General features: G+C 48.2%; 1 protein-coding gene and 5 pseudogenes across 1 annotated transcript; 3 read left to right on the forward strand and 3 right to left on the reverse strand.

Annotated features, from left to right (window-relative positions):
* Positions 1-18,792: 18,792 nt before the first annotated feature.
* Positions 18,793-24,929, forward strand: LOC124991676 (polyubiquitin-B-like; annotated as a pseudogene).
* Positions 23,656-24,501, reverse strand: LOC124991675 (polyubiquitin-B-like; annotated as a pseudogene).
* A 1,746-nt stretch (positions 24,930-26,675) lies between the features above and the next one.
* Positions 26,676-34,732, forward strand: LOC124991507 (polyubiquitin-like; annotated as a pseudogene).
* LOC124991677 (polyubiquitin-B-like) lies at positions 27,784-28,566 on the reverse strand. Its single transcript, XM_047562415.1, has 2 exons — positions 28,042-28,566; positions 27,784-27,822 (listed from the first exon to the last, which is right to left on the reverse strand). Exons 1-2 carry the CDS (start codon positions 28,564-28,566, stop codon positions 27,784-27,786), a joined length of 564 nt encoding a protein of 187 aa, XP_047418371.1.
* Positions 34,733-36,032: 1,300 nt separating the features above from the next.
* LOC124991508 (SH3 domain-binding protein 5-like) lies at positions 36,033-50,254 on the reverse strand (annotated as a pseudogene).
* Positions 50,255-69,445: 19,191 nt separating this feature from the next.
* The window catches only part of LOC124991509 (small G protein signaling modulator 1-like), a 23,341-nt pseudogene continuing 21,340 nt past the window's right edge, over positions 69,446-71,446 (forward strand).

Consider the following 71,446-nt stretch of genomic DNA (forward strand, 5'->3'; position numbering starts at 1 on the left):
CACAGCAGCTCTGGCTCCCAGGCGGATCCCTCTTACAGCCAGGGACGCCTCTCTCCCGCCCTTCCCAGGGCTCACGCCGTGTTCCTGGGCTTGAGGGACCCGCACCCAGCTCGTGCTGCCTCAGGAGCCTGGGGGCGACCAAGAACCCGCACCCAGGTCATGGGGCCTCAGGAACTTGCGCCCGGGGCTGAGGCGCCTAGGATGGCGCCTGGGGCTTCCTGAGGCGGCGCCCGCCCTCCAGGTGAGATGCCGGGCTGGGCGGGTGAGGTCCCCGGGGACCTTGGGGCTCACAGGACAGGCCGCTGCGCTGGGGTCCCAGAGACACCAGGCCAGCGCAGGGCGGTGGGGCGGGGCAGGCTGGACCCTGGAGGGGCCTGGGGTGGGACAGAAGGACAGGTCCAGGGAGCCATAGGACAGAACTGTCAGTCTCCAGGGTGTCCTCCACCTCCTCCCTGAGTGACCCTCCACGTGTTCTTTCTACATTAACGTTAATTATGAAAACAAAATCTAGGTGGAGTCCCTTGTGCTGTCCCTGAGCTCAGCCCCTTCCCCTAGAAGTGATGTGACTGCTGTGCCACCATTTAGAGCGAGGAGTGTGTAAGCACTACTTAGTCCTTAGGCGGTGACTCTTTGCAGTCCTCGTGGCTTGCTGCAGTAAATCAAAGCCTGTCTTAAAAACTTCACTTAGAGTTGAATTGCCAGCTATGATAAATCCAGTCACTGAACAAGGTAAGCTTTCTTTGCCCCTCATCACTGTTCAAATGCTTTGCTCTCACAATCCATTAAGATCTTGCTGTTTAGGATTTACATTTCTTTGAGATTGTATTTAAGATTTTGAGGGGCATATGCATTAATGTTACAAAAACAAATGAGTAATAGAGTGTCTTTGCAGAGTGTGAATTTTTATATGTATATAGTACCCTGCAATGCAAGCCAGGCTGAAAATGTCCTTCACCCTGCCGGGCTATTTTTTTATTGAAGTAAAATGTATAAAATTAGATAAATTAATTTTTTCTCCAAACATGCTCCTCTCTTTCTCCACCTTGGTAAGTGTCAATCACTGACCACCTCATTGGTTAAGGCAGAATCAGGGAGTCATCTTTGACAGACCCCTCCCTAACATCTTATCACTTCTCTCAGCATCTCCATTGAGCCTGCTCAGGCACTTTCCACTGATGTCGCCATTATTCCTGGCCATGACTGACAACATCCTCTTCAATTACTGCCTTTTGCCTCTTGCAGCCTGGAGCTTGAGACCTCCTCCTGCCACATGTGAGCTGGGTGACTTCTCTGAACCTCAGTTTCCTCTTCTATAAAATGAGGACACTAGTACTTATCTTAAAGGGTTGTTGTCAGAACTGGAAATGGAGTAGGGCTTTATCATCCCTTGTTTTTGCATCCTCAGGACATAGTTTAAACATCACTTCAGGTATTTTTTCTTTGAATTCTTAATAAAACAGCATTTAATATCACCACTAGAATTTTGTGTCAAAAATATATTTGTAAACTACTAGCATATTAGGACTTCATTTTCCGTGTCTCACTTTATTTTGCCAGATAATTTCTGCCAGCATTGGAAATGTCCAGGTCATCTTGCAGACTAACAATGCAAGACTGTCTGATGAGGCCTTCAGAATGAAGTGAGTAGAACAGATGGGTGTCAGCTGACCTTTCCCAACAGGTTCCCTTATGCCCCATTTTCCTGCCTCCATCAAGAGCAAATATTTAGGATCTTCTGAAGTTCACATTCTCCATACATTTGGTGTTTTGGCAAATACACATAAGACATTCATTCTCAAAATAATTACAATCAAACATGACTCACATTACATTAAAAATCACATTCTTAAAGTAAGTTGCTTACCCTGAAGTCTATGGATCAGCATAGTTGTAAGGACTCACAATTCAACATGCTAATTCCACTACTATCCTAAATTTGAATTTTCAATGTATCAAAATGAACTAATAATGTTTTTGACAAGGGGTTAATTGAAACAGTTGTTTTCCTGATGGCACATACAACTGAAAGATTAACCATCCATTTATTTTTATATTTTCATCTCCTTTTCCACATCCCATCCTTCCAGATCTAAGGAATATAGACTTTTTGCATTACAAAATTTCCACACTGGAAGTTGCAAGGGTGATGGTCCTGCTACTGTAAAACCTTGGCAAAGCTAATGAAGAAGTATGAATTTTAATTAAATAAATCATGAGAAATTAAGCAAGAAGAGTAACTATTATTTAATTTTCAATTGTGGTTAGGATGCCATTAGAGACTGCACCCAGAGATAGGGGCTGATGTTGTTCCTAGCTGCAGCAAGCAGCCAAGGGGGATCTGTTCCTGGGATGCACGGTGCTAGTGGGGTTCTTTGCTGGTACAAAAGCATCATCTCATAATTTTCCCCTTTTCTTCTTTCCAACTGAACAATTAATTTTGATACTATAAATAGGAAGGAAGAAAGAATGGAAGGGAGTTACAGAAACCATATCACATACTACAATGCTGCTATTTCAAAACAGTTCCAGATATTCATGCACCAAATAGCTCTGAAGATGGCAGTGGCCTTGTCCAAATCATCGTGTTGAATCTCTAAACTAATTTTCAGGTATGAGAATGAGCTGGCTCTATGCCAGACCACAGAGGCTGATGTCAGTGGCCTGTGCAAGGTTCAGAATGAGACCCTGGCCAGAGCTGACCTGGAGGTGCAGGTTGAGAATCTGACTGAGGAGCTAGCCTACCTGAAGAAGAACCATGAGGAGGTCAGAAGTTGTTTTTTTTCACCCCTAGACCCCCCAAGTACAATTTCAGGTATACAAATCTGAAGTTCAAACCTCACCTGTTAAAGTGGCCATTTGTTTGGCCATTTCTGTGTGTGTTCAGTGCTACTGTTGCTGCTGTTGATTGTGGTTCCCATTAAGGTTTAACAAATTAGGGGTACTTTGATTTTATCATTTTTCTTATAAGGTAATGAAATAGGTAATAAGAATTAATTTTCTTGATTTAGTGACTTTTAAAAAATATGTATATAGTATTTCAAAAGATAGAAAATAAACAAGTCTGCCAATAATATATGCTATCAATGCCACACATGGACTCCAATGGGCCACAGTGTTTATCAGAGGCTGGTGTAGAGAATGGATACCAGCAGTAAGTTTATAAAGGAGTCTCTACTCAATTTTCAATGACTCATACAAACTCTGTGGGCATAGGCACTGCTTGCAGCCCTTGTATTGGCAGCTGTAGTTGAAATCCTTCCAACAACATGCATACCAAGCCTCCCCTTCCTGTACACACAGTGGACTCCCTACAAGGAGGGTCAACTAGCCCTTCTGGTCCATAGGCACAGAATATAGGGTCCATGGTTACTTAAAGGGCCTGTGATATTATCTGAAGGTGTTTTTCTTTCAGTGTGCTCAAATAGATTTACTTTTTTGTTCAAATAAGTTATACATGAGTATAGAATGCATTTTCGCACATCATAGATAAATGGAGCATAACTTCTCATTCTTCTGGTTTTACATGATGTAGAGTTACTGTGGTTGTAGAATCATATATTCACATAGGGTAATAATGTCCAATGCATTCTCCTATTCTTGCTACTTTCATACCCCTTCCCTCATTTTAGTCCCCTCTCTCTAATCCAAAGTATCTCTATTTGTCCCTAACCAGCCTCCCCATTGTGAACAAGCATCCTCATATCAGAGAAGACATTTGGCCTTTGCTTCCTTGGGATGGGCTTATTTCCCTTAACATAATATCCTCCAACCCCATCCAATTACTAGCAAATGCAATAATTTCATTATTTAAGGCTGAGTAATGTTCCATTGTATATATGCACCACAGTTTCTTTATCCATTCATCTGTTGAAGGGCACCTAGGTTGTTTCCATAGATTAGCTATTGTGAATGGAGCTGCTGTAAACATTGATGTGGACTGTGCTACTGTTGTATGCTGATTTTAAATCTTTTGGGTGTAAACCGAGGATTGGGATAGTTGTGTCAAATGTTGGTTCCATTCCAAGTTTTCTAAGGAATCTCCACACTGCTTTCCATAGTGGTTGCATCAACTTGCAGTCCCACCAGCAAAGTATGAGCATACTTTTTTTCTACATATTCACCAATATATTTTATTGCTTATAGTTTTGATGATTGCCATTCTGACTGCAGTGAGATAGAATCTCAGTGTGGTTTTGATTTGCATTTCTCTAATTGTTAGAGATGTTGAACCTTTTCTCATATTTTATTGATCACTTGTATTTCTTCTTTGTGAAGTGTGTCTTATGTTCCTTTGCCCATTTATTGATTGAGTTATTTGGTTTTCAGCTGTGACTTTTTTTGAGATTTTTATATATCCTAGAGATGAATACTCTATCTGAGGTGCAGGTGGTACGATTTTCCCTAATTCTGTAGGTTCTCTTCACATTATTTTCTTTGCCGTGAAGAAGCTTTTTAGTTTTAATCCATCCCACTTATTGATTCTTGATTTTACTTCTTACATTTTGGTGGCCTTGCTAAGAAAGTCAGTTCCTAAGTCACCATGGTGAAGATTTGGGCCTGCTTTTTCTCCTGTTAGGTGCAGTGTCTGTGTTCTAGTGTCTAAGTCCTTGATCCACTTTGATTTGAGTTATGTGCATGGTGAGAAATATGGGTTTAATTTCATTTTGCTACATATGAATTGCCAGTTTTCACAGCACCATTTGTTGAACAGGTTGTCTTTTCTCCAATGTACGTTTTTGGCACCTTTATTCAGTTTGAGATAACCATATTTATATGGATTTCTCTCTGTATCTTTTATTCTGTACCATTGGAGTTCATGTCTTGGTGCCAATGCCATGCCATTTTTGTTACTATGGCTCTGTAGTATAATATAAGGTTTGGTATTCTCATGACTTCTGCTTCACCTTCCTTGCTAAGGATTGCTTTGTGTATTCTGGGCCTCTTAATTTTTCCAAATGAATTTCATGATTACTTTTTCTATTTCCATGAAGAATGTCATCAGGCTTTTAATAGTCATCCCATTCAATCTGACTAATGGTTTTTGTAGTATGGCCATTTTGACATTGTGAGTTCTGCCTATTCAAGAGCATGGGAGATTTTCCATCTTCTCAAATCTTCTATTTCTTTTTAAGGGTTCTGTAGTGTCATTGTAGAGGTCTTTTGCCTCTCTTGTTAGATCAATTCCCAAAATTTTATTTTTCTTGAAACTATTCTGAATGGGCTACTTTTCATAATTTCTCTTTCAGTGGATTCATCATTGATGTATAGAAATGCATTTGATTTATGGGTGTTAATTTTACATTCTGCTACTTGACTGAATTCATTTATTAGTTCTAGAAGTTTTCTGGTGGAATTTCTAGGTCTTAAATGGAATCATGCCATCAGTAAATAATGATAGTTTGAGTTCTATTCCTATTCATATCCCTTTTATTTCCTTTTTCTGTCTAATTGCTCTGGCTAGAGTTTCAAAGACCATGTTGAATAAAAGTGGTGAAATGGGGCATTCCAATCTTGTTTAAGTTCTTAGAGGGAAAGCTTTCATTTTCTTCTCCATTTTGAATGATGTTGGCCTTGGGGTTTATCACATACAACTTTTATAATGTTGAGGTGTGTTCTTACTACTCCTAGATTTTCTACTATTTCAAGCATGAAGGGCTGCTGTATTTCATGAAATGATTTTTCTGCATCTATTGAGCTGGTCATATGACTCTTATCTTTAAAGTCTATTGATGTGATGAATTACATTTATAGATTTCCATATAAACATCACTTTTTTAGAGATCCCATTCCTGCCTTGCTCAGTGCTGGCTCGCACAGGCACCCAGACTGCTCTGCAGCATTCATCACATGAATCTGTCTTCTCACATTGTCCTCTCCACCAGGTCATGTATTCTGGTCTTACATGCCTAATGAGGTGCCTGACATGGAGATGGAGCTCCCAATGTTATATGACTGATCCTCACACATAGTTCTTCCCATCTGTAAAGGGAGCAGATGACCACATACATGAATGAATATTAAAGATGCCACTCCAGAGATTCCATTAGCCATGGATGCTGGGGTGCTTGCTTCACCATAGCCAATCCCTTCTGTAAGAAACACACTTGGACAGATAACGCCACACCTGGCAGGCCTGCCAGAGCTATGGAACCAGTTTCCCAGGTCACCAGAGCCAAACTCCCTGCAGAATATGGGGGATGGAGCAAAAGGATGGCAGTACTGGGGAAGATGGACAACACAGGGGAAGGAATGAAAGTGGTATTCAATGGTTCATTGAGCCAGGGCCACCTGATGGTTTGTCCTCAGACCCTGGCAGATCCCAACCCAGTCTTCCACACTAAGATGATCTGGGCAACACATGAGGAAGCCAGTGCCCTGAGAAGAACAGGGCAGGACTGAGGGTGAGGGGTGGGTTTCTTTTTGAGTGTGTGTGAACTTTCTGAAATAAAATACATATGGAAAGTACAAGAACTATATCTGTGGAAGTTGATGAATTGTACCATGAGTGTGGCTGACACCCACCTCCACAGTGAGGACCTGCAGCATCCCCAGCACCATGGATCACACACATATTCTCCCTGACCTGCTCCCTCCACACCTATGGTGACTTTGGCCCTGGCTTAATATATTAGCATAATATCAGAAACAACACAAAGTGCAAACAATGCATTCAGATTTCTCACAAAACATATTTTCCCCAGATTAAATACTGTTTATTTGGGTTTATCATTTTTATATATTTATGGGGTATAACAGGGCAATTCAATCTATGTATTCAAGTTTTATTATGCAACATTGAATAAATTCCAGGAGGTCACTAGAGTGTAATCTTCCCTTATTTTTTTGTGTTTAATTACTTTGCATAGATTTCATACTGTGTCAGAGTCAGAGAAACTGTTTCTGTGTGCCCTTCAACAATGGGGATATTTTAGCATTTCAAGCAGTCATTAATATATGACAGATGAGGTTGGACAATGGAGAAACTTGCAGGAAACAGGTTTATTTAGACTGGAGCAATCCAGAGGGGCTAAGGCCAAAAAAATCTCAGGATGCTGGGTCTAGACATTATGAGACTTATACTCAGTAGATGGTTATGCAACAGGATGGTTAACATAAGTTACTTTTAGTTCCATTTTCTTAGGAGATTTCACAAGCTTTTACTGAGAAAACAGAAACTAACAGTAACAACAAGCTTTATTGCAGACTCACATTTTCTCTTTTATTTGTAAATGGACACAATGCCTTTACTTTGTTTATCTATTTTTTTTGTGGTGCTGAGCATCAAACCCAGTGCCTCACACATGCTATGCAAGACCTCTACCACTGAACCACAACACCAGCCCTGCAGACCTAACTTTACAAGAAAGAGAAACCTGGCCTTCACAACAAAGAGGTGCTCAAACCAATCAAAGACATCGTTAACTTCTTGGCTTAAAGCTTTATATAATGTCATACCTTAGGTGCTCTCTTCCTCCTTTTTGTTTTTAATATCTTCTTACCATGCTAGACCCAATAGTTTTAATGTAAAGGGAAGATAAACATGAAAGCAAAACGTAAGTTAACAGCATAATCTCTACTATGTCAAGTCAGCTTTTGAACCCACCAAGAACCGAAAACTGTCCTCCAAATAGTGAACTTGGATCCCAAGCCTCGATGGCCCCTCAGGATTGAACTGGTTCATGTGCTACTTTCCTGATATTGTCAGCTATGTGGTTGATTGTTCTCAGTACTGTAGTGAAGACCAAGGAAAGGACAATGTAGATGACAGAAGTAACTGATGACGATGATCTCAGTATGAGCACCATCTTAGAAGATGTAACTGTCCATTTGTCCTGTTGGTTCATTTATCTTTCACCTTTCATTGACCAGTCAGCCCCCAATGGCTAAAGCAGGGTTGGTTGTTTCCTCAAGCTTTGGGCGTGCACAGGCTGGTCAGCTTCCAGAGTGACTAGAGCAGGGCTGGTGTCCTTCAGATCCTCAAGCTTCTCTGGTGTTTCCTTCTTCCTGATGGTCAGCTGAAAGGGTGCAAACTAAGGGGGAAAGCTGAAAAAGAACATATGTGCAAATAAGAGATTCTGTTTTCAAAAGGTCCCAAAATGGACCCAAAGGGAACAAAATACAGAATCTATATCTGTGTACATGTACATACATATATTGATATATTTGGTGACACTGTAAAGGATAGTGACATACTTTGGACCGTGTGTGTGCCAGAGGAGGGGGATATCCCAGGAGGCTTAAACTATATAGATTTATCTCAATGTAACTTACAACAAATTTGAAATCAGCCTATGATTTGATGAGCCTGACCTAACTTTATACTTTCACTTATGGTCTTCCATATATTATTATTTGATCTAAATATGTGAAGTGAATGTCAACCCCCTACCTCACAGGTCAGTCGTCTTCCAAAGGTGCACTTCTAAGTGTGTCACCTTTAATCTCAGAATATTTTTCTGCATGGAAATAATGCTGAATGCCTACCTTCCCAAGTTGAAGTGGTGCTCAACATCTTAATTCATCCCTGGCTTATCATTCTCACCATCTTTATTTTACCAGATGCAAAACCAAGGGTTTACCTAGTTCAGTACCCTGGTCAAGGTCACCCAGTTAAGAGGGATTTGAATCCAGCTCTACCAACCCTGAAGTCTCTGCCTCTCCTCACACTACCCTTTAGCAAGACAAAACTTACTAACTTATATTTTCCTTTGTTGATAATCTTTTGGAAGAAGCCAAAGTCAGTCGAAATTTGGTAGATCTAAGAGGGTATTTTCCCAAAAGGCAGCTTTTCTCCAAGTCCAGGTGTGTAATGTCCAGCATGTCTGGCTGTCACCAGAGTGCTTCAATGTACCTGAACTTCATAGTGCTGCCCAGAGGCCCAGATGGCCCTGTCTCCATAACCCAGAGACCCATTCAGGGAGGAGGGGGGTAGTAGGGGAAGGGGATGGGGAGGGACGCTCAGGAGAAAATACCAGAACTGAAGATGCTCCCAGGACTGGGCTCTCAAAGCAGCCAGTGATCCCTCTCCAGCCTGCCCCATGGGTCAAGAGCCACACCTGGTCAGCAGCCCCCAGGCTCCACCCCTGCCCCTCACCATGGACCCACCTAGTCCCTTCTCCCTGCTGTGAGGACTGCAGCCTCTATTTAAAGTACTCACTTGTTTTCCTTGGATGAGCTCCCTGAGTTAGCACCCCAACTCCTCAAGGGCCCAGCAGGATGGGTGACTGGTCCTGGCAACAGGCAAGCGACATGCGGTGGACACTAGTGAGGTGACTGTGATAGAGAATGCCCATCTTTCAGCTCCTGTGGTCTTGGGCAGCCAACAGCAGCCCTGGACTTGAGTCACTGCAGTGACAGCATCATGGAATTGCAGCATGTGGTGGCAGCAACAGCAAAACATAACTGCTTTGGGCATAGGGTGTCATGCGCCTATGGTCAGGAGAAGAGCATTGGACTCAGGGCGTCTCTGGAGGTGTTGGCACCCAGCTGCAGTTTGGGGCTGCATTGCAGCATGGTCACAGTGGTGATGGCAACAGAAGAGCCAGAAGCTACTGTGGGGACAACAGAAGTGTCCAGACATGAGCATTTTTGCCCTGAAGTGCTGCCGGTAATCTGGCTACAGTTGTAATGATGTCAGTTTCTGGTGCTGAGTGTTACTGTCTGGTGTCCATGTTGGAGTCTGGTGGCAGCAGCATGGAGCTCCAGAGTCTGGTGCTGGTAGCAGCAACATGCAGCTGCATGGGGGCTGGCATCAGTTGCAGGGCATCAGGTGTCAGGCGTGGGGTCAAGTGCATTGACATTGGTCTTTGTTGGGCAATACCGGTGTCCAGCTGTGGTTTAAAAGTCTGGTACTGGACTAAGTGGGGACCCTAGAAGAGTCCAGAAGCAGGTTCAGTGGCTTAGAGGCATCCAGCCCTGAGCATCTTCATCCTGCTATGGTGACAGGAATCTGGCTACAGTGGTGGTGAAGGTAGCACCTGGTGGCCATGTGGGGAGCCAGTGGCTGTGGCGAGGAGCTCCAGGCTGGCAGTGATGGCAAGGGCGAGGATCAGTGGTCCTCAGAGTCAGATGGCAACCAGTAGCTGGGGCGCCCCTCTGGTGGGAGCTCCAGGCCCTTGGCCTTGCTCCTAGTGGAGCCTACCTGCTCAGGAAGCAAGACCCAGGAGGCAGAGGAACTCAGCTGCTGAGGACCTTATGCTGCCCATGATGCAGCGCCTTGCACTAGACATGAACCCACCAGGCGGCTGCTGGACCAATCCCCCACTAAGGCCTCTGCAGGGGAACTAGGTCATCTACCAGGTGTGGCACCTTGGCAGAGGACCCACACACTCCCCAACCACACCCACGGGGGCTGTGGAAACAGAATGCCCCTACACTCATAGGCACACTCACACATTGCTGGTGGGACTTAGGAGATCTCCATCCTCAAATGGCATTTCTGTGACTGAGGGTAGCAGAAGACCAAGACTGAGGACTCCCTCCACTGCCTCTGCTCTCCACCCTCCTCCCTCCACAGGGATGCACTTTGAGCGTGAAGATTTGCTAGCCACCTGCCCCACCCCCACTGCTGCTCTCCACCACAGCCCAGGGAAAATGGGTTTGGGGAAGGTGGGTGTCCTCTCCAAAGGCTGCCCCAGTTCTTAGCCCATTTATTGTTTGAGTTCTTTGTATTTTAGGTATAAATTTTCATAAGTTCTTGATAATTCAAAAAAAAGAAGAACCCAATTAATAAATGGGCTAAGGAACTGACAGACCCTTCACAGAAGAAGATATACAAGCGATCAACAAATATATTTTAAAAAGTTCAAAATCTCTGGTAAATAGAGAAACACAAATCAAATTCACCCTAAGATTTCATCTCACTATAGTCAGAATGGCAATTATCAAGAATACAAGCAACAATAAGTGTTGGCAAAGATGTGGGGAGAAAAGTACACTCATACATTGCTGGTGGGAATACAAATTGGTGCAACCACTGTGGAAGGCGGTATGGAGATCCCTCAGAAAACTTGGAATGGAACCACCATTTGACCCAGTTATCCCAATCCTCAATTTATACCCAAAGGACTGAAACTCAGCATACTAGAAGGATGCAGCCACATCAATGTTTATAGCCACTCAGTTCACAAGAACTAATCTACAGAACCAACCCAGGTCCTCTTCAACAAATGAATGGATAAAGAAAATGAGGTACGCATGCACAATGGAATATTACTCAATCTTAAAGAAGCATGAAATTGTGGCATTTGCAGGTAAAGTGTTGAACTAGAGAATATCATTTCTAGTGAAATAAACCAATCCCAAAAAACCAAACACTGAATTTTTATATAATAAGCAGATGCTGATCCATACTGGGGGCAGGGTAGGAAAAAATGAAGGAACTTTGGATTGTACAGAGGGGAGTGAGGGAAGGGTTGGGCCAGGTGCAGATGGGAAGAACAGTAGATTGAGACAGACATTACCCTATATATATGTATGAAACAAATTTTTTGAATTATCTGTGAAAAGTTCACAGGCAAATTTTCTTTTTGGAATTATCATGTTGACATAAACACTCTCTATTTAATTAAAAAAAAAACTGAAGACTAAAAGTACAAATAACCCAATCAGTAAATGGGCTAAGGAACTGATCAGACCCTTCACAGAAGATGATAAATAAATGATCAACAAATATATTTAAAAAGTTAACATCTCTAGTAATTAGAGAAATATAAATCAAAAATACCCTAAGATTTCATCTCACTCCAATCAGAATGGCAAATATCAAGAATACGAACAACAACAAGTGTTGGTGAGGATGTGGGGAGAAAGATACATGCACACAATGCTGGTAGGACTGCAGATTGTTGTGACAACTCTGGAAAGCAGTATGTAGATCCCTCAGAAAACTTGAAATGCATTCAGCTGTCCCACTCCTCAGTTTATACACAAAGGATTTAAAATCAGGATACTAAAGTGATGCAGTCACGTTCATGATTATAGCAGCTTAATTCACAATCAGTATAGTGTGGAACCAACCTAGATGCCTTTCAGTAGATGAATGGATAAAGAAACTTTGGTATATGTACACAACAGAATATTACTCAGCCTTAAAGAAGAATAAAATTATGGCATTTGCTGGTAAATGAATGGAGTAGGAGAATATCATGTGAAGTGAAATAAGCCAATCCCCAAAAAACCAAAGGCCAAATGTCTTCTCTCATACATAGCAGGGGTGGGAGAGGAGGTAACTGATGGTTGGAGGAACATTGGCTTGTGGAGATGGAAATTAAGTGAGGGCTGGGGTGGCGGTAGGAAATACGGTGGAATGAGACAAACATTACCCTGTGTACATAGATGATTATATATTGTGTGACTACATCATGTACAACCAGAGAAAGGAAAAGTTGTGCCCCATTTGTGTACAATGAATCAAAATGCAATCTGTAAAAATAAAAAAAAAAAAAACTATTGCTCAAACATTGAAAGAAAAATAAAGGGCTGCCCCACCTGGCAGCGGGCCTACTCCCCCAGCAGAGAATGCAACCCAGGGAAGGGCAGGGTGAACCAGGATGTGGGGTGAGCAGCCACCCAGTGAGCTCCAGGCCAGTGCGAGGCACCACTGGCATGGGCAGTATAAGATCCTCAGAGGCTGTCTGTGTACTGCTGCCTCTTGTGTCTGCTTCCTGTGCAGGCAGGCTCTGCCCAGGGGCAGGACCAGTGGCCTGAAGCAGCAACTGCAGAGGCCACCCCAGCCTCCAGTCACCCTCTGACTCAGGCCCACCATGCTCAGCTGTCAATGCAGTTACCAGCAGAGCTGCAACTGCTGGAGTCTCAACATGGCCACCTGCAATACTGCCCCCACCACCACTGCACTGTAACCAGACTCCTGCACCACCAAAGGAGGAGGACCCTCTCAGCCAGACACCTCGCCTGCCGCTGCCACCTCCAGAGTCACTTGCCTTTGGCACTATTGCCATAACTGGACTCTGGATACTGATACATCCACAGATGTCCAAAACCAAAGCTGGATTGCCCATTGCCCCTGCTGTGGCCATCTAGCCTGAGGCCGAGGCTCCATGCTGCTGCAGATACAACTGGACTAGCCAACTTCTTTGGACACTGAGGCTCGCTGATCATTGTCTTCCCTGCAGATGGATGCCCCTGCATGTGGATCCACCATCCATGGTTGCTGGGCACCCTCAATCTGGACCTCTGCTGTGGAACCTGCTGTGGAGCTGAGGATGGCCACTATAACTTCTTCCCCTGCATCCAGACTTCTTTCACAGACACTGGATACCTCCACAGGTGCCACCTATGCCTCCAGGCTTGAGAGGGTGGAGGACATCCCCTTCCATGCATGCCGCATATCCATCCCTGCTGGGGAGTAATGCAGTGATTGAGTTCAGGCTCTCATAATCAAATCATTTCACCTCTAAACCTTCTTGCACTGTCTCACCCATGAGCTTTTGGGGGATTCCTGGTAACTCCATAGCACGTCTTCATCAAACAGCTTAGCAAGAGCATAGCTTCTCCTTCAGCTCCTGCTGTTCATCTTGCACTTTTAATTTCTGGAGATGGGCCTCTTGCATTAAACATCATTAACCAAACTGTCTGGAGCTTTCTCACTTCTCTTGACATTAGAACAATCTGAAGTTAGTGCCTTATCTGGATTTGAATTTGGCTTAAGGAAATGTGTGTGTTTCATCTTTTCTCCAGACAATGATAACTTTTTCCATAGCAGTCATAAGCCTGTTTGACTTTCTTATCTTTCACATATGCTCTGGAGTAGCACTTTCATTTCCTTCAGGAACATTTTCTTTGCATTCTCAGTGGACTAACTAGTGCAAGAGGCACAGCTTGTCATGTAGCATGCAAACCATGAGACTCTTCCTTTGATTTAAACCATACAGGCCATTACTGAGTTATCAACTGGTCTAAATTTCATATTGTGTCTTAGGGAATAAGAGGATGGCGAGACATGATCTGTGGAGCAATAAGAACACACACAGTAAGTTTGTTATATGATGTGGACAAGGCATATAGTTCCACATGGCAGTTAACATAGTTAACATCACAGATCACTATATGAGATATAATGACCTGAAATCCTCGCCACCTTTTGGGCAGCCACCTGTGCCCCATACCCAGGGCCTGAGCTCACCTCCTAATGGATGGCCTGTGTGTGTCCATGCCACAGGAGCCATGTGCTCTATAGGGATCCATCTTCAGCTACACAGTGCTGTTGGCAGCAGAGCCTGAATAGATTGAGCACTTTTATATCAATACAAGTTTGTTACTAAAAACACTTATAATGCCATCCTAAACAATGGAAAAATTTAACAACATGAAAAATAAAGTGGGCCAGTTCAGAGGGAAGGGTGCAGTCAGCTGTAGTGAGGGATCTGGCACTGGGTAATGCTCACGAGGTGGGAGGAGCCACAGAGGACCATAGGACTAGGGCAGAGGAAAACCTTCCAGGAGAAGTGGAGGGCTGCTGGCCTGATAGTTTCCTGACCTCCTGTCTCTGGCGTTTTGGTGCCTGAAACTTATGTTGGTGCCAGGAAAACTGACTTTCTTGGAAAGGGTGGGGATGGCAGCTTGGATCAACATCTTTACCAAATGGAAGAAAATGTTCAGTGTCCTCTGACTTGCTTAGTGGCAGCTGAGCTGCCTTCTCTGCCTGAAGGGTCACAGTGGCCACTGGTGACTCAGTGTCTCCCTGTGTGAATGGTGCTGGAGTTGGGTCATCCTGCAGGTTTGAGGGCTACTCTTCCTCCATCACAGGGAATTTGGTGATATGCTGCCTGAAATATAAGCAGGTAACCTGGGCCACTGCTGCTGGAGGCAGTTCTCTCACTTGAGGTGGTGCTAGAACTGCAGGAGAAACCCCCCAACATGACTGCCTTTCCCTGGGCCTTTCCCAATTCACAGTTGAACCTTGCTTCTGAGAACAACCCAGCCCCTCTCCTCACAACAGGATGCCTTCCCAGACTAGGGACCACCAGCTGCAGGACATCAGGCCTCTCTGGCTGGGGAGCAAATGCCAGATCCAACCGGCACCAGCACAGATTCCTCTGCACACACCCTCTGTCATCACCCCAGGTGCCATCATTGGAGGGCTCAGACTCACTGGGATGTCTGTTCTCCAGCTGTGTCAGGAGTCTCTGAACATGGAGAGTCATCTCTGATTCAGGCATGGTGAGCAGCAGGAAGTTCCTGAGAAGCTTCAGGTTTTCCAGGTCCCAGGACCTAAAAAAATCTTGTGAATAGAGGTATAGTCATATTTCAATGATGGAACAGAGAGTGCTGTGGCATTTGGAGTGTACAGGGAGCCATGAGGGGCTGGGCATCTTCTTTAGCTGGAGGCTCCCATGGCCCGCTGCATGGTTGACTTCCCAAAGGGTGGCCAAGCATGTCGAGGCCAAATAGCCAGACCAAGTCCCATGATTTTTACTATACTTATTAGGTAGGGGAAACTCTTTTCCTGCAGTGCCAAGCCAGCAGATTGTGTCCCTAAAGCTGCTAGGCAACAGGCCACCTCCCCACAGAGAGGACATAACAGCAGAAGGCACTGCAAGATGGAGAGAGGCAGTGTCCTGATGACATCACTGCACCCCTGGATAGCGAGGTACCTGAGTCTGTATCACCCCAAAATTCCCAGACACATGAACCAAGAACTCCACTTCTCAGTCTCTTTCTCCTTTCATTTTATCTCTGTTTATTGTTCTAGCTATTTCTATTAGGGTTTATGCACCTTGAAACGATGGAAGATGAACCTGCTCTGATGCTTCACAGTGTGCGGCCTTCATTCAGTTTTCTACACCTCTGAGCTTCAACTTCCTTGTTAGAAAAGAGGAGTTGCTACCTCTACCTCCACTATAGGAAGTCTGAGTTATAGATTCAATGAGATAAAGTAAAGTACTTAGGATTGAAGTTGGATAAATGGACATTACTATAATTCCAATTTCCTAATTAAGCATAATTTACTGGAGAATCATTACAGGGAAATGCTTTCAAAGACTCAAGTATCATTGAGTTTCTGGCTTCTAGGGTCTGAGCTATCACATTTATCAGTGGGGACTCAGTGTGGAAGCCACTGTTGTATCCCTAATGAACACCCACGATCTGAGTGCCTGCAACATCAGGCACAGAAAAAGCACCAAATCATTGATATTCCCTCTTCTAATATGGCTAAAAAAAATTAAAAACACATTGACCACATTTGCATTTAGAACACTGTAAACACTCACCCAGGCGTTCAGGGCAAATCCATTCCAAGACAAGAGGCTCCCACTGAAAGGTTGTCTCCCATTGGACATCAAGAAACCTCCTTTCCATTCATCCTCTAGCACAGCTCTGCAGCCTGCAGCACCCTGAGCCCAGAGCATACCCATGGGGAGCCTGTTTCTGCTCTGAGAGCATCTCAAGGTCATCTGTGACAAGGCATCAAAGTGTCCCCCTGTGACTGAGTCCCTCTTCCTTCCAATGGGGAAGGCAAGCATAGAGATGGACCAGCTGTGACAGGACAGCAGCACAGCTGCATGGGGGCAAAGACACTGTCACCCCAGAAGTCCACATGCTTAAATGGGCAAAACCAAAATTCAACCAGGACTTTGTGATTCCAAAGTCTTCCCTTTTTCAACTCCACTATCCCAGAAGAAGTCACAACCATATTTAGGCGTTGGTTTCAGCTGCAGAGCAATTAGAAGTAGACCTTCATTCAGACCCCTGGGTGAAACACTCACCATCTCCGGGGCCTTAGGCAAGTTACCTGCTATCTCTGAGCCTAGTTTCCTAATCACAAGAGAAGGTGTTTTCTTCACTGCACAGGGCATGGGAAAAGTTAAAGGAAAGGGTCCATAGAACAGGCTCAGTTTCTAATTTGTTTTTTAAAGGCCTTTATTCCCTTAGGGTGTTTTTAGCTGAGACCTGGTTTTCTTGCAGGGGAGGAAGACTCTCAAAGCCTTGTCAGCTACCTAGTTTTCTTAAGTCTTAAATGCCGATTTGGCAAATTCCAAGTAGAGGAAACAGGAAGCACCTGGTCACAGAGGGTGGCAACAGCCAGTCACATGCACTGAAGCACACAGACTCCTGCAGCTGTGCAAACACCTGCTTAGAAAGCAGGAACAGGAACCTGCTAGGACTCACCTGGGTTGTTAGGGATAGAGAGTTGAGAGCAAGGACTCAGGGCATGTCTTGTTCCATCAGGGTTCTGCAGTCTTAGCAATTGCAGGCCCACAGGGGTGACAAAAGTGTCCTTAAATACCTGCTAACCCATAACAAAATGCTCCCACCAGCTCAGATAGCACCCTATGAAGATACCATAGAGAGATCCAGCTGGATGGCACAGGAGACACAAGGAAGCAAGAAAGCCAGGCCCTCCTGCTGTCCTCGCCACTGAGAACCAGGGTGCTCAAGTCTCCCAGAGATGCCCATCACTATCTCAAGCTCCCAGGAGCTGTGCTGACAGAGCCCTGAAAGACCCTCAAAATACATCATGATAGGACTGCCTTATTCATGAGGAGAATTTCTGCCCCCATCAGTCCACGAACATGATGCACGCAGCTGAACTGAGTCAGTCCTACAGACCTCAGGGGGCCCCAAAATGTCCCCTTGGAAGTTCTGCACTCATTCAATGGAGGAGCATTCTGCAACACCTCCCCTGCTGGCAGGGAGTGGAGTCTGGAGCTTGGGGTTCCCATCCCAGAATCAAAACTCTGCAAAGAACAGGCAGAACTTTCCTCTCTTGCCTGATGATCTAGTGTCCTTGCTTCCTTCCCACTCATACCCAACATGCACAAGTGTCTCTCCTTCTCAAATCTCCCCCAGGGTCCCCATCTTACCCAGAGTGAGAGCCAAAGACTTCAGCAGCCATGAGATTCTGCATGATGGACCCTGTTCTTTCTCTGATCTCATCATCACTCTCCTTCACATTTACATCCTCTCTTCCTTCAGGTCTTTGCACAAATGTCATCCCCTCAGAGAAGTCAACCCTGACACCACCTCAGGTGAGCCCCTTCCATCTCTCTCCAGCTTATTTTCCCCATAGCACTTGGCCCTTTGGAGATACATTATCTATCTACATCTCCCCAGACTGTATTGTACACTCAATGAAAGCTTGTAAGTAAGTGCTCAATCTGCATCTTATGGAACAGGGCCTGGAACAAAGTAGATGCTCATGAAATATTTATGGCGGTAAGAAAAGGAGGGAAAGGAAAAAAGGAAGTCTTATTTTATGATCCAGAAGACACTGTTCACACTTATATTTGCTATCAGCTGAGATGTCCTGAAGGACAGCTCTAAGCTAACCCTCCCTTGCTCTTACATATTCTATAGCTCCCTGCTACCTGTTGAGGTGAGTACCAAGGCTGCAGTCTGGCTCACACAATCCTGCACAAACTGGGATGAAGGGACCCTCCTGCCTCATCTCCTTCCTCTGTATGTACCTGACCCCAAGCCATGATCCCAGGGACCTGCCTACCTCTGGATGGTGCAGTCAGAAAGAGTATGCCTTTCTTCCAGTTCTTTGCTACATCAAAGTCTGCTGATGAGGGAGAATGCCTTCCTCTTCTTGGATCTTTACCTTAAGTTTCTCAGCGGTGTCACTGGGATCCAACTCCAGGGTGATGGTCATGCCAGTCAGGGCCTTCATGAAGATCTACATCCCACCTCTGTGAAAAGGAATTCATCTCCCCCAAGCAGCAGTGATTGATCTTCGCTGGCACAGAGCTGGAAGAAAGGAAAACCCTGTCTAACTACAACATCCATGAGGAGTCCACACTGCACCTGGTGCTGTACCTCAGAGGTGGGATGCAGAATATCATGAAGACTCTGGCTGGCATGACCATCACCCTGGAGGTGGAGCCCAGTGACACCATTGAGAATGTCAAGGCAAGAATCAATACAAGGAAGGCTTCCCCCCTCACCAGCACAGGTTAATCTTTGCTGGCAAATAGGTGGACAACAGTAGACTCCTTCAGGATATTGTAGTGACACCGGGTGTGTCTTAGAGCTATTTTCCAGCAAAGATCAACATATGTCTGTCACAGAGGATGCCTTCCTTGAATTGGTTCTTGCCTTGACATTCTCCGTGGTGTCACTGTATTCCACCTCTAGGGCAATGCTCATACCAGTCAGGATCTTCATGAAGATCTGCATCCCACCTCTGAGATGCAGCACGAGGTGCAGTGTAGACCCTGGATGATGAAATCTGACAGGCTACTGTCTTCTGCTCTTTGGGATGTAAATCTTTACTGGTCAGGAAGATTTCCTTCCTTGTCTTGGATGTTTACCTTGCCATTCTGTATGATGTTACTGGGCTCCACCTCCAGGATGCTGGTTGTGATCTCTGGATTTCATGAAGATATGCATCCCATCTCTGCAGCACAACACAAAGTAAAGGGTGGACTCTTCCGAGATGTTGGAGTAAGACAGGGTGCTCTCTTCTTGCTCCTTGCTAGATCAACCTCTAGTGGTAGGAAGAATGCCTTCCTTGTCTTGGATATTTGCCTTGATATTCTCAATAGTGTCACTGAGGTCCACCTGCAGAGTGATTGTTGTGCCACCTCCAGAGTGATTGTTGTGCCTGTCAGGGTCTTCATGAAGATCTGCATCCCACCTCTAGTTGCACCACCAGGTGCAGGGTGGACTCCTGAATGTTGGAATCCTATAGGCTACTGTCTTCCAGCTCATTGTGAGATCAATATCTGCTGGTCGGGAACATTGCCTTCCTTTTCTTAGATATTTGCCTTCTCATTCTCAATGGCGTCACTAGGATCCACTTCCAGAGTGAGATAATCCCAGTCAGGGACTTCATGAATATCTGCATCCCACCTCTGAGGCACAGCACCAGGTACACACCCTGTCTCACTACAACATCCAGAAGGAGTCAAATGTCATCCAGCTGTTTGGCAGCAAAGATCAACCTGTGCTGGTCAGGGAGGATGCCTTCCTTGACTTGGTTCTTGCCTTAACATTCTCCATGGTGTCACTGGGCTCCACCTACAGGGCGATGCATGTGTCAGTCAGGGTCTTCATGAAGATCTGCATCACACATCTGAGATGCAGCAGGAGGTGCAGGGTGGCCTCCTGGATTTTGAAATCTGACAGGCTACATTCTTCCAGATATTTGTGAGATAATTCTTTTAATAGATCAAGAAAATTGACTTCCTTGTCTTGGATCTTTGCCATGCCAAAATTGCCAAAATTGTCACTGGGCTGCATCTCCAGGGTGATGGTCATGCCAGTCAGGGTCTTCATGAAGATCGCATCCCACCTTGGAGGCACAGCACCAGGTGCAGGGTGGACTCCTTTTGGATGTTATAGTCAGGCAGGGTGCACCAGTCTTCTAGGTGTTAGCAGCAAAGGTCACCTTATGCTGGTCAAGAAATATGTGATTCTTGACTGAGATATTTTCCTTGCCATTCTCAGTGGTGTTCCTGGACTCCACCACCAGGACAATGATCATGACAGTCAGGTTCTTCATGAAGATCTGCATCCCACTACTGAGGCACAGCACCAGGAAAGGGTGGACTCTTTGATATTGTAGTCAAATAATGTGCTATCAGCTCTTCACTAGATCAACCTCCACTGGTTGGAAGAATTCCTTCCATGGGTTGGATCTTTGCTTTGACAGACATTCTCATTGGTGTCACTGAGCTCCACCTACAGGCTGAAGTTCATGCCAGGCAGATTATTCAATAAGATCTGCATCCCACTCTGAGGTGTAGAACCAGGTGCCAGTGGACTCCTGGATGTTCAGATAAGACAGAGTTGAACAGTCTTCCAGCTGTTGTCAGCAAACATCAACCTCTACTGGTTAGGGGAGTTGCCATCCTCATCTGGGTCATTACCTTGACATTCTCAATGGTGTCAATGGGCTCCACCTCCAGGTTGATGGTCTTACTGGTAAGAGTCCTCATGAAGATCTACAGCGCACCTCTGACACAAGAAATTCATCTCCCCCAGGCAGCAGTGGATGATATTTGCTGGCACAGAGCTGGAAGACAGGCACACCCTGTCTGACTACAACATCCAGGAGGAGTCCACCCTACACATGGTGCTGTACCTCAGAGGTGGGATGCAGATCTTCATGAAGACCCTGACTGGCATGACCATCACCCTGGAGGTGGAGCCCAGTGACACCATGGAGAATGTCAGGGCAAGAACCAAATCAAGGAAGGCATCCTCCCTGACCAGCACAGCTTGATCTTTGTTGGAAAACAGTTGTAAGACAGACACACTGTGTCTCACTACAACATTCAGAAGGCATCTGGTGTCATCCAGCTGTTTGGTATCAAAGATCAACCTGTGCTGGTCAGGGAGGATGCCTTCCTTGACTTGGTTCCTGCCTTGACATTCTCCATGATGTCACTGGGCTCCACCTCCAGGGCGATGCTTGTGCCAGTCAGGGTCTTCATGAAGATCTGCATCCCACATCTGAGAGGCAGCAACAGGTGCAGGGTGGCCTCCTGGATTTTGAAATCTGACAGGCTACACTCTTCCAGGTATTTGTGAGATAAATCTTTAATGGATCGAGAAAATGGCCTTCCTTGTCTTGGATCTTTGCCTTGCCATTCTCAATATTGTCACTGGGCTGCATCTCCAGGGTGATGGTCATGCCAGTCAGGGTCTTCATGAAGATCTGCATCCCCCCTTGGAGGCAAAGCACCAGGTGCAGGGTGGACTCCTTTTGGATGTTATAGTCAGGCAGGGTGCACCAGTCTTCTAGCTGTTACCCAAATGTCACCCTATGCTGGTCAATGAATATATGTTTCTTGATTGGGATACTTTCCTTGCCATTCTCAGTGGTGTTCCTGGACTCCACCGCCAGGATGATGGTCAAGCCAGAGAGGGTCTTCATGAAGTTCTGCATCCCACTTCTGAGGCACAGCACCAGGTACAGGGTGGACTCCTTGATGTTGTAGTCAAATAGTGTGCTGTTTTCCATCTCTTTGCTAGATCAACCTCTGCTGTCATTGTTGTCCACCTCCAATATTATGGTCATTCCAATCAGGGTCTTCATGGAGATCTGCATTGCACCTCTGAGGTTCAGCACCAGGTGCAGGGTGGACTCCTTCTGGATGTTGTAAGCAGGCAAGGTGAACCAGTCTTCTAGCTGTTGCCAGAAAATGTCAACCTCTGCTGGGCAGAGAGGGTGCCTTCCTTGACTGGCATCTTTGCCTTCACATTCTCAATTAGTTCCACCACTAGGGTGATGGTTGTGCCATTCAGGGTCTTCATGAAGATCTGCATCCCACCTCTGAAGCAAGCACCAGGTGCAGTTTGGACTCCTGGATATTGTCGTCAGACAGGGTGCTGTCTACCAGTTCTTCGCTAGATCAACCTCCACTGGTTGGAAGAATTCCTTCCATGGGTTGAATCTTTGCCTTGTCATTCTCATTGGTGTCACTGAGCTCCACCTACAGGCTGATGGTCATGCCAGTCAGATTATTCATTAATATCTGCATCCCACCTCTGAGTTGTAGAACCAGGTGCCAGTGGACTCCTGGATGTTCAGGTAGAACAGGGTTCACCAGTCTTTCAATTATTGCCAGCAAACATCAACCTCTGCTGGTTAGGGGGGTTGCCATCCTCATCTGGGTCATTACCTTGACATTCCCAATGGTGTCAATGGGCTCCACCTCCAGGTTGATGGTTTTACTGATAAGAGTCCTCATGAAGATCTACATCCCACCTCTGACACAAGAAATTCATCTCCCCCAGGCAGCAGTGGATGATCTTTGCTGGCATAGAGCTGGAAGACAGGCACACCCTGTCTGACTACAACATCCAGGAGGAGTCCATCCTGCACAGGTGCTGCACCTCAGAGGTGGGATGCAGAACTTCATGGAGACCCTGACTGGCATGACCATCACCCTGGAGGTGGAGCCCAGTGACACCATGGAGAATGTCAAGGCAAGAACCAAATCAAGGAAGGCATCCTCCCTGACCAGCACAGGTTAATCTTTATAGCCAAACAGCTGGACATCAGTCTACTCCTTCAGGATATTGTAGTGAGACCAGGTGTGTCTGTCTTACAGCTGTTTTCCAGCAAAGATCAACCTGTGCTGGTCAGGGGGGATACCTTCATTGACTTGGTTCTTGACTTGACATTCTCAATGGTTTCACTGGGCTCTGCCTCTAGGGTAAAGTTCATGCCAGTCAGGATCTTCATGAAGATCAGCATCCCACCTCTGAGATGCAGCACCAGGTACAGGGTAGACCCCTGGATGTTGAAATCTGACAGGCTACTGTCTTCCAACTCTTTGTGAGATAAATCTTTACTGGTCAGGAAGATTGCTTTCCTTGTCTTGCATCTTTGCCTTGTCATTCTCAATGATGTCACTGGGATCCACCTCCAGGGTGAAGGTCTTGCCTGTCAGTGTCTTCACGAAAATCTGTATCCCACCTTGGAGGTGCAGCACCAGGTTCTGGGTGGACTCCTTCTGGATGTGTTGGTCAGGAAAGGCGCACGAGTCTTCTAACTGTTGCCAGCAAATGTCACCATCTGGTCTGGTCAATGGGTAGGCATTTCATGACTGAGATCTTTTCTTGCCATTCTCTGTGGTTTTACTTGGCTATACCACCAGGGTGATGGTCGTGCCTGTCAGGGTTTCATGATAATCTGCATTCAACCTCTGAGTCACAACACAAGGTGCAGGTTCACTCCTACTAGATGTTGTAGTAAGACATGGTGCTGTCTTCAGTTCTTTTCTAGATCAACTTCAACTGGTCGTGAATAATGCCTTCTTTGTCTTGGATTTTTGCCTTGACAGTCTCCATGGTGTCACTGGGCTCCACGTCCAGGGAGATGGTGGTGTCAGTCAAGGACTTCATGAAGATCTGCAACCCACCTAAGAGGTACAGCACCAGGTACAGGATGGACTCCTTCTTGGAGTTGTAGTCAGATAGGGTGCACCCATCTTCTAGCTATTTTTCAGCAAAGAACAACCACTGTTTGTTGGAAGGATGCCTTCCTTATCTTGGATCTTTGCCTTGACATTCTCAATTTTGTCACTGGACTCCACCTCTAGGGGGGTAGTCATGCTGGTCAGGGAATTCATGAAGATCTGCATTGCACCTCAGAAATACTGCAAAAAGTGGAGGGTGAACTTCTCCTGGATGTTCAAGGAAGAGAGGGTGCACCTGTGTTCCAGTTGTTGCCCTCAAAGTTCAACCTCTTCTGGTCAGGGAGGATGCCTTCCTTTCCTTGGATTCCTGCCTTCACACCTCAATGGTGACACTGGGCTCAACCTCCAGAGTGATGTTCATGCCTTTCAGGGTCTTCAGGAAGATGTGCATCCCACCTCTGAGTCACAGCACCAGGTGCAGGGTGGACTCCTGGATGTTGTAGTCAGATAGTGTGCTGTCTTCCATCTCTTTGCTAGGTCAATCTCTGCTGATCAGAAGAATGCCTTCCTTGTCTTGGATCCTTGTCTTGATATTCTCATTGGTGTCAATGCACTCCACCTCCAAGCTGGTGGTCATGCCAGTCAGATTCTTCATGAAGATCTGCATCTGAACTCTGAGGTTAGACCAGGTGCCACTGGACTCTTTCTGGATGTTCAAGAAAGAGAAGGCTCACCAGTCTTCCAGCTGTTGCCAGCAAACATCAACCACTGCTGGTTAGGGAAGATGCCACCCTATCTTGGATAGTTACCATGACATTCTCAATGGTGTCAATGGGCTCCACCTCCAGGTTATAGTCTTGTGTGTCAGCGTCCTCATGAAGATCTACATCCTACCACTGAGGCAAGGAATTCATCTCCCCAAAGAGCATGGTTGATCTTTGCAGGCACAGATCTGGAAGACAGGCACACCCTGTCTGACTACAACATCCAGGAGGAGTCCACCCTGAACCTGGTGCTGCACCTCCGAGGTGGGATGCAGATCTTCATGAAGAACCTGACTGGCATGACCATCACCCTGGAGGTGGAGCCCAGTGACACCATGGAGAATGTCAAAGCAAGAACCAGGTCAAGGAAGACTTCCTCCCTGACCAGCACGGGTTGATCTTTGCTGGAAAATGCTGTAAGACAGACATACCTTTTTTCACTACACATCCAGAAGGAGTCTAGTGTCATCCAGCTGTTTGTCAGTAAAGATCAACCTGTGCTGGTCAGGGAGGTGCCTTCCTTGACTTGGTTCTTGCCTTGACATTCTCCATGGTGTCAGTGAGGTCCACCACTAGGATGATGGTCATGCCAGTCAGGGTTTTCATGAAGGTCTGCATCCCCCCAATAGGAACTGTACCAGGTGCAGAGTGTACAACTCCTAGATGTTTTAGTCACAGGTTGCACCATCTCCAGCTGTTTGCCAGCAAAGATCAACCTCTGTTGCTCAGGGAGGATGCCTTCCTTTTCCTGGATCCCTGCCTTGCCATTCTCTATTTTGTCACTGGTCCATACCTCCAGGATATGGTTGTGCCTGTCACAGTTTCATGAATATATGCATCCCTCCTCCTAGGCGCAACAAAAGGTGCAGGGTGGGCTCTTCCAATATGTAGTCAGACAGGTTGCTGTCTTCTTTCTCTTTGCTAGATCAATCTATGCTGATCAGAAAGATGCCTTTCTTGACTTGGATCTTTGCCTTGACATTTTCAATGGTATCACTGAGGTCCACCTCCAGGTTGATGGTCTGCCTGTCAGGTTCTTCATGAAGACCTGCATCCCACCTCTGAGATGCAGCACCGGGTGCCGGGTGGACTCCTGGATGTTTGAATCCTACAGGGTACTGTCTTAAAGCTCTTTGTGAGAACAATCTCTGCTGGTCATGAAGATTGCCTTCCTTGTCTTGGATATTTGCCTTGCCATTCTCAATGGTGTCATTGTTGTCCACATCCAGTGTTATGGTCATCCCAGTCAGGGTCTTCATGATGATCTGCATCTCACCTCTGAGGTTCAGCACCAGTTGCAGGGTGGACTCCTTATGGATGTTTAGGCAGCAGGGTGCACCAGTCTTCTAGCTTTTGCCAGCAAAAGACAACCTCTGCTGGTCAGGGAGGATACCTTCCTTGATTGGTATCTTTGCCTTTACATTCTCAGTGATGTCACTATTTCCACCTCTAGGGTGATGGTCATGTGGGTCAGGGTCTTCATGAAGATCTGCATCCCACCTCTGAGGTGCAGGACCAGGTGCAGGGCAGACTCCTGGATATTGTAGTCAGACAGTGTTCTGTCTTCCATCTCTTTGCTAGATCAAACTCTGCTGGTCAGAAGAATGCCTTCCTTGTCTTGGATCTTTGCCTTGACATTCTCATTAGTGTCACTGAGCTCCACTTCCAGGTTTATGGTCTTGCCAGTCAGATTCATAAAGATCTGCATCCCACATATGAAATGTAGCACCAGGTGGTGGTGGACTACTTGTAGATCTTCAACTAAGAAAGGGTGCACCAGTCATCCAGTTGTTGCAGGAAACATCAACCTCTGCTGGTTAGGGGAGATGCCAATCTGTCTTGAATCATTACCTTGACATTCTCAATGTGTCAATGGGTTCGACCAACAGATTGGTGGTCTTTCTAGTCAGGGTCCTCATGAAGAACTACATCCCACCTCTGAGACAAGGTATTAATTTCCCCCAAATAACAGTGCTTGATCTTTCCTGGCACAGAACTGTAAGATAGGCACACCCTGTGTGACTATAACATTCAGGAGGAGTCCACACTGCACCTGGTTCTGCACCTCAGAAGGGAGATGCAGATCTTCATGAAGACCCTGACTGGCAGAACCATCACCCTGGAGGTGGAGCCCAGTGGCACTATGGAGAATGTCAAGGCAAGAACCAAATCAAGGAAGGCATCCTCCCTGACCAGCACAGCTTGATCTTTGCTGCAAAACAGTTTTTAGACAGACACACCCTGTCTCACTGCAACATCCAGAAGGCATCTAGTGTTGTCCAGCTGTTTGGCAAGAAAGATCAACCTGTACTGGTCAGGGAGGATGCCTTCCTTGACTTGGTTCTTGCCTTGACATTCTCCATGGTGTCACTAGGCTCCACCTCCATGGCGATGCTCGTGCCAGTCAGGGTCTTCATGAAGATCTGCATCCCAACCCTGAGATGTAGCACCAAGTGCAGGTTGAACTCATGGATTTGAAATCTGACAGGCTACTGTCTTCCAGCTTTTTGTGAGATCAATTTGTGCAGGTCACAAAAATTGCCTTCCTTGTCTCAGATCTTTGCCTTGCCTTTATCAATGGTGTCACTGAGCTCCACCTTCAGGGTTATGGTCATGCCAGTCAGGGTCTTCAAGATGATCTGCATCCCACATCTGACGTGCACACCAGGTGCAGGGTGCACTACTTCTGGATGTTATAGTCAGACATGGTGCACCAGTCTTGTAGCTGTTGCCAACAGTTCAAACTCTCCTGGTCAGAGTTGCCTACCTTACCTGGGATCTTTGCCTTTACATACTCAATGGTGTCACTGAGGTGCATCCTCAGGGTGATGGTCATGCCAGTCAGGGTTTTCATGAATATCTGCATCCCACCTCTGAGATACAGCACCAGGTGCAGGGTTGACTCCTGGATTGAAATTCAATAGGCTACTGTCTTTTGGCTCTTTTCAAGATCATCTCTGCTGGTCGGGATTCTCGCCTTCTTGTCTTAGATCTTTGCCTTGCCATTCTCACTTGTCTCACTCGCTCCACATCCAGGGTGATGTTCATGCCAATCAGGGTCTTCATGAAGATCTGCATCCCCCCTCTTAGGTGCAACACCAGGTTCAGTGTGGATTCCCCTTAGATGTTGTAGTCAGACATGTTGCAGACATCTTCCAGTGTTTGCCAGCAAAGATCAACCTCTGCTAGTCAGGTAAGATGCCTTCCTTTTCTTGGATCCCTGCCTTGCCATTCTCTATGCTTTTACTGGGTTCCACCTCCAGGGTGATGGTTGTGCCTGTCAGGGTTTCATGAAGATCTTCATCCCACCTCTGAGGCACAACACAGGGTGCAGGGTGGACTCCTCCAAGATGTTGTAGTCACACTCGGTGCTGTCTTCCCTTTCTTTGCTAGATCATCCTCAACTGTTCGGGAAGAATGCCTTCCTTCTCTTGGTTATTTGCCTTGACATTCTCAATGGTGTCACTGGGCTCCAACTCGAGTGTGCTGGTGGTGCTGGTCAGGGTATTCATGAAGATCTGCACCCCATCTCTGAGGTGAAGCACCAGGTACAGGGTGGACTCCTTCTGGGTGTCGTAGTCAGAAAGGGTGCATCCTTTTTCCAGGTATTTGTCAGCAAAGATCAACCTCTGTTGGTCAGGGAGGATACCCTCCTTTTCTTGCATCCCTGCTTTGACATTCTCACTGGTGTCACTGGGCTCAAACTCCATGGTGATCATCATGCCTTTCAGGGTCTTCATGATGATCTGCATTCCACCTCTGAGATGCAGCACCAGGTGTAGTGTGGACTCCTGGATGTTGTAGTCAGAGAGGGTGCTGTCTTCCAGCCCTTTGCTAGATCTACCTCTGCTGGTTGGAAGAATGCCTTCCTTGTCTTGTATCTTTGCCTTGACATTCTCATTTGTGTCACTGAGCTCCTCCTCCAGGGTGATGGTCATGCCTTTCAGGGTCTTCATGAAGCACAGCATCCCACCTCTGTGGCACTGCACCATGTGCAAAGTGAACTCCTATTGGATATTCAAGTAAGACTGGGTGCACCAGTTGTCCAGCTGTTGCCAGCAAACATCAACCCCTTCCGGGTAGGGGAGTTGCCATCCTGGTCTTGATTCATTACCTTGACCTTCTCAGTGGGGTCAGTGGGCTCCACCTCCAGTTGATGATCTTGCTGGTCAGGGTCCTCATGAAGATCTACATCCCAGCTGAGACCAGGATTTCATCTGCCCCAAGCAGCAGTGGATGTTCTTTGCTGGCACAGAGCTGTAATACAGGCACACCCTGACTACAACATCCAGGAGGAGTCCACCCTGCACCAGGTGCTGCACCTCAGAGGTGGGATGCAGATCTTCATGAAGACTCTGACTGGCATGACCATCACCCTGGAGGTGGAGCCCAGTAACACCATTGAGGATGCTAAGGCAAAGATCCACGAAAAGAAAGGCATTCTTCCTGACCAGCAGACATTGATCTAGCAAAGAGCTGGAAGACAGGCACACCCTGTCTCTCTGCACCATCAAGAAGAAGTACATCCTTCACCTGGTTCTGCATGTCTGCAGTGGGATACCATCATCTGGTTGATCTTTTCTGCCAAACAGCTAGAAGACAGACACACTCTCTCACTACAACATCCAGAAAAAGTCCACCCTCCACCTGGTACTGCATCTCTTCATGTTTTCAACATGGAGAATGCATCCTTCTTTGTGTGGTCTGAAAGGGTCTGCCATGTGTGAACTCATGATGCCTCAATTTTGGAATCTTCCATTCCTGTAGCCGGGCAGTAGATAATATCATTTCCCATGTCAGTCTAGTGTACTGACATATTTGGTCTAAAGGCATTTTGCAGCACACACAATGGAGTGAGTTGGTTCTTTGTATTGTGAATTCAATGTATGAATATCACAGACACCAGTAGTGGACAGATGAGGGTCAATTATCAGAATTTAGGAAAATAATGGAATGACAGGAGATGTCTTTCATGGTTGGGGTTCCAATGAGGGTGACCAGTGAGTGAGTGTTGTCTTGGGATTTATATGCATCTAAGGGGTAAAAAAAATCTTCCCCAGTCCAGTCCTTGGCATGGTATTCAGTGACAATATCCTCTTCACATACCATTTGTTCCAGTCAGTTTAAGGTCACTGTGTTGCAGTTAGTCCCTTTTCAGAGAGGTCTGGGCTCTGGGCCACAGATGTCTCACTCTCAACTTAAGCTCAGTCTTGCAGGCATGGTCTTTCTATTCTGTTTCACTGTGGTCTTACTTTTCAAAGCAATCTGAACTTGGTGGGGCCCTAGTCTCCTATCTTCATATCCCAGCTCTTTTCTTACCTCCGTCTCAGGGCGCGTATCATCTTTTCTGTCTCCATATGACGTAAATGTGCACAGCACACAGTCTCCAGAGAAGTCCTCAAGATTTACTCAGTTTGTCAATTACTTTGGAGACAAATGGTAGGAACATAATTATTTGAATGAAGTCAGGTATACTCTACCTTGGGACATCCTGAAGGCATTTCTTAGCCCCTTTCCTCAAGCCAATGGAGAAAAAGATCCTGAAAGTTTATAATATTTAAATTTTCTACCAGTCTTGGGCATTTAGGTGAAGTTCATTGCCAATCTTCAAAAGGATATTGCCTGCAAATTGGGCCCCACCATTTTTGGCAACTCTTTTATATTCAGACTGATTTCAGCACAGAATTGGCATCTTTGGTCCCCTTTTTGATTGCCACGAGCAAATCCAATCCTCTGAGGAATGGTCTGGTGAATGATGTAAACACGTCTTGTTCATAATGAGTGCCTGTGGTGAAGAGAATCAACTATGACAGACCCAAGCTTTCCTGGTAATAAAATGACTCTGTAGGGATTTGCCTTGAATTCACAGGAAGTTCCCAATTCCTGGAAACCTCAGTGATGAGCTCTCTTAGCATTTGCACCCAAATATTCAGGGGAAAATGCTGTGATTGAATTCAAATTCAGACAAGAGGGGCAGGATGGTGTATTAGAGGCACCCAGCACTTCTCTGGAGTCAAGAGAGAGAATCCAAACAGCGCACTGAGGTTTGTGGCCATGGGAGAATGCTCAAGATCAACAGAGGAGAGACTTGGACCTGAGGATTCCTGAGTATTGGGCTGGATTATGAAAGTGAGTGCCCAGTACTGATCCCAGGGCAGGCAGCAGCGCTAGGGCAGGCCTCCAAGGCAAGGGTTGGGGTGGAGGCAGGAGAGTCCCAGTGAGCAGCAGAGGCACAGGACTCAGCACTGTGCAGCAGTGTCATCTGAACACATGACAGATCTAGGACATGCATGGTGAACAGGCTCTGGAGCTGTGCTCTGTCCTTCACTGCATATTCTCCTGGTGCCCTAACTAGGAGTGACACCTTCCCAAGGAGAGTTAAAAACTTTCTTGTGTCTTCATGTTTCAAACATAATGTTAATTTAGGTTAACATTTCTATTCATCCAAAACATTATATGTGAACATCTATGCAATAGATAATATGGATATATAATGCATATATGGATACATAATATGCATATAGATAATATGGAATAGAGAATAGATAATAGATAATAGATAAGAAACTAAGATGCATTTCAAAATTAAAACATCTTTTCTTAGTTTTGTCAAGAGACCCATTTCAGAAAAATTAAGAAGTATACATAAGAATCTTAAATTCTACTATTCATATATAACTACTAACATTAAACACATAACTTATATATATATGCATTTTATAAATATAAAATCATACTAATAGTTTTAAAACTTCTAAATTATTTTAAATTGCACCCAATATTATTTTAATGCCAGATCTTTTAGCATATAGTTCATCTATCCAGAACCCTATATTGGACATTTAAATTATTCTTGCTACCTTAAAAACAGCTATCAGGAATATTCCTACAGCTCTCTCTTTACAAATAAACTTTTTTTTTTTTTTTTTTTTTTTTTTTTTTACTGCTGGGAGATTACCTTATTTATTTTTTTAAATCTCTCAGCTTTCAAATAAACATTATTTTAACATAAATTTCAAAAATATCATTGATGGCACATAAAATTCTAAGACTTTTAAATCACTTATCAAATCACTGTCCTGAATGATACTACCCATTTACATTCTCCCCAACAATATTTAAAAGAACTAATTCCCTACACTTGGATTGGCACAACATTGAACGACAGTAAATATTACTCCTATTTTGTTAGGTAAAATCTAGTCATTCTTTTGCTTCTTTTTTAGTATTAATGAGTGGAAATTTTTGTCCTGTGCTCATTGAACATATGTATTTCTTATTTCACCAAATGTCTTTTGATAGCTTCTGTGTTCTCTCTTAAAATAAAACTCTACCTCTCATCTCATTCCAGGTTAAAATAATCATTCAAATTCATTTAAACTTAAATTGAAAAGATTAATTTTTGCTATACAAATTACTATGTGCCTAATAGAAACAGAAAATGCTATATACAACTGTTTAAAATTATACAAAATTATATTCCTTAATCCATAGCTATTATAAAAATTAAATATAATTTTACACTTACTCATTTTATATTGTGTTTTCCTTACTAATTACAACTACTGCTTGTTAACACCTTAAAAAATACCAATTCTAATATAACCACTTAATTTAATTTAAGGTGATAAGACCATTGTGTATAAACACGCAAGTTGTAAAACTGATTTTCAATATCTATACTGACTCCATTTTATAATTTTGTTGCTCACCAATTACTATAAACAAAATCAAATCATACATTTGATAAAACTAGGCCTTCTTTTACTGTAATGCCCAATAATATTCAAAAATTCTCTGGCATCTAAGAGTTGCCTCAGATTTTCTCCATCTTACACATGGCCCCATACCTAACTTTAGGGACAGGAACTGCAAGGAGAGTTCCTGCTATGGCCTGTCAGCCTATATGCAATCTCCTCATGCCTCATTTCCTGGAAATTTAAGATTAAGGAGAAAGAGAGATAAATATAATGTAACTTGTAAGAAATGTAACCTAAGAGACGCAGAGCTGCCAGGGTGAGAGGTCAGGGCATGGGTGTAAGAATATACAGCCTTGCTCACAGAGGTGTTCCTGCCCCAAGGTGGACTTGGGGGTTTCTGCAGGGGTTGGACTTAAGAGTGGCCCCCTCAGCCCCAGGAACAGAGTTGTTTTTTCTCCCTTTTAAGGTGGTCACTATACAGATGGTCTGGTTAGTGGGACTGAAGTTGTTGAAGCCCAAGTTGCCCCATCAGCTCTGTCTTGGGCTTCTTGTTCCTCAATATTGGGAGGAGAGAAACATGGCCCCAAAGGCAGATATGAAATTCGAGTCTAGTCTGGACTCCCAGATTCCTTTGAATGCATGAGGACAAACTCACAGGTAGAGGTGGCCTTTCTGTGTGTGGTACTAGTTCCCCCAGGAGAGCTTAAGGGGTTCTGCTTGGACAGACTTTGTGGGATGGCAGTAAATGTAGGAATGTTGCTTGCCCTTGTTTGCACTTTACCTTCTGTCCCTTTGTCCCCATGGTGGTCATCTGCCTATGGACACTGGAGGTGCTCTGTCCCAAGCTTTCCCCAGGTTTCTGTCTGTTGCTTGGGGTCCATCCTCTTTAAGAGGAGATGCACAAGGTCCCAAACGCTGATATGAAATCTGGGAGCAATTCTGGGCTCCCAGATCCCCCTGATGTCACAGAGACAGACGAGTTACCTGAGGTAGCCTTTCTGGGGGTGGTGTTGTTCCCCTGAGATGAGCTTTGGTGTTCCTGGGTGGGCAGGTGTTGAGGGGTGGCACTCAGGGTAGGAACTCCAGTGTTTCCTTGTTTTTGTTTTCTTTTGTTCTTTTGTTTTTTGGGGACAGTGGTAGTGCTCTGGCCAGGGACACTCTTAGTGTTCTGTCCCAAACTTGCCTCATTTTGCTCTCCAGTTTTGGGGGTTCCTCTACTTTTTGAGCAGGTGTTTATTGCTGCCCTGGGAGATGACAAAACTGGGACCAAGTCTGGGCTCCCAGATCCCATTGGTGATATGGGAACAGGCCTACAAGTAGATGAGGTTTTTTTCAGGGTGGTCCTTATTCCCCCAGGAGAGCCTAAGGGTTTCTGTATGGGCAGGCTTTGGAGGGTGGCAGTAAGTGTACAAACCCCAGTGTTTTCTTGCCCTGACTTGCACTTTCCTTTCTGCCCCTTGGTCCCCATGGTGGTGCTCTGCCTATGGACATTGGCATTACTGTGTCCCAAGCTTGCCCCAGGTTGCTCTGTGTTGTTTGGGGTCCCTCTTCTTTGGGAAGAGATACACATGTTCCCAAAGGCTGATATGAGATCTGGGAGCAAGTCTGGGCTCCCAGATCCCATTGGTGTGAAAGGGACAGATGAGCTACTAGAAGTAGCCTTTCTGGGGGTGGTGTTGGTCCCCTGAGATGAGCCTAGGTGTTCCTGGGTGGGCAGGTGTTGGGGAGTGGCATTCAGGGTAGGAGCTCCAGTGCTTCCTTGCCCCCGTTTGCTCTTGCTTTTGCATTTTCTGGGTGCAGTGGTAGTGCTCAGGCCAGGGTCCCTGTTGCTGTTCTGTCCCAAGCTTGCCCCTTGGTGCTCTCCAGGTTTGGGGGTCCCTCTACTTTCTGAGCAAATGCTCATTGCTGTTGTGGGAGTAGTCAGGCCTGGAGACAAGTCTGTCCTCCCAGTGGCCTTTGATGTAACTAACCCTGTCAGCCTGGAAGGGGATGGAACTTGTTTCTCACAGGCAGACTGGGGCTGCCTGTTGTCAGGACAAACTCTGGCCACACTCTGGGGGGCAGCTGCAGAGGGAGACGCCAATGCATTTGATGTCCCAGCAGGCCTTGCAGCCTGGCTGCCAGCAGAATGTGCCTGGGTGCTGGCATGGGAACCCATGGTGTGGTTTTGATGTGTGTCAGCCCCAAGGGCTGAGTGCTTTGGACTGGCCAAGGCTGGGGGACCTGCAGTCAATGGTGGGACTGGGACTGCTCCTGGACCTGGAGCTGCTAGGTGTACAGATTGAGGGCTGGCAAAGGAGAGGGACAGGGGCATCTTCCCATGAGGAATCCCAGGGATTTGTGGAATGGTGGCTCCACAGATGACAGCCTGCTTCCCAAGCAGAGCCTTTTGCCGCACCCTTGGAGCTGGTCTGCTGGTGCTGTCCACAGGTGAGGCCCTGTGTGTTCTGTTGGGCTTTGGGCCCTGGTGAGAGGGGAGGAAGCTCCTACCTGAGCTGGATGGAGGCCCCACATGGAGGGACTGGGAAGGCAAACTGGTATTCATGAGGGTGGACCCAAAGGGAGCCACTGGCTGTGGAGCCAAGCCTGCCAGTGTGCTGGGAGAGGGTCTGGGAGGAAGGGCCAAAGCAGCAATTGGCAGGCTGTGGGCGAAGAGGACACTAAGGTTGGAGGTGGGAGGGTGTCTCTGGGATGAGACAGCAGAGCCCACCCACATTGGGGTGGAGGCTGCCACAGTGGTGGTACTGGGATGGTGGAGCAAGTTCTGGCTAAGGCCCAGGGATGCCACAGGTCTGGCCACTCCTCCCAATGCAGCGGGGTCCCATGCATGGGCTTGGGGGGCCATGGTAGTGCTGTCACACATGGCCTGGGTCTCACCCATCAGAAGGCGGTTGATGCGCTGCAGAATTTTCTCCTTCTCCCGGTCTAGGTCCTCAGCGGTGACTGGACAGGCCAGTTCCAGAGGTGGTGGCAGCCTCAGAGGTTCCCCTCGGTGGTGAGGCAGCAAAGGAATCTTCCGTTTCTGTGGCCTGCCGGCATCCCCAGTACCTGAACCCTTCTTCCTGGGCAATGGCTCTCCCACCCTACCTTCTGCCACCTTCTCAGTGTGGGCCTTCTTTGGTGGAATCCCTGGGGATGAAGAGCATCCCAGGGGCAGCTTACGGTTGGAAGGGCCTGGAGCCCTCCTCTTCAGGCTTGGGAAACCTCGACTGGAGCTGTATGAGCTGCTGATGGCATTTCTTTTGTGGCAGGAACTCATACAGGTGGCCTGGGAGATGCCAGCTCTGTCTTGGGAGCTCTGGGTGCAGATGTTTACCTGCAGAGCCCCAGGTCTGGGCACAAAGGAAGGCAGGCGGCCATGGGACACCAGGGGCCTGAAGGCAGATTGTTCTCCTCCAGTCACATGGGAGCTCCCCCTCTGACATTTTCTTTCCTCGGGATCTTCTGCCTTCTCAGGCTCCCCTTGGCCACTGTCTCCAGGGGCTCTGTGTACAGTCTTCCCTGGACAGTGGTCTTGGACAGGCCTTAGTCCTGCAAGCTGGCAAGCAGCCCCTTCCTGCTCCTGTGCCATAGGAGGCATGTGCTTGATGATTTGATGGTCTGTGCTGCAGGAATCGGTGGAAGGTGCAGCAGACAGCAGCATCTCCCTCACCAGACCTGGCATGCGGAGGATGGAGGACATGTCCGCGTCTCCCAGAAAGTGTAGAATGGTCTTCAGGATCCTGGACATGCATCTAGGAGGTGCTCCACTCAACCGCCAATGTGCCCTTGCAAGCCGGCGGCAGGATGATCTGTGAGTGTCCCCGTGGGACCAGGCAGCCCAGAGTGTCCAACCAGAATAGGGAAGTCTGCGGGAGCTGTGATAGGGCTTCATGGGGGACGCCACTGGCCAGTCCCTGGTGGCCACCGGTGAGGGACAAAGCTTTCCCTGGGACATACCCATGGCAGTTATTAGAAATGGCGCAATTCAGAAATACAGCGGCGAGTGGAAAGGGTTCTCCTGCAGCCAACTGGTTTCAGAAGAAACAGGAGTAAGACCTGTTACCACGATGCAGGTAGGGAAGGTAATGGCTAGAGAACCCTGGGCACGTGCAGAAAACCGTTGACACAGGGCATGAAGCAGGCTCGTGCCAGCAACGGACACGCACGTGCAAAGGTGCACGTGCAAGGATGGGCATGCAAAGATCCACAAGGGCACGAGGCGGGGTCGTGCCAGGAACGGACATGCATGTGCAAAGGTGCACTGCAAAGGTCCACCAGGGCACGAGGCAGGGTCCTGCCAGGAATGGACAAGCACGTGCAAAGGTGCACATGCGAGGATGCGCATGCAAAGATCCACCAGGGCACGAGGCAGGGTCGTGCCAGGAATGGACATGCACGTGCAAAGGTGCATGTGCAAAGGTGCACGTGCAAGGATGCGCATGCAAAGATCCACAAGGGCACGAGGCGGGGTCGTGCCAGGAACGGACATGCATGTGCAAAGGTGCACTGCAAAGGTCCACCAGGGCACGAGGCAGGGTCCTGCCAGGAATGGACAAGCACGTGCAAAGGTGCACATGCGAGGATGCACATGCAAAGATCCACCAGGGCACGAAGCAGGGTCGTGCCAGGAACGGACATGCACGTGCAAAGGTGCATGTGCAAATGTGCACGTGCAAGGATGCTCATGCAAAAATCCACCAGGGCATGAGGCAGGGTCGTGCCAGGAACAGACATGCACGTGCAAAGGTGCACGTGGAAACGTGGGCATGCAAAGATTCACCAGGGCATGAGGCAGGGTCGTGCCAGGAATGGACACACACATGCAAAGATGCACGTGCAAAGGTGCATGTGCAAAGGTCCGCGTGCGTGTACCAGATGCAAGAGGGATAGTCACAGAAACCGCGTACCTGGAGCATGCCTGGATCCTGGGGGGACTGTGGAGCAGGGGCACTTGGGTTTTGGATTCAGAGCCTGCTCCACCAGCTGACCCATTTACATTTCCTGATCCTCTGGGAAGGGTTGTACATGTTGGTTGAAGGTCAGCAGTTGTGGCAATGGCAGGGATTCCTCCTCTCATGCTGGTGCAGCGCTCCTGCTCCTCTCCAGAGGTGTCCAGAATGGCTGCACAGCTGCACTGGAGTCCAGTGGAGGTGGTGGGTGGCAGGAGGGCTGAGCAGTCTCTGGCTGGCAGATAGAGTGTGGCTCTTGGTGCATGCAGTAGGTGGGTACTAGGGTGATACATGAGGGTTTTCGTTGGTGGTACCTGTTCCTCCAGTACAGGGAGAGGCCCGTGCCTCCTTGAGGGAACTCTTCTCTGGAAAGGTGGGCAATGGCTCAGGCCCCAATATGCACACTCCACAGGCCACCAAGGGTGGAGGAGGGTGGTGGGCTGGAGCAGGGCTGCCAGCAGGAGACGTCTTGGGCCTCTGAAGTGGGGAAGCAAGGACAGGAGATAGGCGGTGCACCAGCACAGGACTGGTCCTGCAGGTGTGCCGTGAATGAGCAAGCAGGGATGGCGTCACCAGGATCTAACTCACTGGGCCTGGGACAGGACACTTCCTCCACTGTCACAGTGAAGCTGTGATCCAGCGTTTGTATCTAGTCTTGATCTGGTGAGTGCAGGCGGTGGTGGGTTTGACAGCTAGGTTTGGAGCTCTTGCAATGGCAGGAATCCCTCCGCCCATGCCCCGCCCCAGAGCTGTCAGAGAGCTGTCCATGGTCCTGCAAGCGCTTGGCCGGAGAGCTGTCCATGGTCCTGCAAGGGTCTGGCCAGACAGAAGGAAAACTGCTGGGGAGCAAGTTTCCTGGTAGTGGCAGCTTGGGATCAGGGACTGTCTTCCTGCACTTCCTCTGGGAACACTGGAGGGGACAGCTGCTGAAAAGAGAGCATGAGTGCCCCCCAGTCTCTGACTGAGGGCTTCAGCAGGGCAGGCAGGTAGGGACCAGTACCCTGGTATACTGTCCTTTCCCTCCATAGGGAAGCCAGAATACCCCAGCTCGTGTGCTCACAAAGTCTGGTTTTATTTATGTTTGGGCTTCTCTCTTCGATTTTTGTATCAAGATTCTCCAATTGTTTGAGTGCATCTTTGCTTAGCTGTTCTGGGGACACTAGTAGGCCTCCTACTGATTCCACAGTGGAAGACCTGTTCACCTTTGACCAATTCAATCCAACACAGACACCTTACAGACCTAGAGGTCCCCTCAGCATTCACTGTTGGGAGGTTCAATCTGTCAAGCGTATTGGTGTCCTGCAGATGGAAGGACACCCTGCCAGAGTTAGGTGTGAGTTTTGGACCTCAAGCTTCCCATAACCTACTGAGCAACCATGCATGCTCTTCCACCCTCAGCTGTGAAGATCTGCCACTCTTCATCGCAGGTGGAGTGCTGGGTGGGTTTCTGGACTGGGAAAAATATTGTGAGCAGTGCCTGGAGAAGCCAGGCAGGAGGGAGCCTCAGCTGGGACCACTGTCCAAAATGGATGCTCCCTGGGTCCTCTCACTGCCTGCGGGTCCTCCCAGGTGCAGCCTGCAGGGTGAAGGTGTCGCTGGTGCTCATGGTGCCTGGTGCTGTTACTCCCAGAGGTGAATCCTCCTGACCCCTGTTGGTGGTGCTGCCTGGCAGGCTGCAGTGGGGACCCAGGCCCTGGATGGAGAGGGATCACCCATAGCCCAGATGAACTGTGTGCAACCACACACTAGCACTCCTCTTCCAGTGGTGAAAAAGTTGGAGTGAGGTTGCCAAGAACGTGAGCCTGAGACTCGGTGTGCAGGACCTCCCTGTGACAGCACAGCTGAGCTGGCACTTATCTTGAATCTTCCTCTGGGGTGGCCAGGACCACTACTTGCCCAAGTGTAGTGAATTCATAGTACTGTCAGGAAAATGACTGTGAGATGGGGTGTGTCCCCTACTGTAGGCCTCCCCAGAGGCTCTCAGGCTGGGAATCTCTCAGTGTCCTTTTTCAGACCCCTTTTCCTGCTGCATAGGGTGGAAATCTGGACACCCTCCTAGATCATGCCTGCCTCTGGTGTCAGGGGCGCTGACTGCCTGGATGAAGGCCAGTCACTTGGCCACGCCCAGGAGGTCCTGGAGCCTGAGATTGGTCAGGCTCTTTAATTTCTAATAACAATGGTAAACACAGTCTTTATTTCTTGTTTAAAACAGCAATTATAAAAATTATAAAAACAGCCTATAAAGAAGGATCCCAGCACCCAAGGGGCCCTCATCATTGTCATTGGGGTGTACCACCTTCATGTTTTACTTCTAGAACAACTCCCCTTCCCATGAGAAAGAGGGAGTCCTTAGGAAAGCTTAATGTGGGGCTTTCTCAGGAAGGTCATTTTGACATGCTATGTACAGTTAGGGTGGGGACAGATTGACTTAAGAGGTGACATGGTGGAATCAGGAAAACGAATGTTAAAGAAATTGAACTCAGATTTGACCAGGATTCCTTGAATGTGGCCTTACCTTTTTGAGTGTATGGATGGTGTTGTATGCAGGTGTCGTGCAGTCATTTAAAGAAATGTACATTGTGACCACAGATACACACCTAGAGGATGAACTTGCACATATACTAAGCCACACGAAGTCTTCGCTGTGGTTGTCAACAATGTTCTGATTCACAAAGACCTTTCTCTCCCTCTTGTTAGATGGAACAGAATATGGAATCCTGGAATTGCCTTTGAAGGTTCAAAATTTTGTTTTGGACATAAGAAAACATTGATGTTGAAAATGACTGTGAAAAAATTGGGTTATCAATTGATTTCTAAATGTGGAAACAATATAGTAATACATAGTTCTTCTATTATGTATAATATAAATATGTAATTGCTTCCACATTATCAAGTTAAATTTCATGAGTATGTATTTGATCTCCTTTAAAGGTTATACCATCAGGACAAAACCCCATTTTTATTCTCTCACTGGGAATTATTTATTCCCACACTGAAAATTTTTCTTAGAATTGGGTTCAGTTTATATTTGGATACTTAGAGTCATATATTCATGTTCTAAAAAACATCTAGAGTTGCTTGCATATATCATCTAGTAATTTGTTTTTAAATTGAATGTAATGATATGCACACACACATACACATGTACCTAGATTAGGTGTTAATATCATCTGCAGGAGGAAACAGAAGCACACAGAAGCTACAAAACATGCCCAGGATCCCATATGGCTTCCGTAGTGAATGTTTGTGTCTCCTCCTAATGTATATCTTCAATCTCTAATGCCAGTACTTGCATGGGGCCTGTGGGAGTTAAATTAGATTTAGATAAGGATATGGGGACATGGCTGCCAAGATGAGTTGAGTATTCTTAGAAGGTGAGGAAGAGACCAGGGCTCATGTGTTCTCTGCCAAGTGAGGACACAGTGAGAAGGCAGCCAGGTGTGAGCAAGTAGCTCAATCTGCCAGAACCTTGACCTTGAACTCCCACCCTCGCAATGGAGAGAAAAAAAATGTTTTTTAACATTTCCAGGTTCAGGTATTTTGTTGTAGCACTGCAGCTGACTAGGACAGCCAGTGAAGAGACTTTGTGAATATCAAAATGAAGTGATGTATACAAAGTGGTCTATGAATTTTAGCTATTGCAGTATCATCTTCATCATCATAACCATTTTTCATAACCAAATGGCATAGGGGCTATTTTCACACCTAATCCAATTCCAAAGGAAGCCACTGGACTTTGATCCAGGAGACAGAGGCTATGGATTGCTCTAGATGAGCAGTACCCAGATTTGCAGGTATTTTGTGGCCACTTTAGGGACCTACATAGACCTTTGGCTGCTCTGTAATTGAGTTTTTTGGGCCATCATGAGATTTATACCCCTGGTCAAGTCAACATCATCCCCTTTTAGGGTGACCAAGTTAATCATAACCAGTCATTTACATCTCGAGTCATTCAAAAATCAATATGAATTTTCTCTTCCTCAGACACCTGTAAAAACATGAATGACAGGTGATGTCACTGAACAACTGACACAGGAGTAGAGAGCTCGAAGAGCCTGAAAAGGAGCCAGGCAATCAGAGAAGAGATGATAGCAAGGCTAGAGGAGGCCAATCTCTGTCCAGGGGGCTGTGGTCAGAGCCAGCAGGGTTCCTTCTGGGACCTTCTCAGGATGGAGCCTTGGTAAGAGAGTAGATATGACCAGCCATTAGCTGTGTGGAAGGAGGATGGATTTTGGATTCTGGTGGAACTAGATTGGTATTTTAGCTTTACAAATTTATAGCTAAGAAACTCTGAAGAATTAGGTTCAGTTACCTGAGATTCAGTTTTCTCACCCACCAAGTGGGCACTGTAAATAACCTTCTCCACAAAGATGGAGTGCAGATGTATGAGGTTATATTTGCAAAGCAATTTTTTTTTGGCATTAGGAGGCTGGGAAGTGCAAGAGGAAAGGGTTGGGAAGCCAGAGAAGCTGGTTGACATCCTGTCTTTTCAGCTTCCTACTTGATTGACTTCAGATAAATCACTTTACTACTCTGAGTATCAGTTTCCTTGTATTGGTATAATAACAGAACATCCAGCCTACATTGGTTATACTGAGGTCACACACTATATGACGTCACACACACAAAGATTTGAGTGCAGAGCACAGAGCAGTGTATGAACTTGATGAGGGTGCTATTTTGTAAATCTGGTTCTTATCCACCCCAAACTGCTGCCAGAGGGAGTTGTTAGTTCTTGTTGACTCCAATCTTGATGGAGTGCTGGGTTCTTCAGGGTCCTAGCAAGAAAATATTGTCATTTCCACAGTAGGTAAGCTGAGGAGTGTTGGTAAGTGATAGCAATACCACAAATATATTAAATTAATGCAATATTGAATAAAAATAACACATGCATGGTGCAGGCAGTCCCCAACTGAAGACAGTTTGACGTAGAATTCTTTTTCAAAAGCAGTTTTTATTATATTCAAGGTATTAAAGCAAGTACCAAAGAACCTTGTAATCTGTATACTTTATCACTCAATAAAAAATAAACCACTACAGTATGAAGAGATATACAAATGACTAAAGTATACAGCTCTGACAGCTAACAGACAACATGAAATGGGGAGGTTGCTTTCTTTTATAAATGCTAAATTTTCTTGTAATGGGACAAATAGAATAGTGTTTCTAAATATGCATAATCATAAAAATAAAAAGAGCAGTCTTAACACTTATACTATGAGCATAACAGACTCCATTGCTTCTATTTCACAGCCTTAGCCAACACGTGCCTACTCCCTTTCCTAGCTTTAAGGATAATCTCCTCTGAGGAATACTAGTGTGGTATACCATTAAATAACTTATTTTTAAAGTTACAACCTACAGAGACATCAACAGCTTGTCAAGCTAGATATAACAATGGGAACCATTCTTCAAAGCACTTCTCTTAGAATAAATCCCCTTGACTGGCAGGATAAGGTGTACTATAGAACCTTCTCCCCAAAGCCACAAATCCCCTTCTATGACCTGTCCCTGTTCCCCCATCTCCCCTTCCCCACACTCCTATTCACCTTCCCCCCAGAAAAGTGCAGTTCCTGGTAGCCTTCCTAGAAAATGGTTTTGATGGATGTCCTAGCGTGCATGCTTTTAAAAAAACCACTTCTCAACATCAGAGGTAATGGACATGAATTGTGTTCTTCATTTTAAACCTTCACTAGGTCAAAAAGGCATTCTCTGAGTATTTAATTTAAAACTATATTTAGATGCTCTGGAATATAATGGGAGAGAACATCTCACTATCCCCAAGCAAAATGGGGGTCAGAAGGAAAAGATGAAACCTGGCGCCCCAGTTTGGCCAAGCTTCCAGCCCTCTTCCTGGCTGGGTTCTTTCACAGGAGCTAATTATTGATTCCTCAGCACTGTTGCAGGACTGCTCTGCAAAGGCTGTGACCCTGGTCACAGTCCACCTGCAATAACCCTGGAAACCCAGCTCAAGAGCTCTTACCAGATGGAAACCCTTCAGCCCTCAAGGTCACTGAAACTTCATTAGTGTAGTTTAGAGTAGATGCTTAAGATTTGGCCTATATTATTTAATATATTATTAGCACAACATTCTCCAGTTTCATGTATAAATATTGATTTGTACATGGGCCAGGGCCCAGGATGCCACCATATTTTAGGTCAGCAACAATCCCATCTCTTTCCTTGGAGACCTGAAGGGAGAGATGCTTCACCTGGTCTCCAAGGCCTGGCCCTCAGGGGAGGTGTCACTTTGGCTCTTGGTCCTGCTACCACCACCACTCTGGTTGCTGAGACCTCCATTGTTGTTGGCTTTGCACCGGTTTTGTTCTCTGCCCCTTCTGCCCTGTCTCCTCATTCTCCCTCACATTCAGGGCAGGAGGCCCTGCTGCATTCACTTCAAGGACCCGGCACTGGGAACATCTTCCCAAACTCTGACAGGGACATTGGGTTGGACAGATCCAGGCTGCCAGATTCTTTGACTGCAGGGAACTGGTCAGATATCTCAGATGGGCTCAGTGGTCCTGAACTAAACCTGACTCAAACTGAGTTTTTGAGTCATCTTCAAACACAAAGTTACTACAGAAACAGAATCCGGCTCAGACTGGCTCCCTACCTGGTCCTCCAAAGACCTGCTACTGCCCTTGGTGACCACCACAGCCCCCAGACCCCTTGGCACTGAAGCACGGCTGAGGCTGGTGAAGGATCTCATCTGAGATCCTCCCCATGTTCTTCAGGGCTGACTAGCACTCACCCTTTGCCAGCATCAGTGTGGCTTCTTGATCATCCCACTCTTCTTTGAATGTTCAAGCTGCAGACAGTACTTTCCCTTGAGTTCAAAAAGCTCTGGACTTGTTGATGGCCCTCTTGAGTTTTTTCTCCAGCTGTCACATGCTGCCTATGGTGGCATTGTACCTGGAACCTGGCTGTAGCCTCCTTAAGCACCAGCTTGCTCCTCCTCTTGGTCTGCCCCACTTCCAGACTCTCCATCTCCTGCCAGGTCAACTGCAGCCTGTCATCCTCCAGCAGCTGGAGGTCACTCTGACTGCATCGAGCACGTCTGTGGCCCTCTGGACATCCTGAGTGGCTTTCTGAGCCTGCCTCACCCATGCCCCGCTCCATGCCTCCCAGTAGGGCTTCCAGTCCTCCAAGGCTTTGCCAATTTTCCTCACCAGTTCGTCCAGTTTCACTGTTCCCTCAACTAGATCCAAGAGGAACTTGTGATGAGCATTCTCAGGTTCAGTCTCCTGTCTCAACAGGAGATGATAGCATCTGTGGATTGATTTAACTTCTCCAGTTCTCCCTGTATCCAGGACCCACCTCTTCCCCCAACTTGCTCACTGCTGCCTCTTCACAAGCCCAGCAAGATCAGGGAAGCACTGCGGCTGGCACCAGGGAGGTGCCCCTGGCCAATTGACTTGGGAGTTTTTGACTACAATGATGCAGAAATGACATGCATTCAGTAAAAACCATATTTTGAATTTGCATCCTTTCCTGGACCCGTTATAAATAGTATGATGATCTCTCATGATGCTGGACTGTGGCTGGAGCCCTGCTCCCAGCCAGCCTCAGGATCAGGAGAGGAAACATCTGACCCTCTACAGTGGGCTGTGGCCCTCTTCAGTGGGCTGTGACCCTCTGCACTGGGCTGTGACTCTACAGTGGGCTGTGGCCCTCTTCAGTGGGCTGTGGCCCTCTACACTGGGCTGTGACTCTACAGTGGGCTGTTACCCTCTACACTGGGCTGTGCTGCAGAGTGAGGATGTGGTAGGTTCACTGCATTAGTGCAGTTTGGACTTTTAGTATTTTCTGATGGGTTTACTACAATGTATCCCCACATAGGTGAAGAAGTATAGGGTCAGACAGGGTCAAGGGTCAACAACATGCAATAGTGTTGTGTTCCAGAGACAGCAGCAGCAGAGATGTCAGTCATTTGGGATGGAAAGAACTGTTGTTCTAGTGTTTCTTTTTGAACCATGTGACCTTGAGGTGTCTCCCAGAATAGAGAGTCCCTCTCCACCTTACTGGTTTAGGACAGGGCTGATGGGCTTGCTCAGAGCAATAGAATACAGTGGAGGTTGGGATACCAGCAAGCGCCAGACCTGGCCTTGCCTGCCATGCTCTTCCTTTTGTGCTTCTGTCATTTGCCAACAGAAGAACATGCTCTGATGGATCCAGAAAAAGGAGACCCATGGGGGAAATCTGAACCCAACTAGCAGCCTGGACCAAGTTTAGCCAAGACCAGGAGAACAAAGTCACAAATGTTTGTTCTAGTAGCCACTGAAATGTTGAGGGTGTTGGCTACCCCATGAAACTGACAATACATCCCTCTGAATTAAAGGGGACAAGAAGAGGCGTGTTCCTGGACTGGACTGTCAGCAGTTTTATAAGAGTGGTGAATGGTTGTCCAATGACTTTCTAAAGACCCATCATGTCTCCTCAGTCACATCAGAATACACGATGAGTTTATTCTGCACCTAATTTATATTTCCATGAGGAAAAAATAAAACTTTCCTAATTGCTATCAAAAGAGGGGTTCATGCAGTGCCAGGGAACAGCTCTTGGTTGGTCCTCACCTTGAGGTTTTCCACCTCTCTGTTGGCTGGACTTCCATCCCTTCCCATTTCTACTGAGACACTTAATTTACAGAGGGCCACTTAGTCTGCCGCAGAAAGCTGCCATTTGCCATTTGCCGCCTTGGACTTGATCACACAAAACCTCCTGGCCATGATTTTATCTTAAAGGGTAGGTTGATTGATGCCCCAAGAACAGCAGTTCAATGTGAATTCTGACACCTATCCATCTTAACAGTCCCAGGGTTGAGGTTAGGATCAAAATGAGATTTCCTGAAAATCCTTACTTTTTCTCTCTTATTTTTATTGGTGCATGATAGGTGTACATAATGGTGGGATTTGTTGTTACATATTCATACATGCATGCACAAAAATAATCTAGTTTGACCAATATCACTCCACAGCACCCCAGCCCCTCCCACTCCTGCTCCCTTTTCTCAACTGATCTTTCTTGATTTCTATAAGGTCTACCCCACCTTGGATTTCCTTTTTCTTCTCCATCTTCACATATGAGAGAAAACACATCCTGTATTTGTGCCTCTAAGTTCTTCAGGGATATAGGTGTGTAGGTTTTTCCTTGATGTGTCCTTAACTGGTATTGGTATGTGTGCAATACTGGCTTCACAAATTTGGAAGTGTTCCATCCCTTTCTATTTCATGGAGTAGTTGGAAGAGTCTTGGCTTTAGTCCCTTTTTAAAGGTTTTTGGTAGAACTCAACTGGGAGTCCATCCGGTCTGGGTTTTTCTTTGTTGGAAGGTTTTTTATTACTGCCTCTATCTCATTACAAATTATTGGTCTTTTTAGGTTTTCCATTTCCTTTTGATTCAATTTTGGTAGGTCATATTTATTATCTAGAAATGTAACCATTTCTTCTAGGTTTTCAAATGTATTGGAGTACAAATTTTCAAAATAGTCCCTAACGACCTGCTGGATTTCTGTGATGTCTATGGTGATTTCTCCTTTTTCATCCCTAATTTTGTAAATGTGGTTTTTCTCTTGGTTATGTTTGCATAGGGGTTTATCAATCTTGTTTATCTTTTCCAAGAAACAACTCTGTTTCATTGATTCTTTGTATTATTATTATTATTTTTTCTTCTCAAGTTCATTACTTTTGGCTCTGATCTTAATTATTTCCTTCCCTCAATGCTTTCTCCTCCATGTCAGCCTGGCTTTTAAACCTTTTCCCATTTACACTGTGCATGGTGTGGGCATCCTCAGTAGAGGGCGCTGAAGGGACATTGCAGGAAGCAGAGGCCTCTAAGGGCTAAGCTACTGCACCAGAGCTCCCTGATGCTGACTTGAGTCCGTGCCAGGACAGCATGGATCAGGCAATGGGATTCTCAGATTCTGAGGAAGGTGTTGTTCTTCAGGAAAATTTTCCCAACTCTTTCCAAGCTGATCTTAGGAGATAGTGCCCTTGTGATCAATGATCCAACTTTAGTGGCAGCCACTTGGCTCTGAATTCAGGACACTGGTCCCACCCATGCCCACCTTCCTGTGGCTGCAGAGCTGAAACACATCAAGTGTTTCATCTCAGAGGAAAATATCCAGGATATCAAGGAAGTACCAGCACAAGTCAACCTCCCAGACTCCATGATTGGCACAAAAAGGAAAAGCATGGGTTTTGAAAAGTGGCTCCTAGAGGAAGGCTCAGGCACCCTTCTTTTCCTAAGTACCCCAGTAGAGTTAGGGGTGCAGATAAGCAAGTCCATCACTGGGGCCTGAGGTCAGAACTGGAGCTGCTGCTTGCTTGCTGTATGCACCTGAAAAAAAACCTTTCTTGGTTTTCTTCATCGATGACATTAGGACCCTGGAGGAGGCTGAGTTCAGTGAAGTCATGCAGACAAAGCCCAAAGGCCTCAGCACAGTGCCCTGAACATAGCAGGTCCTCAATCTATGGCAATATTATTATTATCATCATTATTATTTGTGTTAGTCAGCTTTTTGTAGCTGTGACCAAATTACTTGACACAAACAAATTAGAGGAGGAAAGATTTGTTTTGTCTGATGACTTCAGAGAATTCACTTCATGGGAAGCCAACAGCAAGGCAGAAACATGGTGGAAAGGTGCAGTGAAGCCAAGCTGCTCAACTCCAGGCAGCCAGAAAGCAAAGAGAAAGAAAGAGGAAGGGGCCAGGAACAAGACAGCCTTCCAGGGCAGGTGCCCAGTGAACTACTTCCTCAACTAGGTCCCAACTCCCAGGAGTCCATCCAGTTCCCAATGGATTAATGCATCAAATGGATTAAGCAACTGATGAGGTCAGAGTCCGCATGATCTGGTCACTGCTGCCTAAGAGCCCCGCCTCTGAACCTTCCTGCACTGGGGACCATGCTTTCAACACATGAGTTCTGGAGGACATTGCAGATCAAACTATAGCATCATTAATTTTTTGCTGTCAAGCTAGCATCTCGGGCTGGGTTTGTGGCTCAGTGGCAGAGCACTTGCCTAGCATATGTGAGGCACTGGGTTCAACTTTCAGCACCACATATAATAAATAAAATAAAGGTTCATTGCCAACTAAAAGAAAACTTTCAAATAGTTTCCAACTACTTGAGCTAACATTTCAATTTTTTATTATTATTTTATTCTAATTTGTTGTACATGACAGTAGAATGCATTTATACAGTTTGATAGATCATACATAAATGGAGTGTGATTTCTCAAAAAAAAAAGCTAGCATCTCCCATTCTTCAGTCTCCTGGGGTCTCAGCACAGTGGGGGATCCCCTCTTTCAACCGAGGGTTAGACATATGTCTCAAGTCAGGTAATGCAGATCTTAAGCATATAGTGTTCTGTTTCCCTGAGTGGGAGCACACCAATGACTGTCCTTGCCAGGTGAAAATTTCCAAGGCCCCCCTTTCTGGCCTTCAGGACCTACCTTGATTTCATCCAATTTCCAAGGTCTCCAGGTTCCCATGGACTCTGGGGACAGTTGTCATCTTTCCAGTTTTTTTCTATTTGCCCAGATAAGCCAAAATTGACTCTGTGGTTTATAACCAGAGACCCCAGCCACTGACGAATGGAAAAGACAGAATCCTGGATGAACCTCTGCAGGAAAGGGCACTCTAGGGCTGTCCCTCAGTCCTTCTGAAGGGAGGACAAAAGCCAGGGTGCATTGGCAGTACTGCAAATGCTGAAAGCAGTCTTTGAGGCCCTAACGGGATCTTGGCCACCAGCCCTCTGGTGCAAATCCCAATGTGGTTTGCCTTGCTCGTGGCACTCCAGTTTCATGAGTCTCCTCTCTTTGTCACCCTCAGAAGGCACACTCCTACCTCAGGGCCTTTGCACTTACTGTTTCTTTCACTCAAACTGCTTTACCTCTGAACCTGCCTTCCTCAACCACCCTATTGTTGCTGACTTTAAGAAAGCAGTTTAAGTCAGCACAATGATGCACACCTGTAATCCAAGCGGCTCAGGAGGCTGAGGCAGGAGGATGGGGAGTTCAAAGCCAGCCTCAGCAACGGTGAGGTGTGAAGAAACTCAGTGAGAAACTGTCTCTAAATAAAATATAAAATAGGGCTGGGGATGTGAAGCTGTGGTTGAGTGCCTCTGAGTTCAATCCCCAGTACCCAAAAAGAAAAAGACAATAATGCAGTTTAGCATTTGCCACTTGTCAAGCATTTTGTTATGTCTTGATATATAGTTCTTTAAAATTGTAGTTGTTAGGAAAATAAGAATGACCTATCTTCCTCCTGCCTCTCTACCCAGCGATATTTTTGTTTTATGCCACACTTGTAACGTTTTAGTGTTCATGGGCGTTCAGCCTTCCAATACAAGATCTCCTGGCTTCTTTTCAGAGCAGCCCTTTCACGTCAGCTCACCACTGACACCGAGAACCAAGAGCTTCCTGAGTCCACAGAGCAGACGCACCTGTGCAGCCACTCATGTTGGGGCTGTTAACTTCCGCACTGCATTCTGGTACACATATTAATGCACATTTTTACATATGCACATTTCCAAAAGGCCATGATTGGTGCCAGGTTTCATTTGAAGGTCACCATAATTTGTATTATATTTCCTGATTCAATGAAAGTTTTCTTTCTATGCCTAAATAAAAAATGAAAGAAAATGTTTTTTAAAAAGAGAGTGCAGATACACGCTCAGAGAATGGCAGTAATAGCCCCACCGTCTCTAGACAACTTGCTGGGCCTGGCACCCATCAGACATCCGGTGAAGGATGCTCGCCCCCCCTACCCCATGCAGCAAGTGGACAGGGGCATTGGGCATGGGGCGGTCAGGCCAAGGCGGGTTGGCTCAGCGCGCACTCCTGCCTAGGGTTCTGGGGTGGGTGTGTTCGCGAGGGCGGGACCGCAGCGCCATGACGTCACGCCCTGGGCGGTCCCTGGCGCTCGCCCCGCCCCGCGCAGCTGCAGCAGAGCACCGAGCCCAGGAGCCGCCGCCACCGCCGCAGCCTACGACAGGACCGGAGCCGAGAGGACGCTGCGCGAGCCATGGCTACTGCCTCTGCCGGTAAGGTGGGCGCAGGCGGGAGGGAGGACAGCCCGGGTCGCTCCCACCGCGTGCTCACCCGAGCCCTCTGGCTTGTCCCCCAGGGGCGGAGACCCGGCAGAAGCTGCTGCGCACCGTGAAGAAGGAGGTAGGTGTGGGCCGCCCCTTGGGGAGGGCGCAGCCGCCTTGGGTGGGGGCAGCGGCTCCTGGAGAGGTCCTCCCTGGTGACCCGGCCGCTGCATTAGAGGCGGGCTCACCCGGGTGGGTATCTATTTCCACAGGCCGGTAGGTGTGGCCTGTGAGTTCGGGGTTGTGGGCTGGAGGTGTGGGGGTTCCTCTGGTGTCTTCAGGCTGTGTGCGGGGGCGGATGCGGCGTGAGGCTCCTCCAGGTGGGGGGCATACCTCGAGGTGTCTGGGTGGGACCCCCTCTTGTGAATGAACAGGTGTGTGGGTCTAGTGAAGGGTCTTAAAGAGAGACGAGCTCCGGGGGACAAGCAGGCCTGTGGCGGGGGCCTTGTTGAATGGGGCTGCACAGGGAGCCCAACGTTCAGCAAAGGGGAGAGGTTCAGTTTGGGGGCATAAAGACTCCCTCCTGCACCCCCACATTCTCAGTCCTCGGAGCCACCTCCAGGAGCCAGGAGGCCCCTCCTTGAGGGTCCCAGGTCAGGGTTTGTAGACTGCCCCTTGGCAGGCAGGGTCTGCTCACCCCTACCTCCCCACACAGGAAGATGACAGACAGGCTTTGGCTGCCCCTCTGCCCTTTCACTGTCCCTTGGACCAGACTGGAGCTTAGTCCAGCCTCTGGATTCATAGCCAGAGGTCCCTGAGGTGGGAGCATTTCTAGTGTTGGGGACTAAGGATGGCATTTGCATGTCTGAGAATATGTGCATCTGTCTGGAGATGTCCTAGTGCATTTCTAGGTATTGTGTGTATGTGCATCTGCGTGTGTGAACTGTTTTGTGAGTCTGTGTGATGCATAAGTACGTGTGAATGAACAAGGCTATGATTGTGTATGTGTGTGTGTGTGTTACCCTCCCCTTTCACCACCTGCCCCCACTACTCAGCCTAGCACCCCATTGCAGCCATGCTAGCATCTTCTGAGTTGTCAACCCAAGATCTTGCACGGCTGTAGACCTTGTGGGCCAGTCTGGTTCTTGTGTGTGCATGGGTGTGTATGTGTGTACGTGTGTGTACAACCCCGGGGGGGTTGAAGCATTTGGTGGCAGCACTGAGCACCACTGAGCACTGAGGAACTGAGGAGCCCCTCCCCGTGAAGAGGCAGACAGCCCTCTGGAGGCTGGAACCTGTTGCTGCCCCCTGCTCGGGGTGTGTGTGTGTGTGTGTGTGTATTGACTTTTCTTTTTTAAGAATCATCTCCAGGGCTTGTTGCACATTCTAGTGTTTTCCAATAAGGAAACGTGCAAGATATCTGGGATCCCTCGGAACAGCCCAGAGGTTTTCTGGTTAGCCCTGGTGTGTAAGGAAATGGCAGGTTGGTCCAATTGAGGAGGGCAGAATTGAGAAATGGCAGGCAGGAGAGTGTCGCAAAGCCTCTGGGAGGGCTCTGCCTCAGGTCCTGGCCCAGCTCTGCCACAGCCCCCTTAGAATCCTGCCCAAGTCCCTCCCCTTCTCTAGGACTGTTTCTCGTATGCAGGATGCGTTTGTCCTGACTGGTCCAGCCTGCTCATTGTCAGTGTAGCTTGGTTTAGGGGACAGGCTGTGGGGATGCATTGCCCCTAATGGTCATTGTCTGGGCCTCTGTCCTGGCCTCAACCATGTTTGGGGTTGGAATGAGCCTTCTGTGTAACTCTAGGCCAAGGCCAGCTCCTGATCAGAGGGACCTCTTGTCACTGCTTGGTACCTTGGAGGGTAGGGTGTCTAACCTCACTACATTGACCAGATCTGTTGAACTCCAGATCTAGAATCACAGCTGTCAATTGGTGGTGCTTTCTAAATTCTGCATTTCTGGAAGTCATAATTTTAGGAATAAGAGTGTTTATTTACTGGGGGCTACTCTGTGCCATGCTCTGAGTGTGCAGTAGACTTATGAGGTGGGTAGGTTATCCCCATTTTACAGACAGGGAATGACTTGCACGAGAACATCCAGCCAAGAAGGGGCAGATTCAGGACTTAGCACCCTGGTCTGTCTGACATCAGAGCCAAGCTCTTACCCACCCCGCACCCCATACCACAAATGCTTCCACCCACACCTACACAGTGCCACAGCCTTGAAATGTGAGGGGTACCTAGTTTGCAATGTGTATATATAGGTGGGAATTCTGTGACCTGGAGAGTAAGCAGTGTTTCAAGGGCACAGATTCAGTGGAGGGGAACTGGGTCCAATGTGCCATCCTTGAGCTCTCTTTTCAGCATGGGTTCTCTTAACAGTGTGGTGAAAAAAAAAAATCTGCATCCCTCAAAACAGACCTCCTCCCTTCTTTCCTTCCTTTGCTCACCTCCTTTGCAAGGGACATCTCTTCCAGTGTCAGAGAGCCAGTCTTCAGTGGGATAGAATTGAAAGCTGTTATTCAGAAATCAGAGCACCAAATCAGGTCTTCCTTCACCCCTCCCTCTGGGTTCAGAGGAGCCATGTCCCTGAGTGTCACAGCCTCACCCTTCTTTCTGGAAGGTGTGTCTTAATCGGCTTCCCTAGATAAACTGGGCAGCTTGCAAACTTGGCATGAGTCTCTGCAGCCACTAAGGGACTGGCACAAGCTATGGGGCTGGAAGATCTGTCCACTACTGACCTGGGAAGCTCTCAGGACCCAGGACCCATGAAGCAGAACAAGAAGAGACTTGAAGCTCAGCCAGTACTGGGTTCAAGTCAAATCCTGGCGTCTTTTTAATTTTTTTTTAACTGAGGGTTGTGTGTCTGACACCAATTTTGTTGTATAGGTACAGCAGTGAAGCAGACAGGCTCAACCCCTGCCCTCCTGGGGCTCAAATTCTCCTGCAAGAGACAGACCCTGGCAGATCCTCAAGAATAATATGAGCATAATTACAGGAGGCACGTGGCACCGTAAGAACACCAAACAGGGGGATAGTGGTGTCACTTAGTGGTAGAGCATTTGCCGTGCGTGCAGGAGGCCCTGGGTTCCATCACCAGCACCACAAAAGGAAATAAAGAGAGAAGACACAAGACAGAGCACAGGAAGAACTGCACACGTACAGGGGGTCAGGGGAGGATTCTCTGAGGGTGTGATGTTGAAGAAGAGACGTGAAATGTTAGTGGGCTTTTTAGGTAGTGGTGTGAAGTAGCTGGGGAAGAGGGAAATCCATTCCAGACAGGGAACCGTATGTGCCAGAGGCTTTGTTGCTGGATGAAGCAAGGTGAATTTGATGAGACTGAAGTAGCTGGAGCAGGGAGGAAGGAGAACTGTGCAGGCTGTAGAGAAAGTGGGGTGTGTGGTCTTACCCTAAGAGCAAAGGGGAAAGAATTTGGAGGATGCTGGGAATATGGAAGGAAGGGAGCAGAGATTGATGGCTCCTGAGTTGCACCACCTTGGAGAAGCACCTGTCTTCACATTTACAAGTGTCAGAGTTTGGGTTTATTCATAATGGGAATGAAAATTACTCATCTGGCAGGATCAACCATGTGAAAACACCCACCAGGTTCACCTGAGCTATTCCAGGGCAGTGTTATGACTTTTCCTTTTCCCCATGTGCCAAGCTGGAGACCAGGTGGCCTCAGCATGCATTCCTCTGGTTAGTTCCAGCCAGCCCTACCCTGGCTCCTTCCTGGCTAACTGGTCTCCCTGCCACCCCTTAATTTTGTTTTGGTTTCCCAGAGTGAGCAGTGACCAGCTTCTCATTGCCATGACAACTGCCATTAAAGGAACCAGCCACGTGATGCCAGTTGATAAGGGAAGCTAAGTGACTAACTGCCTTGTTTTCCTGCCTCTGGCTGGGCCTGGGAGGCCTCTTAATTGGAAAAGAGAAGGCAGGGCCTTGTGGGCGGCAGATGAGACCCAGGGAGGAGGCAGGGGGATGAGGCGGGTCCTGCAGGGGAAGCTGATTTTAGTTCTGTGAGCTGGGGCTGGTGGGAGGGGTGTCACTGCAGAGCCATCTCCACAGCTGGCCAGTGGAGTGTGTTTGGGGATGAGCCTCCCAGCCCAGGATGGGAGAGGAAGGCTGGAGGTACCTGCTGTTTCCATGGGAACTGCATGGTTTGACTCAACCCAGTCTTTCTTCATGAACCAGGGCATAGCTTGGTTCCTCCCCCAAACTTGGCTTGCCAGATGATATACAGGTTGCCCATTAAATATGAATTTCAGAAAAACAGGGAATATGTTTTCAGTACGTGTTGCTAAATATGGCAGCCCTACTCCAGGGTACATTTGGCACGGTTTGGAACATTTTGGTTGTCTCGGCTGGGAATGGCCCTGACATCCAGCAGAAAGAGACCAGGCATGGAACTCCCAACAGCCTGTACTGCAGAAGACTCCCCCACCCCAACCACATCAGCAGCAGGGAGCATCCAGCCCAGAATGGCAATACTGTCCCTGTCTCTTTTCCAAAATGCTGGGACCAGAAGTATTTTGGATGTCTTTTAGATTTTGGAATATTTGCATACACAAAAGGAGGTGTCTTAAGGATGGGGCCCAGATCTACACACGAAATTCATTTATCCTTCATTTATGCTGAAGGTAACTTTATGTAGTATTCTTAGTGAACTGTCACATGAGGTCAGGTATGGAATTTTCCATGAGTGGCATTATGTTGACATCAGTAAGGTTCAGATTTTGGATTCTTGGATTAGAAATACTCAAACTGTACTGATAAGGTTGGAAAAGCTGCCATCCCCTGATGCTGATGTACCCCACAACCACCTCTGCCCTTCTCGCTAGTCTGATGTGCACGTCCTCTTTTTGAGTAACTCATTGTCACTTGTTTTACATTGTTTCACATGCATGTTTTGGGGGTTGAGAGGGACAGTGGGGGCTGTGGTTGTTTGGGACAAACTTCCTGAGCCTGCATCAGTGTCTCACCTGTGAAGTGGCTTGGGCCATCGGTGAGGATGGACTCTGTGCTAATGTTACCATTCCTAGTTCCTCCTGCTCATGGAAGGGTTCTGTGGTGCTGGCAACCATGCCCAGGAGATCCCAAGCCAGATCGCCTTCACTCCCCACCAGAGCCCCACGAGGAGAATCATCTTTACTTACTATGTGAGGAACCAAAGGGGCAGAAATATTAAGGTGTCTGCTTTGAGGTCACATTGACAGTCCGTGGAGCAGTTAGAATTCATACACGACTTCAGGTTCTTGTGACCCTGGCATTCAGAGGGCAACAGGAGGGAACTGTGAACTTCAGGCAGGTCCAGGGAACATGACTTGGGGCCAGGTAAATGCAGAGGAAGGAGATGAGGCAGGAGGGTCCATTCATACCGGTCTGTGCAGGACAGTGGGAGCCAGGCTGCCGCCTTGGTACTCACCTCAACAGGTAGCAGGGAGCTATAGAATATGTAAGAGCAAGGGAGGGTTAGCTGAGAGCTGTCCTTCAGGATGTCTCAGCTGATAGCAAGAATGAGGGTGGACACTGTCTTCCAGATCATAAAATAATACTTCTTATTTTCCCCTCTCTCCTTTTCTTACTTCCTTAAATACTTAGCATCTACTTTGTTCCAGGCCCTGTTCCATAAGATGCAGATTGAGCACTTACTCACAAGCTTTCATTGAGTGTACAGTCCACTCTGGGGAGATGTAGATAGATAATATATCTCAAAAGGGCCAAGTGCTATGGGGAAAATAAGGCTGGAGAGAGATGGAAAGGGCTCACCTGAGGTGCTGTCAGGGTTGGCTTCTCTGAGGGGATGACATTTGAGCAGAGAGCTGAAGGAAGGGAGGATGTAGACATCTGCAGGAAGGGTGTTCATGGCAGAAGGATCAGCATGAGCCAAGTCCTCAAGCTGGGAACAGAGAGTAGCAAGGAGACCAATGAGACCCAAGCAGAGTGAAGGAGAGTGACGATGAGATCAGAGAAAGAACAGGGTCCATCATGCAGAACCTTGTGGCTGCTGAAGCCTTTGGCTCTCACTCTGGGTAAGAAGAGGGCCCTGGGGGAGATTTGAGTAGGGGAGGGACATGTGCATGCTGGGTATGAGTGGGAAGGAAGCAAGGACACTAGATCATCAGGCAAGAGAGGAAAGTTCTGCCTGTTCTTTGCAGAGTTTTGATTCTGAGATGGGAACCCCAGGCCCCAGCCTGCACTCCCTGCCAGCAGGGGAGGTGTTGCAGAATGCTCCTCCATTGAATGAGTGTAGAACTTCCAAGGGGACATTTTGGGGCCCCCTGAGGTCTGTAGGACTGACTCAGTTCAGCTGCGTGCATCATGTTCGTGGACTGATGGGGGCAGAAATTCTCCTCATGAATAACGCAGTCCCATCCTGATGTATTTTGAAGGTCTTTCAGGGCTCTGGCAGCACAGCTCATGGGAGCTTGAGATAGTGACAGGCATCTCTGGGAGACTTGAGCACCCTGGTTCTCAGTGGCAAGGACAGCAGGAGGGCCTGGCTTTCTTGCTTCCATGTGTCTCCTGTGCCATCCAGCTGCATCTCTCTAAGGAAGCTTCATAGGGTGCTACCTGAGCTAGTGGGAGCATTTTGTAATGGATTGGCAGGTATTTAAGGACACTTTTGTCACCCCTGTGGGCCTGCAATTGCTAAGACTGCAGAACACTTATGGGAAAAGACATGCCCTGAGTCCTCGATCCCAACTCCCTATCCCTGACAACCCAGGTGAGTCCTAGCAGGTCCCTGTTCCTGCTTTCTAAGCAGGTGTTTGCACAGCTGCAGGAGTCTGAGCACTTCAGCTCATGTGATTGGCTGTTGCCACCCTCTGTGACCAGGTGCTCCCTGTTTCCTCTACTTGGAATTTGCCAAATCGGCATTTAAGACTTAAGAAAACTAGGTAGCTGACAAGGCTTTGGGAGTCTTCCCCCCCTGCAGGAAAACCAGGGCTCAGATAAAAACACCCTAAGGGAATAAAGGCCTTTTAAAAACAAATCAGAAACCGAGCCTGTTCTGTGGACCCTCTCCTTTAACTTTCCCCATGCCCGTGCAGTGAAGAAAACACCTTCTCCTGTGGATTAGGAAACTGGGCACAGAGATGGCAGGTAACTTGCCTAAGGTTCCAGATACTGTGAGTGGTTCACCAGGGATCTGGATGAAACCCTGCTTTTCATTGCTCTGCAGCTGAAACCAACAGCCCCCACGTGGCTGTGACCTATGCTGGGAGGTGGAGTTGGCAAAGGGCCAGACTGTGGAATCACACAGTCCTGGGTTTGAATTGTGGTCCTGCCTATTTAGTAGCATGTGGACCTCTGGGGTGACAGTGTCTTTGTCCCCATGTAGCAGTGCTGCTGAGCTGTCAGAGCTGGGCCATCTGCCTGCCTCACCCCATTGGGACCAAGATGGACTCAGTCACAGAGGGACACTTTGCTGCCCTCTGAACACAGATGACCTTGAGTTGCTCTCAGAGCAGGAGCGGGCTCCCCCTGGGTAAGCCCCGGGCTCGGAGTGCTGCAGCCTGCAGGTCTGTGCTGGAGGATGAATGGAAGGCATTTTTCTTGATTCCAAAGGGAGGAAGTTCATTGGTAGGAGCCTCCTGGCCTGTAATGGAGTTGCCCTGAGCCTCTGGGTGTGTTGCTGGGGGAGCCCTCCACATGCAGTGGGCGGGACCCCCAGGAGGAAGCTAGGCCGTTCTTGAGGGTGTGGGCTGAGAACCTGAGTCATTCTGAGTGTCTGGCAGTGGAGGGAAACTGGTTGGGTGAGGGAGTCATGGTCCTAGCCCCACAGTCTCCATGGGCGACTGTGTGTGGAGGACCAGCCTGAAGGACCCTTATGCCAAGAGGTCCCAGGTAAGCACCTAGATTCAGTGTCCAGGGAAGCGTCCTTGTGGAGGACTGTGTGAGGGACCTGGACAGGATGTTTAGTGGTGGCTCTGTTGCAGGAACCTCATCCCTAAGCCCTGAACATCCCTCCTGGGTCTCAGCAGGCTGACCAGTCCTTACCTGTTGGGAACAGTGCCTGCCCCCTATTTATAGCAAGCCAGTGAGCCATTAACCAGGGCCAGGCTGGCAGCGGAGTTGGAGGCCTTGGCTTCTCCTTACGCCCCACTGCCTGCCCCTAAGGCAGGTTCAGAGGAGCTAGTCCGAGGCCACCGCTTTGTCCTTTTCATCCTGATCTCCCCTCCCTCTTGTCCTTCCTGGGGCTGCAGGGTGCCCCCAAGCCCTGGCTCGGCTTTCATTACCTGTGCTGTGTGGCAGGAAGAGGGGAGGGTGGGTCAGGTCCACCCTGCAACCAACGCGACTCATTCCCCAGCCCTGGCCGAGCCCCTGCAGTGCTGGGGGAGCTGGGGTGACCACAGTGAGCACAGGGAAGGCCCAGCCCTCCTGGAGCCCATGGTCTAGATGGAGGGACCCAGAGGGGACAAGCAGATGAAGAAATAGAATGAATTCAGAAATGGTTGAGGAAACAGCAAAGGGGAGAGAGAGGGCCAGGGTGGGCCTTGGGGGCAATCAGGGTGGGCTTCTCAGAGGAGGTGTCATGGGAGCTGATGGCTTATTGATGGAAAGGAGCTTCTGGGCCAAGAACTGGGAATGGCAGAGTAACAGCACTCAGGCAGGAACCAGCTGGCAGCCTGGGGAAAGCATAGGTAATGAGGAGGAGAGAGGTAGGGACAGGATGGGGACAGACAGGGAGAGGTGGGCTCTCCTGACCCTGAGTCTTCCTCAAAGTCTTCCTGGAGAGGTGGCAGGGAGGGCTTCTGAGCTGTCACTATCAGACCCCTTCTCTGAAAAGACCCCAAGCCCCTTGCAGGTCCAGGCTGTGCTGAGCGTGTGGAGAGGTTGGTTGGAAGGAGGCGCTGGGTCTGTTTGCCCCGAGCACTGGCTGCCTGCCCACCACTCCCCCAGTGCAGAGCCAGCACACACACATCTTCTTCTTTCTCTTTTTAAATAGACAAATTTTTAGAGCAGTTTATGGTTCACAGCAAAAATGAGGGGAAGGTGCAGAGATTCTCCAATGCCTGGATCCCTGCACATGCACAGCCTCCTCCACCAGCAATGCCCTTCAGAGAGGCACCTTTGTTACAATCCAGGAACTCATGTCATTGTCGCCCAGAGTCTGTGGCTTACCTTAATCTTCACTTGTAGAATGACCTGTGCCCACCTTCGCCCCCTCTCAGGGCATTTCCACTCCCTCACATGCCCCCAATGCTCCACCTGTTCATCCTGTCCCCTGCCAGCCCCTAGTGACCACTGATCTTTTCCCTGCCTCTTTAGCCTTCTCCCTTCCTGAATGCCACCTGGTTGGGTCATATGGTCTGCAGCCTTTGCAGATCAGCCTCTTCACTTAGTAATAAGCATTGAAAGGTGGAGATTTGTTCTTGTTAGGACAGTTCCCCTTGGAGGACTTGCTTGAGGCTGGAGAGAGGTGGGAAGTGCCAGGTGTGCTGGGGGGAGCTTGACTGTGAAATGGGGGCCCAGGGCAGCAGTGGAGCTGGCAGGTGCTGCTGCCCCTGGCTTTGGAGCAGGGGATTGGCCATGACCATGATGTTCAGTGCAGTGAGCTGAGGAAGCAGGTGCATTGGCCACCTTGGCAAAGCAACAGAAGCCACCTGGGGCTCACTGGTGCAAAGGGCAGTCTCCTCACAGGCCTGGTGGGCTTTGCCTCCCCAGGTCAGCAGCCTCCTTGGGAACTTGGGAATGGTGACAGTTACACCTAGATTGCATCCTTGGGCTTGCATGGAAGTGGGAAGCACCCACTTCAAGGAAGCACCCACAGGGGTCTGTTGAATGAGTGAATAAGTGACCCTACTGTGTTCCAGGCTTGGTGTGGGGCAGATGAATCTAGGTTTGAATTCCCACCCTGCCACTCAAAGCTGAGTATTCTGTACAAGTCATTTAACCTGACCGTGACTCAGTTTCCACGTCCATAAAAGGGATGTGTACCCATCTCATTGAGCTATCATGCATGAAGAGTTGAGGAAATCATGTCCCTGAGTCTGAGGCCAGAAAGAGTGAACCCTTTATAGGTACATCCTGGGTGGTGCTAGTAAAGCAAATGTACGGATGCTTACTATGCAGCAGCTATTGTATTCAATGCTGGAAAGGGACTGTGACCTCTCCTATCATGGGAGGTAAGTTGCAGGGCCCCCTGAAATGCCAAAATCATTGGATGCTCAAGTCCCTTCCATAAAAGAGCAGAGCATTTACATCATCCCTAGACAACTTACAGTACCTTATAATACCTAACACAATGCAAGGGCTGTGTGAACAATTGTTATGGTCTGTTGTTTAGGAAATAAGGATGGGAAATTTAAAAAAAAAAATTTCAGTTGTGGTTGATTGAATCTGCAGATATAGAACCCTTGGATACAGAGGGTCAACTGATCATCTTATGCCTGAGATTCAAAAATGAATATCACCCATCTCACTGGTGGCGTAAGTAAGGCCCAGGGAAAGGACATGAAAGGTCATGCCTGCAAGAGCTGGATTTGGAATTCTGGGCATCTGGTTCTGGAGTCCAGTGCACATAACCATGCGGTGGAGGACTGATGCTGGGAGCTGGAAAGATGGGGGACACCATCCACTTGGGTTGGGGTACTCAGAGAAGATTGAGGAGATGGGTGTGACTGGGAAATTCACCCAGAGCTGGAGGCAGGTAGGAGTGGGAGGGGAGCGAGTGAAGGGGACTACATGAGGAAGGCCAGGTGTCGGGGATCCTGTGGGCCAGGCAGAAGGAATGACACCCATGAGCAGGGTGTGGGGAGGGAGGATTGGGCTGTTCCCATGGTGTCATGGGAACAGCGAGGTCTGGCAGGGTGGCACCATCCCTCTCCACTCTATCCTCCAAATCTGCTTGTGTCAGTGACTTGAACTTCCCCAACACTCCCTCCCCACCGCCACCTCTGACCCTCTTCCAGGCCCTGCCTTGCCCACAACGAGTTAAATACCTCAAGGCTGCCAGCTCTTGCCATATAACTCTTTTCCCTGCACTGCATCCTTACATATGTTTATATTTGTTTGGTTTTGGTTTTTTGTGGGTTTTTTGGTAACAGGATTAAACCCAGGATCATCTAGCCACTGAGCCACATCCTCCACACTTTTTAGTTTTTATTTTCAGGCAGGGTCTTGATAAGTTGCTTAGGGCCTTGCTAAGTTGCTGAGACTGGCTTTGAATTCAAGATCCTCCTGCCTCAGCCTCCCCAGCTTCTGAGATCACAGGTGTGCACACCACACCTGGCCTTACATCTGTTCTTAACTTGAACTCCAAATCAGCTCAGGCTACCTCTGCTTCAGAGTTGGAGAAACTGAGGCCCAGGCAACAAATTCCTTCTTCTACTTTAGGTCTTGAGCCATCACTACCTCCCGGAAGCCCTACCCAACCTCCCCACTATGCTGTCATGTCTGGTTTCTTGGTTATTTGTTCACAGAGAACCACATTTTGAGCTGTAGAGATCTGCCCTTAGGTTGTCGCTGTTTATCCATCCACATGGTTTAGTTCAGGTCTTCCTATCTCACTGGGCGTGCAGGCCACACTGGAGAAACGCTTGAGCAATTGAACGACAGTTGGGGTTCTTGAGACAAGTTCCAGGAAGTGGCATTAGTGGAACATGGAGTAGGGTGTAGAAAGAATCTAGGAAGCTTCTAGAAGGAGGTGATGCCTTGGCTGGAGCTTGAAACCTGCAGGTGGCAGCTAGAGCACACAGGATGGGACCTGATGGGAGGCCCTGCATGAGCAAAGTCATGGAGATGAGCACCTGGCCTCTGCCACCTTTGGGAACCTGGGTTCAAGGGCCAGTGGTCCAGGTAGCTGGGAATGCAGGCCTACAAAGGCCTCTGCCCCCAGCCCATAACCCCAGGGGCCCTTGAGGCAGGCAGGGTGGCACCGCCCATCCTCTGCTCACCCCCCTTGCTCCAGTGGTTGCTGAGGGGCTCTCAAGTCTCCCCTCCTTGGCCCCACTTTGTTCCCACTCAGGCATTTTTAAGGCCACCTGCAAAGCCCTCCAGGCACCCTGACTTAGCCTCCTGTCCTCTGTGATTCTCTTGGTAAGGTAAAAGTCAGGGTCCCTGGAGGACTGCAGCTCACTCACCCCACCCTCGTAGCTCTTCCTCTCCCCTGCCAGCTTCCAGTCACCTGAGCCCAGGTGGGTGGGCCTGTGGGGGGGGATCTAGGTCCGGTGGGTGGAGACATTTGGCCCTGAGGAGCCTGTCGCAGCTCTGGTGACTTTCACCTAGGTCCTTGCTGGGCGCATTGGTCCCTGTGGATCAAATCTAGTCTTCTGTGTCCACCTTTAAGCTGGGGATGTTTTTTTAAAGAATTGTAAACAAAACACAGAGGAGACCATGTGATTTAGATGCTATGTGGCTGAAAATAGGTTTTCCAGACTCAGCAAATAAAGTAATTTACCCAAGTCATCAAATAAAACTTCAGGACACCCAGTTAAACCTGAGCGGCGGGGCAGCAGTGATGAGCCACACGACGCTGCATGCGGGTTGTGAGGGATACTTTTGTTAAAAAAGGATCCCACATATCTCTGAAGTTTAGATTTATCTGAGCATCCCATATTTTATCTGGAAGACCTACCCAAATCCTGAAAAATTGCTGTCTGATCCTTTGTAGAAAAACTCTGGTGACCCTGGTCTTGAACTTCTCAGTGTGATGGGGAATGAAGGGAGCTTGGGACACTTGATGGAGCAGAGGTCCAGGAGCATGCGCTGCTGGTGTTAGTGTTAGGAATAGAATCAGAGTGGTCATCAACATACATTGAGTGCCTACTGTATGCCTGTGACTCAAGGTCTTCCTGGGAGAGATGGATGTTAAACAGATAAGCCCAGAGATCTTTGAAGAGCATCAGGCCATAAGTCCTCAGGAAAAGGCTGAAGCAGGGTGGGAGGGTGGAGATGGCTTGCAGAAGGCCCTGTTGTAGACAGGGTGGTCAGGGAGCGTGTCCAAGAAGGGTCAAGTATGGACTGCTGAATGAGAGGGCAGGGGACACTGCTGTCTGGGGCTCCCACTCTAAGCACTTATGGTGTGCCTGGCCATGTTCTGAGCTGGGCATGCCTTGCACACAGACCCTCCCACAGTGTCCTTGTCACCACCAGGAAGTTGAGGTGGGAGTCACCCCACAAGTGGCACAGCTGGAGCTTGACCTGGGCCTGCCTGGCAGCTCCTTGTTCCTACTTGCGCCTCTTGAGTGCCGTCCTTGATGTGGACCAGCTGTGTGCTGGGCCTGCTGGAGGCCCTAGGCCTGTGTTTTCCATCAGCCTTATAACAGCCCTGCTCCCTGGGGCCCAACAGTCCCATCCGGGTCTTAGAGGAATTAACAGGGCCCAGCAAGAGAGGCAGGGAGGATGTGAGCAGATTGCAAGCATAGCCAGGCTGAAGGTGGGCCACATGTGGGCAGCTTCACAACTGGCTTGGTTTCCCTGTCTACCCTAACTCCCTCCTGAGAGTAATTCTACTTTTATGCTGTTTAAATATTGGCAAGAGGAGGGAGCAAGGGAGGGAAGGAGTGCAGCCTGGCTTCTGAATGGAGGCAGGGTGGGGTGGGCAGGTGCTCAGAGGCTTGCAGTGCAGGGGTGGGGCAGTGCTCAGAGGAGGCCAGCTGTGCCTGCTGGCCTGTGGCCAGAAGCTCAGGCAAGAGGGAGTAGCACTGAGCATCTTCCCTGCAATTAGCATTCACTGCATGAGCACCTTGCGTGGGCCGGGCTCTGAGCCTGGGAGTCTGTGTCTTTTCAAGCACATGTGTTTGTCATGTGTAGGTTGTAGGACCCATCCTGTGTCAGGCACTGTCTCCCTGGTCTAAGTCCAGTCTCACATCTTCCCGTAGGTCAGGCTGCTGCTCGCAGTAACATCACTTGACACGCTCCACACGAGCTGGGAATGTGCCCAAAGTCACACAGATAGTAAGTAGCCAAGGATCCGCCCCCTGGTCAGTGACTGCATCCTGGACTCTTAGCTTCTCTCACCTGCTTCCTGACACCTGTCCTGAATGCTCATGAGCTGGTTCCAAAAGAAGTGAGCTCCCCATCATTGGAGGAAGCAAGCAGATGTTGGAGGGCCTTGTAGACAGGATGCTGAAGAGTAGTGAATCTTCCTGACCACTCTGACCTGTGGCCCCCTCTTCTGGAAGAGGCCCACAGAGTATGGTTGGCAGAGTTATCCAGGCAGCCCCACATCAAGTCTCCTGAGTTACAATTCAGTGTTTCTTTTGCTTCCCAAATTGGAGAGACTGAAGGGTCCCTTTTCACAGGTTGCCAGGCATCTTGGATTTTGAGATGACCCAGTACTGGGTGGGGCTGTAGACAAAGCTCTAGGTCAGACCATCACCAAGACCTGAGTTCAAGCCCCACCTGTGCCCTTTCCTGGCTGTGCAACCCTGGGAAATTTGTGTAAACCTCCGAGCCTTGGTTTTTGCATCTTGTACTTCTTTTGATGCTGGGGATGGAACCCAGGACCTCAAGGTACTAAACACATGCTCTGTCACTGAGCTGCCCCAGATCTATGCACCTTTAAAATGAGGATAATAATTAGTACTCTTGCGAGGACTGAAGAAGGTATTTTCTACAAAGCACCTGGCACATAGTAGGTGCTCAGTAAGCCTCATCTCTTACTCTAAGTTGGGGAATGGTGATAAAAGCATTTGTTCTAAATGATCTTTGCTTTCAGCTGTGGACAAGATATGCACTAGAATGAGGCCCTTGGTCTACCCCCTGCGGCCTCTGTGTGACCACATATGGGTTATCTTTTAAAATCAGTGCCTTGGTTTCCCAAATAATTTAGAAATAACCTTATTAGAACAGTGTCCCTGGCACATAGTGAATGCTCTGAAATAGTGGGTGGTGAGCACCATCATCATAAAGACCCTACTGTGTGAATGCCCATAACACATCTCATGCAGTGTTTGCTGCATCCCTGGAAGAGGTCCCCCTTCACAGAAGAGCCCCTGAGGTGCCAGCAGGGCATGTCCCAGCTGCATTCATGCAGGACTGGAGTGGCCAAGCTAGGGTACAGGTGCAGGTCTGGGTGGCTCCAGAGTGCCACCTCCCCCAGCTCTGTGCTCCCTGACAGCAGTGGGATTCCTGGGGTGAAGCTTAGATGATCAAGTAGGTCTCCATGAGCCAGGATGCCTTGTGACCGTCACTGCCCCCAAACCACCCCAGGGCCCTCTAATCCACTGTCCTCCAGAGTGCACCAAGTCCAAGCCTAGGGGAGAAAGTGTTGAGCTGGATTCTGGCTCTTCATCCTCTAGGACTGTGGCCCCTGCGCTGGCCTCTCTCTCCTGCATGGAGAAAGCCTCTCAGTCACCTTCTGTGCTAGGCATCTGCCCCTGGTGCTCATCACCAGCCTTTTTAATTTCCTCTCCTGGCCTCTGGTGGTCAGCTGGTTATTCACTTCTGGTGAGAGCACCTATCTGATCGCTGGCAGCTTTGGAGGTGGGAGGAGTCCTCACCTGCACACACCCTTGATGCCACACCCTGCCCACGATCCACCCAGGTGAGAGGCTTGGAGGTAGGCAACCTGGGCTCCTCCCTACCATGTGACCCAGGGATGGGGCTAAACCTGAGTTTCAAGATCCACAGCTGGAAACAGACAGCCTTCTCCACTCAGCAGGCTTTGGACTTGAGACAGTGTGTGTGCATACAGTCAGGGTGCAAGAGGAAGCAGATGGTCCCCAAACTCAGCACATGATGGCAACTTTGATGGAAGGACTGTCGACAAGGTGGGGAAGGACACTGGGATTCTGACAGTGGGGACCCAGGAGCCGTTACCATTGGGGCTGAAAGGGGTTGGAAGGAGAGGTTACCAGGAGGCCAGCTGTGTGGGGATGGTCCTGCAAGAGTCCTGGCTGCTGATTCCTTCCTCTCCCAGGGAAGCTGGAGACCGCTTCTTGTTGCAGATTCAGCCTCTTCCCTTCCCTTGCTCTGTTCCTCTCCCTCCTCCTTCTCTTCCCCTCCAATTCCCTAATCCAGTTTGGGCATTCCTGAGAATCACCTGGAAGGCTTGAGAAACACCCCAGAATTTCCAGTTCAGGAGTTCTAGGGTGGGACCCAAGAATTCATGTTTCTGACCTGGTCCAAGCGAGGCTGATGGGGCAGGACCAGGAGCCGAGCATCTCTGGTGTGCTCCAGAGCACTGTCCTGCCTCCCTCATCGATCCTGGGACTCAGTGGACCAGAAGCCCCTGGGGCAGGAACGTCTGCTTCCAACCCTGTAGCTCTCCATGCCTTGACCTCCATCCCTGGGGCCTGATGAGGGTGGCCAGCCCCCGCCTCCTGCACAGCTGAGTTCAGGGGTGATGGCACCCCCATCCACAGCACTTGCACCTGGTCTTTCTTGACCATTGCTCTGACCTGTCCATGCTGCAGCTCAGCAGTCCTGGCTGAGGTGGGGCTCAGAGTGCAGGCTGTATGAGGCGTACTCTTGGGATCAACACCAGGGAAGGGAAGTTAGCAGCAGGGACAGTGGGCTGTGATGCCAGCTCAGTGGAAGTCCCATGGGACCCTCTTAGGTGAGCCGAGACTTCTTGTCATGGTTGTCCTGAGGTGGGTGAAGGTGTTGGATCTTTATACACTGCACTCATCTGTGGTCGGATGTGGGCCACCCTGGGAAGGAGCGAGACCTGGAGGCCATCCGGGACCCTCAAGGGCTGGAGCCGAGTGTCTCCAGTGAGTGGCTCAGCCATAGGAATGAGGAGATGAGGACTGTGACAATGACACGGACAGCAGATAGAATATGCCATTCAACAGTGTATCCTGTCTCAGTTCCAGAGGTGGAAATCCCAAGATCACGCTGTTGGCAGGGTTGGTTCCTACCGAGGTCTGAGAGATGGATCTGCTCTGTGCCTCTCCTCAGTGTGTGGATGGCCTCCTTCTCGCTGTGTGTGCATGGGTGTCCCCTGTGTGTGTCTGTGTCCTGGTGCCCTCTTCTTATGAGGACACCAGTCATTTCAGATTAAGTCCACCCTGATGACCTCGTTTTACCTCAGTCACCTCTGTGAAGATCTTATCTTCAAATACAGTCACGTTCAGAGCTGCCAGGAGTTAAGATTTCAGCATCTGAATTTGGAAGGAAGATGCAACTGAGCCCATCACGGGGAGAGGCGACAGACTGCAGGATCAGATTCCCAGGGTTGGAAGAGAAGTGACAGGGAAAGCGAGGGCACTAGGTGGCATTCTAGAAAATGGGAGTTGGGCGGATCTGTGAAGTCTGAGTGGTAAGCAGCAGGCTGAGGGCACTGACTAGATGCTAGAACTTTCCAAGCCTGGCTCCTTCCCTCCTCCCTGAGCTCTGAGTGAGAACTGGGGATTTGCCATGTATCCTGAGGAAGCTCACGGCGTCCTTCTGTGGACATGGAGCAGATGGGGCCCGGTGCTCCCTGCACCCACCAGAAGGGAGGACACAGGCAGGTGACAGAGAGTGACAGGCAGATGGCTGGCTGCCTCTGAAGAGCAGGAGGACCTTGGTGGGAGGGTGGCCACCTGCTGGAGAAGGTCAGCCACTGGGAAGAGCTGGAGTCTGCACCTTTGGGTGGGAGCCACATCTGCACAGGTCCTGAGAGCCATCCCAGACACTGCCACCCGGGCAGGAAGGCTGGACTGTGACACACAGGAGGCCAGCCTGGCCCGGCCAAACAGTTTTGTGCAGAGTCAGCACATTCATCATTTATTGAGTACCTACTGTGTGCCAGAACTCAGGGTGGATGTTGACACAGTGGTAAAGCTGGGAGCCACAGAGTGCTTGTCCTGATGGGGTTTGAACCTGGCAGCGGAGTAGGTGCCAACCAAAGCATTTCAGTCTGGTAAGTGTTAGAAACACAGCCACTGTGGGAATGCTAGCAAGGGACTGTAATGTCCTGAACAGGTGACATCCAGCCAGGGCCAAAACAGTTGTAAAAGGCAGGTGAGGCTCCAAGCAGAGGTGACATTTGTCACCTCTATTGTGCCACGCTCTATGCTCAGCACATGATGTTCTGCATCTTGTTCCATTCTCCCAGTATCAAATAGCCAGGGTTCAGAGAGGTGATGTGATTTGCCTGAGGTAACACAGCTGATAGCTACAAGGGCCAGGATATGACATCTGGAGCCATAATGGAAAAACCCTTTTAAGTTTGAATGACAGCTCTGCCCCTTTCTATCTCTGTGACACAGAGTGGGCCACTTCACCTCCCTGAACCTCAGTTTTCACATCTGTAAAACAGGCCAGCTCCCCAGGGTCTTGCTGGATTTTCACACTTAGCAATGCTGCAGGCGAGGCCAGCACAAGCTCACTGAGCTTGAAGACCAGGAGCTCTTCACAGGACTGGTGCCGGCAGGATGGAGGGGGGTAGTCCAGTGGGCCAGCTCTCAGTGTGCCCTGGGTTCCTCCTTAGCACACAGTCAGAGGTGTCCTGAGCTCTTCCTTCAACCCCAGGAGACATCCAGATGGAAGGGAGAGTGGGCAGTGGGGCCTGGACTGCTCTCAGATGGGTGCACGGATGTGCTGTAGCATGAGTGCAGGGACCACAGGGAAGGGACCCATTGGCTGGGTCACTCTGGACTTTGCTTCCCCCACCCTGACCTCACAGTCCAGTGATTCAGACCTGGGCAGATCCTTGTGGTCTTCTTTCAGTATCCTCAGTCTCAAGGGCCCATAGAGGAGAGGGGCTTTGCTTAAGTCCAAGAGTGACTCTGAGCAGATTGGGGTCTAGAATCCAGTGAGACCACCAGAGGATCAATGCCACTAGCCGAGTTCTGTGTGCCCTTTCACACTGTCCTCTGTGCTTGGCACACTGGGGAATTCAGGAAATACTTGTTGAGCGAGCAGGTACAGTAAGAAAAGCCCATGGCCTGGGGTGTGACCAGAGGTGGACCTGAGACTCCATTTCTCAAAATGCACTCATATGGTAGGTGCCTGAGCGGGGATTTGAACCCGGGTCTGCTGGATTCCAGGGCTGATAGTCTACATCACACCTCCTGATTCATGTACCTACCTGAGTCATCCAACCATTCACTCATGGAGATCTTTATTGAGCACCTTCTATGTCCTGGTTATAACACAGTAAAAACAGGAGAGGTTTCTACCCTCATAGAGCTTATATTCTGGAAGGAGGGTGCAGACAGTAAACCAATAGAGAAAAAGGACAGGAAGGGTGGTAAGTACCATGAAGTGGCCATGATAAGGGCCAGGATGTGGTCAGGGAAGGAGAGGACATTTGGTGTGCCATCTGAGAGAAGCAGCAGCCCACCATGCAAAAGTCCATGCAAATAATTAAAGTGGGAAGCAGGTAGCTACTAAGTCACAAGCCTGCTGAAGACAGGTGGCGAGGGTGTGGAAGGAAAGCAACTACCATAGTGCCCCCAAAATGGCCTGCAAATGGTCCTGGGGAGCAGCGCAGCCCTCTGGGGAGCTGCACCCTGGAGGCACTGGTCTCTCCCCACTGCCTTGCAGGTGAAGCAGATCATGGAAGAGGCGGTCACGCGCAAGTTTGTCCACGAAGACAGCAGCCACATCATCTCCTTCTGTGGTGAGTCGGTGGCCCGTCTGTGGCCTGGAAAGTTTCTTTTCTGGGCGTGGTCTCAGGAAAGGCAGTTCTTTGAGCCAGACTTCTCACATGTTTTGTGACTCCACAGTTAATTTTGGATCCTGACTCAATTGGAGAACCTGGAGATACAGAATAGTGAGAGAACCAGTTGACAGTGACTTCCGCACCTTGTGGGGAAGTCCCTGGCTTGCACTGAGGGATCACCTTGCCCTCCATGTGGGCACGCCTTACGTAGACCCGTGCACCTGAGCAACGATCTCTGTTCCAGTTCCTCGCTTTGCCTATGAACTTGCAAGGTAGAGGGATAGTGCAGACGAGGACTTTTTAAAGACAGGGAATGAAGAGTCCCTGCTGACACATCCCGAGGGACCGTGGCCAGCCAGCTCAGCAAAGGAGGCAGGCCTGGGGCTTAGAGCATGACTGAGACTTCTCTCCCTAAACCAGCTCTGCTCCTAAGGTTCCAGAAATAACGGCACTGCCAGGTTCGTGCTGTGCTTTGATGGTGGCTGGAGACAGGCGCTCTGCATGAGCCTGAAGTCAGCACTCAGCTCAGTCGGTGGTGCGCACAGTGGGTGTGTTTCTCTTCCTCCCCGAGAGCTTCATCTGTAATGCCGGGAGCATCTCCTGGTGAAGGTGTCCTCCAGTCCCCTCCCTGTGACGTTGACCCCCGGGAGGTCCCTGAGCAAAGGCACCTGGCCAGCCCACCAGCTCTGGGCAGATGGCTGGGGCACCACAATGTGCTGAGCACACTCATGTCAGGGAGCCAGAGCCCCAGTTCACCCCCTTTTCACCCAGGCAGACCTGGGTTCAAATCCCAGCTCTACCTCTTCTTATTGGGCAACTTTGGGCAAGAACTTATTTTTTAAGTGGAATATGTTTATTTAATACATACAGACATACACACTCAGGTGTTTATATATGTGTATATATGAATATATGTATTTACATATGTGTACATAAATACATATGTATAAATACAGATGTGCGTGGGAATATTATCTATGTTTTTATAAAACAATTACATTTTATTACATTTATATAACTATTTTCTTCTGGACATTTTTATTTGCAAATAGAAAACATACATGTCCACATGGAGACTTGCCAACATACCTATCAATTAAATCCTTAGAGAAAGTGATAAAAAGAATCATGATACTTCTCTAACCGACCAAAGTTTCCATGTGAGAGAAATCAGATGGCAGTAACTGAGGCCTGAAGAGTCCCATTGCGCGTTCTTTTATCCAGTGTCCTCAGGAGCCTTTGTCAGAAAGAATCAAACACTGTACACAGAGCCCGAAATTAACTTATTTCAGTATAAGCAGGTGGAAAATATTGTCTGTATAAGTTAAAACTCAGAATGTAAAAAGAGTTTCACCCGAAATATTTTAAATGCATGAGCAGAGTGGGCAAGACAATCTGGACATTGATTCACACAAGTGATGGCTGACTCAGACAGAGACGAGCTGTCAACCCCAACCTTCTCCCTATCTCTGCTTGCACAGAACCTTGACCAAGCTCTCCACCCTGTGTAGTTCACTAGAGCTCTTACTTCATGGGCTTCGTCTCAAGAGTTAGGTAAGGTAAACCTTCCCAGTTATCTGACATCCCCCAGGTGCCCAGTAAGGAATAGCTGCTGTTACATACTCACTTTTTCAGTAAGCATTAATG

Source organism: Sciurus carolinensis, chromosome 8 (genome assembly GCF_902686445.1).
Source record: "Sciurus carolinensis chromosome 8, mSciCar1.2, whole genome shotgun sequence".
NCBI classification, from domain to species: domain Eukaryota; kingdom Metazoa; phylum Chordata; class Mammalia; order Rodentia; family Sciuridae; genus Sciurus; species Sciurus carolinensis.

What these genes read in the sequence shown, in the direction of transcription:
- LOC124991677 (XM_047562415.1), bottom strand. Translation starts at nt 28,566, where the DNA reads ATGCTGTGCTTCATGAAGACCCTGAAAGGCATGACCATCACCCTGGAG. An exon ending in ACACCATTGAGAATGTCAAG is followed by an intron (nt 27,823 to 28,041) that starts GCAAATAACCAA and finishes GAGAATGGCAAG; the next exon opens with GCAGGGATCCAAGAAAAGGA.